At 48.0% G+C, this 71,477-nt stretch overlaps 3 protein-coding genes across 4 annotated transcripts; all 3 read right to left on the reverse strand.

Moving 5' to 3' along the window:
- Window positions 1-9,289: 9,289 nt before the first annotated feature.
- LOC144129968 (hexosaminidase D-like) lies at window positions 9,290-10,927 on the reverse strand. The gene has a single exon (XM_077664021.1). The coding sequence runs from the start codon at window positions 10,907-10,909 to the stop codon at window positions 9,290-9,292; it is 1,620 nt and encodes a 539-aa protein (XP_077520147.1). The 5' UTR covers window positions 10,910-10,927.
- Window positions 10,928-32,971: 22,044 nt separating this feature from the next.
- LOC144129035 (iripin-1-like) lies at window positions 32,972-41,025 on the reverse strand. The gene is made up of 2 exons (XM_077662917.1): window positions 40,540-41,025; window positions 32,972-35,710 (listed from the first exon to the last, which is right to left on the reverse strand). The coding sequence occupies exon 2, from the start codon at window positions 35,684-35,686 to the stop codon at window positions 34,508-34,510; it is 1,179 nt and encodes a 392-aa protein (XP_077519043.1). The 5' UTR covers window positions 35,687-35,710; window positions 40,540-41,025; the 3' UTR covers window positions 32,972-34,507.
- Window positions 41,026-54,799: 13,774 nt separating this feature from the next.
- LOC144129036 (iripin-8-like) lies at window positions 54,800-57,446 on the reverse strand. Of its 2 annotated transcripts, none has more exons than XM_077662918.1 (2): window positions 57,287-57,446; window positions 54,800-56,671 (listed from the first exon to the last, which is right to left on the reverse strand). In XM_077662918.1, the coding sequence occupies exon 2, from the start codon at window positions 56,657-56,659 to the stop codon at window positions 55,451-55,453; it is 1,209 nt and encodes a 402-aa protein (XP_077519044.1). In that variant the 5' UTR covers window positions 56,660-56,671; window positions 57,287-57,446; the 3' UTR covers window positions 54,800-55,450. The 2 variants fall into 2 exon arrangements, with proteins under 2 accessions (XP_077519044.1, XP_077519045.1); XM_077662919.1 differs by lacking the exon at window positions 57,287-57,446 and adding an exon at window positions 57,092-57,237.
- Window positions 57,447-71,477: the final 14,031 nt, after the last annotated feature.

Consider the following 71,477-nt stretch of genomic DNA (forward strand, 5'->3'; position numbering starts at 1 on the left):
CATCTTACCTTATCATGTGCAACTGATAATGATTAATGTATCAGTTATCGCAAAATATGTTGGCAAGAGGTATGTGTGCCGGAGGGGCCAAACCCTATGTGTGCCCTTACAGACACGACCCTGAAATAAGAAGCTGTTCGGAAAGGCTCTGAGCAAAACACTGAACAAATACGTGCCTTGTGTAAGTATACCTGCGTTATCTGCCATGTTCATCTTACATGCAGTAAGATCGACATCGGGAAGATAGAGCGGTGTATAAAGAAGTGGATGCGTGAACTCTGGAATTCATTAAAAGACGGCCCAAGATCCCACTTAGTGTCTCGTAGCAAGGACCACGAATGCTTACCGAAATTTTATAAAATGACAACAGTATTCTGATAGAAAGTGCGGCTTACAACAAACTTTCCGAGGCATACTTCACAGCAAAAAACACCCAGCCGTAAATTGAGCGGGCACTCTTCATTCCACAAGCAAATCATTTGAATTTATCCACAGAGGTACGCCAATTTCGGTATACCAGTGCACAAAGCAGCTTGATGGGAAGCTCTTCTTTCAGACTATTTTTATTTTTTAGGCACTTGTAGTTTCATTTTGTTAGTCTGTGTGGATGTTTATACGCACTTGACGTTTCACCATGGTATGTACTAGAAAAAATGAAGTTTATTTATATTACACGTTGTTTGCAATAAAAGTCAGTAGCGAAGTTCAGTGCTTTATCTGAAATATTTCTCTGTCCGGTGTACCTTTCATTGAAGCCTGGCAAAATTGATTTAACTCCCCGAAGAGGCCTCAAAACTCGCACATGCCTCTTTAACAAGAACAGCACCTTGCGAATGGTGGCAAAACTAACTCAAGGTTCTGACGTGACGGTGTGTACATGTGCGTCAGGCACGCGAACTGTTACAGGCTTAGGCGCTCTGGTTAGCGTACGCCTTGCACTGAGACAGGCGCGGGCTGCCTGGTAGTAAGCTTGTCATTCGCCCGCGTAGAAAGTTATTTTCGAGACCGCTATGCCAGTCGCGCGATGGCGTGCTTGCCTGTTAGCTTACAAGAAAATAAAACGAAACAATGCAAACAAAACCAACGTCACCTAGACTGAACCATTCGAGAAAACGAGCAACAGCAGCGCGTAAAGTTAGACGCGTGACGCAGCGAGGGGCAAAGACAAAAGAAGGAGTTAAGCGCGAGAGGAGAGCGCCGTGCAGCAAGAGAACAACGACGTGCGAAATGACGTGAATGAGTCATGAGCACGACTAACGAGGTCGCGGGACCTCTGCCCACCTGCGGCCACCAACGACACAGCCCCACAAACAAGCGACCGCGGCGCCGTGTTCCGCCGTGGCTTCAGGCCAGGCCAGTTGCGTGCAAGCCCGACCGCAACGTTGCGGACCGCATTGCACACTCTGCGCGATGCTGCACCCACATGATGGCCGCAGCTTTTTCTTTTTTTTTTTAAAGCTTCATCAAGGTTCTTCATAGCTTTGTCGTGTTATCGCGTGTCGTTATCGTAATTATTTACTCGTCATGCAAGAATAATTTTATCCTCGGCGGATCACATCGGCTCCAGGATTATTACACCGCCAGCTCACCGGTACAAAACTATCACATTTAGTAACTTTGTTACGAGAGTAAACGAATGGAACAGGCGGATCGATTAGTAGGAGATTGTACTGCGAAGCAGCCGCCGCGGTGGCTGAGTGGTTATGGTTCTCGACTGCTGGCCCGAAAGACGCGGGTTCGATCCTGGCCGCGGCGGTCGAATTTCGATGGAGGCGAAATTCTAGAGGCCCGTGTACTGTGCGATGTCAGTGCACGTTAAAGAACCCCAGGTGGTCGAAATTTCCGGAGCCCTTCACTACGGCGTCTCTCATAGCCTGAGTTGCTTTGGGACGTTAAACCCCCATAAACCTAAACCTACTACTAAGCACGTTCAGGAAAGAACAGAAAGGTAGCATGGAAATAAAGTTAGTACCCTGTATTATTTTGAAGAAGTAGTTTTAATCGCAGTGATGACAGATTATAGGTCCACAGTGAGGTAGCATTCTGGAGAAATTGTAGCATGCGACTAGACTGTCGCTGTGTTACAGACGCAGCACACGGTGCCCCTCTCTACACCGATGACGTAACCGAGTGCAAGATCAAAGGCAGCGCATATACGACTGAGCCGCCGTGTTGTTGAGGCTCCTGAGGCCGTGGTTCATGTTGGATGCTACACGCAATTTTTTAAAAGTGGATGTCGTCACTCGCTGTCCGATCAAGGCTATCTCCTTTCCCGGGAAACGGCCGTAATTCGTAGCGTCAGACTCGTTAAAGTGATTGCTGTTTGCCGGAACAATGATGCTTTAGCTATTTGTTTTATTAGCTCTGACTGATTCTTAGCAAATTATAGACCAAAACCACACGGCTCAACATGTAAACTGCTTGCAGTGAGGTGGAGACATTACATTTAACTCTCCCGCAAAGCACTTTTTAGAGCAGAATTACTAGCAATTAAGCCTATTAAATAAACACAAGTTGCCTTCAATAGTATATTTTAAAAATATCGCTGAGCTATCGCTTCTACGCCAATCTACATTCAAACCTGTGTCCTTATTTTCCCAAGGTCACGCGTTCCTTTTCAGTTAATAATCAGTGCATGACGTGCGCCAATCAGTTGCCCTTCTCTTTAGTGACTACTGGTTACGACCTCTGACCAGCGTTGTTTCATTTTTCTTTAATGCAATGAAGTTCATACTGCGAAAGAGTTAATTGAAACCGAAAACTGAAAGATCTGCAAACGGACAGCTTGCGAAGGCACAGTTCGGCCGCCTCCTCCCCCTACGCAAAGGAATAAGTTCGTCGACGACGCTGCACCCAACTAGGGCGCTGCTATCGCATCCCTTCGCAGCCGGCTTTCTGGAAGCAACACAATAAAGCGACCCGCTGCGGAACCTCATAAGCATGAAAGCCGACGTGGCTGCGGCAAGCAGCAACAGCTAGCATCCCAGGGAAGGTGGTGGAAGGAGGGGTGTGGAGGCAGTGGTGGTGCTGCCCGACTTGTTGCTTTTCGCTTCGTCATCATGTTAATGACGGGCGTGGGTGTGCGCGTCGGCCAGTGGTCGTCTTCTTCGCTCGGCGTGTGTGTTTTTGCTTGCCGCCCCCTCTAGCGGGCGGAGGCGACCGAGTTCCTTTGTTTCTGCCGGGGGCGCCAACCATTAGGGGAGCGGCCGCCGTGCCAATGGCTTGCAGCATGCTGCTGCAAGCCCCCTCCTCCTTTTCCTTCTCCTCCTCCTCCTCATCTGCGGCACGCGCATGGAATCCCCCCAGGACGTGATTAACGAGGATCGCCACTGGGGCTGATAGCATCGCGAATTACAGTGATGGAAGTCCCCCCATCTTGCGCCACTATCTCCGCGAGCACCAACCGCCACCGCCACTGCCGCTGCAGGAGCTCCGGCCACCTCGGTTTGTGTGGATAGTGTGCCGGCGGTTGCTTCGGCGCAAGCTGTTCTTTGAGGCGGTAGGCGGTCCGTTTCGGCGAACCGCCATGGTTTTCACGCGCCTGCGGTGACCTTTAATTGATTTCGTGGCGAAGTTCTCGCAAAGGACAAGGTCATATTGCTGCACGGTGATTCCCCCCTTCATTTGCTCCTGCTGCCTGTTGTGAACGATTAGAACCTACGTCGGTATTGGAGTTTGGCAGGAGCCCCTTGACGATTCTGTATTACACTACTACTCCTGTAAGGAACTTCGCGTTCTTTATCAGTCAAGCCTGCACCGCCTAGCTACAGTTGTGATTGTGAGCTACTAATCGGCGCAACCGATCTTATGGGCGGAAACAAATTCATTGAAGAAGTGTAGATTATCATTTTTGTAATTTATGCAATCAATGTAGTCTAACTTCACAACTTACTGAAAAAAAAGGAAAATAGGAGCGTCCAACTGCCGTCTTCGCACCCATAACTTTTATTCGTTTAGCCATAGTGCGCTGATGATGGTTTGCCTCCACACGTCTGGCAGTTGCGTTTACATCATCGATTAGTCAGAATATTCAACTAGCCTGGCATTAACATTCGATATACTTCTATGCCGTTTTGCTTTTAAAACCGATGTATTAATTTCACCTTCACTGCAGGGCGTCATTTTAGTAGCCCCGAAGAACTCGACACCTGGCCGCAGCGGATCTCACCAGGCAGTGCTGTGTCCTGGGCTGCTTGGACGCATGAACAACATGATCGCTATCTTGCATATTTCATCCGCCAGTATTTTTTTATTCATATAACCATCCCCATTTGATGCCTGAGGTTGTAAATACCGCAATAAAGAAATAGCGCGATAAGAAGAAGCATTCTCCAGGCTCTCGCTAAAGCTTGTACTTCGACACAGGCGTGCCATCCCAGAGCTATGCCTTTTCACTCAATGTTTACATGCCTCCTCCACAGCCGTCACTATGGTGAGTATTATGCCAAAATCAGTACTCGTCATTTGCGACATACACTCCAAACAGAGATGGGTAAAAAGGGGAGTAACAAGGGGCGTAAATGGGGGACTTCACTAGAGGATGTTACTCTCTTTTTACCACCATACTGGCGTATTCGTGTTAAGGGTGTATTAAGTATAGCGCTGACCTACTCTCGAGCTGGCTCTAATTTGAGGGAGCCCACCACGGTAATCGATGGTGAATATGAGCTATCTGCACAGCCATTATTTTTAGCCCTAACCATGGAAGCCGCGACATGACAAGCAGGGTGCTATTTTAAGCACGGACATTGACTAAGCGCACCCCTTCTGAATTTCCTCTGAATTTTCTCTCTCACGGGTTGACAAACTCCACCGAAGTAATATACTTTATTGAGGCCGTACATTAAGCGTCATATAATTTAACGCTTTACGAAGTAGATCGACCATTGGGACATCATGAGTTGCGGTGCATGCATGTACTGTGCAAGCCTGAATGGAATGTGCTGTTAGCTTTGAAAGACAGCTCGAATCTCTCTAATGAACAGAGAAGTCACGTTCAGAGTGGAAAGAATAGAAGTTGTTCTTCAAATTCACCCACAACCATTTGAAACTGACGTGCTAGCATATGCACGTGCTCGCCAAACGCCAACACAAAAGGAAATATGTACAGTCCGCGTCACCCTTGTGTAAAGCTCTCGAGCAGTGCGCACCTGGTAACAAAAACTGAAATCACAGAGCAGCCTCTGATTTCTGGGAAACGTACTTTGCTTGCTGGTCTATCTGGTACTATTTCCGTGCAAGTATTGCCTCTGGGCCCTAAAGAGGCTGCGACAAGATCTGGATTTGTTTGAAGGGAAGTGCACCGCCTGAGTGCTCTACACAAGGGTTACGCAGACAGTACAGCCGATCGTAAGTTGGGATGCCACAAATCTACGTTATCAGTAATGGTTGTACGTACATTTCGCTTTCACATTGATCGCCTTACCATTGCGTCTTTGATATTAATTTCCCCGTCGCTTTTTCGTTCCGTTGCTGCCTGGGTGGGTGCAGGCTCCTGGACTGAGGATGTGGGTAGAGGATTGTAGATGGGAAAATTTTTACCGATGGGTGCCCGGAGGTGCTCCCACCTCAGGGTCCTCCCAAGGGAGCACCTCTCTTGTCCGGAGGGTGCCCGGAAGGTGCGTCGCTCCTCTTCGATCTGCTAGGGGCGCTGAGGGGGGGGGGGGTGCTTTCTTTTTTTTTGGTAAAAGAGGACTATACTGCTAAAGAGTAAAATGAAAAGGCCTCACCTACATAGTTATTCGGTTATTTTTTCACAGCAAAACGAATGGGCATTACATTAACAGACCACCAGCCACTATGCCACAGTGCTTTGTAAGGAAAAGTCTTCGCCGAAGTAGCAGACATTCTCAGCCATGATCTCAAAGGCGAAAACGCCAAAGCTCGCCTTTCTCTGTCTGTAGGAAAAGACCCAGCCACGGTGGTTTAATGCTGAAGGCAGTAGAGAAGGGATTCGAGTACTCAGCTGCACTAACCTGCGTAAACGTCTGAACCTTGAAAGGCAGACTATACAGAAAGACATCTGCTTACCTGCAATAATTGCCAAAGAGACGACATATAAGGCTCTTATCCCTGAACGTGCACCTTAGAAAGTGGTAGCTACTTGGTGCCTCAATAATGCAGCCCGCTCCTACCTCCCCCCGTCCCCCTGATTACGTATGTGCAACGGTACTTGGGCACGGACGACAAAATCGGAGTCATCGGTGTGCCGTTAGCAGAGGGGCATTTAAACATTTAGCAGTGTTCACGGAGTGCTTCTCCGACTTACGCCGCCAAGTGAGGAACCGTTTGTACTCTCGGATACCATAAGCCAAGCCGTGCCGGCACCTTGCACTTAACAGATTTCCGTCTACCAGGAGGCACATATCTGACTGCGGGGTTGTCCCGTTGCGGATCAAACATTCACGTGCGCGAAAAGCAGATATTCTTCGTTCGGGCTTTCCCTCTGTGGCCGTGTATTCGCTTCTTCCACGCCTGGGATGGCCGCCTGGGGCGCTGGCGAATTATGCACGGCTCAGGACTAACGCTGCTGTACAGTGCAAGCAAGCGCCGGGTGCGCGATTTCCCGACTCTTAGGCGTCCTGAATTATTGCCGTCGCCGCGCCGTCAGCGGGAAAGAATCTGCGAAAGCCGCGGAGCTAGCGAGGGCTGGCGTCGACCGAGGAATCCGGCTTTCGGATCCACTCGTCACGAAGGCGACACGACTGCTCAGCGCGGCTTGACGGCTTCTAGGTATTCTTTGTTGCGAGAAGGACGGAGTGAGGAGACCGGTGTCGCCCTCTAGGAGAAAGGAAGAACGACAGAACACTAAAGTGTCTGAATTTGAGAACGCGTTCATTATGAACGCCCCAGTTTGAGACGAGTAGAGGGAGGAGAAGGGGGGGGGGGGGGGGGGGCAGATAATGCCGCTTGCGCTGTCTAGCACACGGTTCTTGTCCTCGCTTGTCTACAGCTCTCCAGTGTTCCCCTCTTGTTTCCAGCACAACAATCCGTCTCCGGGCGCGCCTGTCTCCGTGATCCGACCTTAATTTTTCAGCGCTCTCTCTACCTGCGGCACGTCTAGCGACGCGACGAAACTCGTCCTCACCGTTCCTGCTACCACCGGCTCCTACCCTGCAAAGTTTTCCTCGCGCGGTTCTTCGGGACACATTTCGGTTTCAAACTCGGAAGCGGAGCCGCCGGTGGAGGCAGCGCCGAGAATTAGCTTTTTAACGAAAAAACGCGCCCTGGTGCTGACGCTCAGCCCAATTTTCCTCGGTGTTCTGAGACTTGAGTCAAACAGCGCGCGTGTACTGCCAGACTTGCAGTCTTACCTCTCCTCGGTTTTAGAGCATTCGCTCTTCGGCGCTAGCACGAGCCAGGATGTGAATGAGTAATAGCCTGTTCAACGACGTGAATCTCATTAGTGGGTTTCAAAGCCTCTCGAGCACCAGTTCTGACTCACTGGTCCCGAAGCGAAGCTGCCGTGGCCGCTTCATCTTGGCTGAAGTTTCCTCCCCGCGTTCGGTTTTAGTGACAGTGCGAGTCTAGGAAAACACGCGCATATATGTCTTAGTTGTCTTACTAAGTTCTGCACTGGAACATAAGATGCAGGGAACCGCCACAGCGCTTCGTTGCTTTCTAGTTAGACGGGCAGTACGGTGCCCGAACCTGTTAATTTTCGTAGACCGTTCAAGTTAGGCAACAGGTGTCTAAATTTTCGCTTTCAAAGTTGTCGGAGAATTTTACCAAGTTGTGCACTTTCGTTATTCGCAACTCTATAAAGTCACTCCAGATCATTGCTTGCCATCTACCGGCCTGTGGGAGAAACCACTGCTTAAGGTACAGCACTGTAACGTAGTTTAGTTTTCCGTTTCTCGTGCGCTGTAAAACGGCACCTCTGTTATTGATTCGCCGTGATGCAGCCGCGCCAAGGGAAAAAAAACGAAAAAAAAAACGAACGTCTAAACAGTTTTGCTGCATTCCATTTTGTATATTCCATTTTATTTCATTTCGACTGGCGAAAGAGACTGATGATATGTAGTGCATTTTATTAATGCGCTTGCACTAGAAGCCTCACCGTGAGGAACGTGTCCCGCGTCCGGTTACGCAGTGCTGTGTACGCTCTCTGCTGCCATCTGGCGGATTGCAAGAGCCACCGGCCATGGTTATTACACGGGAGAGCTACCTGCCATGGTTGGTAGGTGGGAAAGTGGAGAAATGATAATCCTCCTCTCTTAATGCTTCCCATACCCCAACAAACTGACTCAGTATAAAAAAAATGACGAATAATGACTCCAGAAAAATGAGAATGACTAGGAAGGCGTCGGGAAAGAGTGCGGCAAAGTTGTTCAGGAATTTGCTAATCAAAATTGAGTTTGGAATCTTTATCAAAGAACTTACATGTGAAAGTATATAAGAAAATTCAAAGAGAAAAAAGAAGTAGAAAGAAGCAATTAAAAACAAGAAGACCTGACGCTAACGCATGTTCGTCGCATAATGATAATAAAGCGACCCCGCAATTTTTCTTATCGAGCTCGTTATCATGGTTGCTTTCCTGCCATGGTGACATTCTACGAAGTATAGAGGCCATCAACAGGCACACATGTCGATATCATTTGTATGCGCTATTTGTCACAGTGCTTCGCGAAATGCGGATCTGTGCAGCACATGGGAAAAGCCACTTTCAAGCATGTTATGTGTTTTTTTGGCCGATTTACGCGTATGCGTTGTTTTGCCCTGGAATCCGAGATAATGTGACGTGATTAAGTGTGTAATAGTAGTCAGATAAGAAAAAAAAAAACCAGTTCGGTGCTTTCCGAAACACCAAAACACGGAATACAGGGTAGTGTCTTCACAAATCTGTGGCATGTTCACGTAAAAAGGAGTGCTTGAGATTCTGCTGCAATCTCGCATCGCTGTCCGCATCGCGTGTTACAACGCCCCAGCAAGTGCACCTCTTCGCCTTTCCACCAAAAAAAAAAAACGGTTTCTCTGTTTCTCACCCAGTGTGTACTATAAGCGGTCATGGTGGGCGAACGAAGCAACAAAGGCGGGACAAAGGCAAGTGCTTCTTTGTCCTGCCTTTGTTGCGCTGTTTGCCCGCCATGAATGCTTACCGACTCGCCCAAATTTCAGCTTTACGATAAGCGGCTACAGGCAGAGTGCACTGCGGAAATATACGCTTATAAAATATCCGAAGCTATTTCACAGCTACGTTATGAAGCATTCAGCGGCTACTTTATTTCGTCCATTACATAGAACCACACAGAAACCGCCAGCAGACGCTTTTCTTTAAATGATGTTTTGTTTATTGCTGAGAACGGATGGCGCCGTGTTCGTCAGGATCAGCTGGTGCTCTGCGTGGCCACTTTGACATCTTGTACCTGGCTCCCACAGTTGACTGAAAAACGTTAAGCGAGCCGGACGAATCCAGAATGGCTTGCTTCTGCTTAATGTCCGCCATCACTGCTGTGATCCTAGCCGTGGCATATTCATCGGCAATCTCCCTGCTGTAAACTTCCTCGAGAGCCCTTCGCAGAGACACGTTTAGCGCTGAAAGTTCAGCCAACTGAGAGTGGAGATTCTTGATGCAGTCTTTGTCCTCACTTTCGGATGTCTTCAATGATTCAAGCTTCTTTGCGGATTCGGGCTTGCAACGCGGCAAGTAAGGCAACAAATCCAAGTGGCGTCTGAGCGTCTCCAGATTGCCGAGCTCGTTAACGATCGCAGACCCTGGAAACTTGCAGCCCATGCCCTGCATGTTGCTGTCATCGTCTACCCTAATGGTGCGGTTGCATCCGAGAAGAATTTCAACCGGGGAGGAACCGTTCTTCAAAGCAGGCAGTTCGCCAGCTTTCCGCACCATAGCCAGGCAGAGAGCCAGAGACGGTAAACTGACCGGCAAAAGCTCGCGAAGGGGCGAATCGTGGCTAATCCGCTGCGGACCCATGAGGGCGACGCCTGGGAAACGGACGTGCTCCCTCCACTCTCTCATGGCACCGATCCAGTTGGCATGGCTTTGGATGCGCTGCTTCAGACGTGGGTAGACGGCCGTCACATCGCCGACTTCCTTGAAAGAAGTGGCCATCCACAACGAGTTTCCGAACCGTGATGCGAAGTTGAGCCAGCTGCTGAATTCCAAGTCTGTCCGGTAGGTGGCCACCATGACCTCGACGTGAAGATGAACGGGAAGCATGCGGTACAGCTCGTTGGGTATCTTGGCGAGTGTGTCGTGCCAGACGATCGTCTTGACCCCGTAGTTCTCCTTGAGATAGTCGGTGATGAGCTGCACGTACGACATGTACAGCATGTATCTGTCGTAGCGGCCGAACCGCCTGCTGGAGCTGGACGAGCCTGGGTCGGCCGGGTCGAACCGCCTCGCAGTGCACCGTTTGCACATGCCCAGCGCAGCAACGTCACCGCAGCCGATGTGCACGTAGTACAGATCTTTGGCATGATGAAAGTGCAGGATCTGGTCTAGGATATCTTGGATGAGCTTCACTCCAGCAGGGTTGGAAGGGCACATGGTGCTGGGATCAGTGGGAATCTCGCGGTACTTTGCGAACTGTGGGTGCTTGAGAATGTACTCGAGCTTGTCGAATGTGTTGATGAGTGGCACAATGGTGAGACCGTTGTCTCGGGCGGTGTCCAGGATGGAGCGCAGGTCCTGGCGCGTGTAGGCCCGCGGCGACGCCAGGGCGTGCAGAGGCTCACCGACGAATGGGAAACTGTCCTCGTATTCGACCAGCAGCCCCGTGGCGCCCAACCTCTTGAGGGTGGGGATGAGCCTGATCAAGTAGGATGCCTTGGGCGGCGCACCCTTGAGGTCTAGGTGAACCAGGCGGTGAGGCGGAATCACGTTCATGACTGCCAGAGTTGCTTGCGGCACCAGGACCGCAAGCAGAGCGGCTAGGGCGACGCTCGCCATGGCTGGTAGTTCTCGAGATTTCCGCTTCTTCTTCTATTCCACTGCAAAGACGCGCGCGCCTATCTGCGTTCTTTTCGTTTTCGGTCTGCGTTCTAGGTTTATAAAAATGCTTCCGAGTTTATTTTTTCTTCCAGACCAAATTTGTGTTCTCAGCCAAGAGTGCCAGAGAGCTGCTGGCAAACAACGGAGGGGTAAAAATTCCGGCTATAGCTTTTCTTTTTGTGGGCGTAGTTGCCACTGCGGTACCGTATGACATGAACATAACCCCGTGTTCGGAGATTACGTAGCGTCGACTGTCGAGAATATAAATACGATTATCTGAAGCAAAGGAGACGGAAGACAAGTAATATGCACTATCCTACGCAGCATGTGCCATCAGGAGCAATGGGAGCATGATGTAGTAAGTCTCAGTGATCCACGCTTCTTGTAGCATTTTCGCTATGGGTGAAAAGGCGTCCCTGCTCACGGAGAGTGCACATGCTAAGCCACACTGGCCACTTTAAGGCCCTAAATTGGCTCTTGCTATATTGCAGTGTAAAAATTGACAAATATTGTTCTCGTCGAGAGTAAATATAAGCATAAACTGCACTGCAAGAAAGGCGTAGCGTAATCAAGTCATGGGGAGCGCCCCACATCAGCCGTTTTTCTGCACAACTAACCACTCTAGAATTCGTGTCGCCGTTGAACACATCAGTCAAGAAAGCCTCCAGCTATGGCCTATTTTCACTAATTTCAAAGCTATCCTTCAAAGCTTACAAGCTGCACTTCGCCGTGAATCCCATGGAGAACTGGCCGCGGAAATCCGAAAGCTATATCACTCTGCCATCAATAAAGGTCACATTAATAATATTTGCCAATGGCTACCCGGGCACAGCTGCAACGCAGGCAATCACCGCATGGACGAGGCTGAGCGAACTGCCCACCATGACTGCGATTGTGTGTCGATCCCCATTTCGAGAGCAGACGACGCGGGCAGGCTTCGCACACTGGCGCGGGAGACCACGCTTGCCTTGTGGAATTCCGGCCAGTTTTCGAACTTACGCCTGCAACCCCTGAACCATGACCTCCACAATGACTTCCACCCGGCCTACGACGGCGGGAAGCAACTTTGCTGTGTCGCCTGTGGCTTGGTGTAGCTTTCACCAACCATCAACCCTATGGCTAATACCTCTGCATGTGCCATCTGCGGGTGAGACGAGACTATAGCCCACATTCTTTGTGCATGCCATGCATACAGTGCCCAAACGCAGGTTCTTTGGCATGCGCTGGAGCGTCTAGAAACACGCCAGCTGAGGGAGATGAAGATTCTCGTACACTGGCCACAGTGATCCTCAGCGGTGAAGGCCTCCCAGGCACTGGTTCGCTTTTTTGAGAGCGTCGGGCCTGCACTATAAGCTGGGAATTTACCGCACGCTTACTGATGGTGATGACGATGATGTCGTCAAGCTTAATGGCACATACCCACGGCAGGGAATTGGCCAGGATGCATTGCTGATACAAGCGCTTGCTGACTTCGCACGCTGACTTCATTTTTCTTTTACTTCCTTTTCTCCTTCACCTTTGTATCCCTTCTTCCCTTTCCCCTACTGCAGGTTAGCAAACCGGTTTCGCCTTCGTGTTAACCCTCCTGCCTTTCCTTCTCCTCCTTCGCGATTGACAGCTCTCTCAGCTTCCTTTGCTACTTTTATTGTATAGTAACTCGCGGGACCAGAGCTGGTTACTGACCTTGCTGATGCATGGCGCCACGGGATCTGTGTCGGCAGCACCCGCATTACGTAATAACGTCAACTCACGCAGCGCTGCCGCTTCGCTCATCATGTGCAACCAGGACTGCGCGTGCACCTCTCGGACTGCCGGCCAGAACTTAGGCTTCCTGGTGCCGCGCGATGGCTTTTACTGCCATGGGACCATGAAGGCGCTGTTGTTGATACATGCTTTGCACCGGCTGCAGCGCAGCTCTTAAGTTACCAGGAGCGGGTGCACTTGATGTTTCGCCGATGCTCGTTCAGGTTCGGCTCCGTGTTCTCCTCAGTTCTGGCGTGTCGACAACGGGAGCTAAAAGCATTTAATGATTTAAAAAGTGAAGCAGGCAGAGAACAGAAGAGCAGAGTGGTTAATCAGACCGAAATCTGATTGACTGTTCTTGAAAAGGAGGAGAGGCTGAAGGGACTGAAGGTACGCGGAAATGAGAAGAGAGCACGGATAAAGAACGCTGAAATAAAGGTTCACGAAGTCGATAAACGGTTCCCAAGGCCTCGACTTCAGGAATTGTTGTAGCAGCCGCATGAGGAATGAGTATGTGAATGATTGAACAGTGAGGCCACAGTTCAAGTAACCTGCCTTTGCCTGGACAATTCGAGTCTCCTTTTCACAAGAAAATAACGCTTCAAGCACAGCGTACGCGCACCTGTTGCTCCGTGTACGGCTAGCCTCCCCCATTGTTACATGTGCATAGGATGTTGTATTTAAAAGCGTACGACTTGGGGTTACCATGATTTTGGAAACCGCTGTCAAAATGGCCTTGCTGTCGACGCTTACTTACCTACCCTGGGTGTCCAGTGTGTCTTTGCGGCGACGTAGAAGGGGACATCCAATGCCAAGTTAGTGTCCGCCTTGCAATGCGACCAACCAAGATCCCTTACCTGGCAGCAACGGTTCTCTCGTTGGATTGTGCGGCATCCCACGTTGAGTGGGCATCCGGGCTCTCCATCAGTCTGGTCTTTTTTCGGTCTTATTTGGGAACCCTGCTGATATGCGTTTCATATATTCTTATCATGCCTTCATCTGCTTCTTAAATGCTACTTTCCGACAAACAGTAAAGAGCAGCGATGAATTGTGTCGTGTCTTCAACTCAATGAGTAGTCTTCGGGGCACCTCAAGGCTCAGTTATTGGACCCGTTATTTTTTCACTCCATGTTAACGATTTCCCATCCATTTTATTCTATTCCGAAGCTTTAATGTACTCAGAAAATGCGGCGCCGATCTTTTTCAGTGACAATTTAAACGTGCTCGACGTTATTATCAATACAGAGAGTTCATGTATGGCTTAGAAAAAAAAATAAATATCAATACTGACAAAACTAAATACATGGTTTCTCACTCCAAAAAAAAAAAAGAGCTCAATTGTGGTAGGTTTAATTTATTTTCAGATACTGCTTTATTACAGGGAGTAGCCTCGTTCGATTATTGAGGGGTCATGTTTGATTCAGATATGAACTGGCAATCGCATATACGTAAGAAATGTTCGAAGCTAGCTTATGGTTGCCACGTGTTACTAAAAGCTCGTCAATGTTTTGGAGTAGCGGTTTTTCGTATTCTATATTTCGCAGTTGTCCATAGCAATCTGAGCTACTGCTATTCCTTGGGGCAGCATATAAAAGGCCTATTTAGAATTTATTAGCCGCCTATAAAAGAATGCAGAATGATTATTACCTTTCAAGCAGATCGGATACTACAAAACCAATATTTCACCTGATGCATGTCCTTCCTCTGGGCTCTGCTCATGTATTAAGTGTAGCCGGCATGGTACATACAACAGCAATACATAATGACCCTCAGCTCCTTTACGTCACCAGTGTTCCGGTTGCCACAAATGCTTACGGTCGATTGGCTAATAAAGTTTCACGGCTCTCTCATTTGAAGTTCTATACCTTCAAACGTGAAAGCTGCACGCAGTGTTTCCATGCCCATCAAGGCCTTCTTTTTGAGTGTATAAGTGGTATAATAGGACAAATATTCACCTATGCTTGCTGGTACTCTCTGTAGAATCGGTACACTGATGTCGTAATGCCCGTACTTAGTTGTTATCTTATGGTCGCTGTGTTGTTATTGCTTGCTCAATTATTGCGGTACATCGATCAATTGGTCCTGTTATAGCCACTCAGGATATATGACGAAACAAGTTTGCACAAGTTTTGTGTAACATGAAGATGAAAGTGTCAATAAAAAAAGCGGGGTTGTGTCAACGCTAAAAGAAGATTCTGCGTTGAATTTATAATTACAATGCCATGAGCTCATATTGCCCTCATACTGCGTAAATGTGCAGCGCTTTTCAGGAAAACCTCCTTTGCAGACCACGGCCAAACATAAATTGGTGTCGCGGATTTCAAGCTTCTGGCCATGCCTGGCGTATGCCTAGAAGTATTTAATTCGATAACTCTCCTACACATTTGTGGAATAGTCTTTTTTTTTTTTTGCAAATCCGTTGCGCGTGCTTTATGGAACTACTTAGTTACTAGCATTTCTACGTCATCTAATGCTTCGCACAGCCCATTCGCGCGCTAGGATAGCGTACGCGGGAATCCTTACTGCGTCAGATGCACCACGGTTTTTTTCTCTGTCGCCTTCGGAGAACTTTCGCGATTTCCCCGGGTACTCGTGTCCGTCGGCGGCACATCGGTGATGAGAAAGCAAGGCCGATCATCGACAAAGCGTCTTTCCCCCCGCTCTGTGTGTGCAGTACAATCCACGCTACTCCTCATCGAGATGAGAACTGCGACTTCCACGAAAACTGATCAGCGACCGACCGGGCCGTTCGCGATAGCAGTGGCGACGTCCGTTGCCAGCAGCGTGACCAGCGAGAAGCGAAGCCGCGCGATGCGTTCGCGCTGATCTTTCGAACGGCGGCTGTTGTCCAGACTACGACGCGGCCAGCCACGATTGGTTGGGTGTAAACCAATTAGGGGCCGCGCTGCACCTCACGATTCCCCGCGGCGGGAAGGAGTCGCGGAATGGAGGTGGTGGTCGGGGCAGGTTATAGAGAAGGCTGTTGCTAGATACAGGCTCCGCGCGTGTGTGTGTGTGCGCGCGCGCGTGGGAGCCCGGTCCGAGAGAGCCAAGTCGTTCATCCACAATTCATGGCCGAAGCGTTCGGTATAGGGAGCTCGAGGAGCCATGGTCGTCATCGCGGTCTCCGGCCGGCGTTGGCCGAGGCGCCTGGGCCCCCTTTTGGCGCTTGTAAACGGCCGCTATCGTAAAAACGCCGCCGCCGCTGCGAGAAGCAGGGCCTACGCGAGCGAAGGAGCCAAGAGCAAGGCTGGGCCGCGCCTTCTCTGCTGGCTTCCGCGGGAGCGCCGGCGGTCGGCAGCGGCGCGGAATTATTGATGAAAGAGCTAGACGGGTAGATTCATTTCAGGGAGCCCCCAAATGTTCGTGGCCGCGGTCGTAACGGGGGGCGTCATTTTTCTTAATGCCGCGGAATGGTTTTCTGGGACACATCGACCGACGCCCGCCTTCGGCCAACTCTCCCGCAGAGTTGGCGCCGCGGAGCTGAACGCGGCCAAGAAGGCGCGCGGTCCTCTCTACGCGGAGGAGGCGTTGGAGCTTCTTTCGAGTGTAAAACTGTTTCTGTTTAGCTTATTCGCCGAGCGGCCGCGCCACCTGCCGGAGCAAAGAGAGTCGCGAAACGCCGCTGTGGGGTCCCGATGACCGCGCTCATACGAGTCAGGGCCTGGCTGCGGGACGACCTCTGTGGGCCACGGGGGACGATGCTCAGGTGGCCGCGGCGCGCTAACACGCGTTTTCTATAATTCAGAGAACGGTGTCCGATGCTCGCCCAACACGCTCGCCGACCGAGCGCATTTCGCGCGCTCGCGCTTGATGGCCCGCCGGAGTGGGTATCGATGAAAAGAAATAGGCTTGCACGCGCTGCATGGGCTCCGCTCGCTCATCTTTTTGCTGTGGTTGTCTGTCTCCTGCGTTCCGGACGATGAAGGCTCTCTCGGATGGAGCGAGGCATCCTCTGATAGGTCGAGAGATCAAATGGAGACTGCCGCTTCCGCTCGCTCATGCGTGCGAGTGTGATGAAAAGATGGAACGTCCGAACCACAGTGCTTTTGTATCAAATGAAGCTAAAAGACGTGCTATTCATTATAGCGACGATCCCATTGCTGTAAGATATCGTTCTTATCGTGCTTCTCGTGTTGCGCTTTTCCGGATTTGAAACTGACGTTCTATTTGCGATGGGCGGCAGTTGGTGCTAATGATTTGATCTTTAATGGCGCATGGGCAACTTTCACAAGGAGCTCCGTGGCCAACTTGTCTAATATGCACGAGGTTGCAACAGACACTTTTTAAGAGCGTGAGCTCTTAATCACCACGTTTGGAGATTTCGTGGGGTCTGCTACCACCCTTAGATCACAGCGCCATCTGTGGCAGCAACTAGATAACAGCACATCTCGCACTCAGACTTGGAGCGCCGTCTATAATGCGTACGTTCGTTCCGATCTATATACTCCGACAACAAGGGGAACCCATCCGTGGTCAGCTGTGTACCGAATTTGGTAGCCGAATTCTAGGTCCACCTTGAGCCCCCAAACGAAGCAAGTTCCGAAGCAAATTCCGTTTGAGATGGATGGAAGGTAGGAGCATCCCCTTTGAACGGGGCAGAGGTTGTTGCCACTATGCAGTTTTTTTCCTTTCTTTTTATAACGGGACGTATCCTGAGAGGGCCCAACCTAACGGCGCAACTCAACAACGGGTAGACGTGCATCGCAATTTCTCTGATAGATGGCGCTAGGCGTCGATCGCTCTGCTAGGTGGAAAAGTTTGTTTACTTTTCCGAACCGTTCAGGGTTTTCTTCACTGGCCCCGCGAGATGCGGAAAAACTTTCGTTTTACGTATGGCCAATAAAGCTAGCGCTCGTTACTTCAACGTCTTCCAGACAGTGGCAGCCTCTTTTTTTTTTCCAAGCTGTTCACTCATTGGACGCCTTGCACTAGGAAAAAGGGAAAGCTGGTATCTATTGGAAAAACAGTGGGTAACCGGCGGCTCTGGGGCACACCCCGGGATTCTAGCAAACGAGCCAGATGCTCAACTACTAAACTGCCGATGCCAGTCCCATGGTGTTGGAATAGTATTAATCGCTTTTTTATTGTATCAAATCATGCGTGCACGACTTCATCTTGAGGTTCACAGCTGCCTAAAAAAGTAATCGCTTCTGGTCACGACGGTGGTATTCGTGTCCTCTGATAGACCTTTAGTAAATAAAATATCAATCAAAAGAATAATATCTCTGTATCGCAGTCATCTCCTGGCACGACTGAAAAGCGATGAGCCGTGAATGGTCACGTGATTCGTGTAGGTGTGGAAAATTTGAGCCTAGCTGTTGTCCCTCTCATGGTGCAGGGGCGCAACACTTAACCGCTCTCACTTCATCGGTAGGACAACGCAGACAGCTTTACAGCGCAGTTGCAGGGACGCCGGGCAGGATTAGAACCGTTCGGCGTCCGCCCAGGTGCTGTGCTGTGCGAAAAGGTGTTCCGCCCTCCCAGGTTTTATCCCCTGTTATAGCGCAACGACAACGCTCACTGCCTTGCTGCAACCGTCAAGAAACTTGTCGTGAGAGGTAACGTGTGTCCATAAGCAAGGGTAAAGAAAAAAGTCTTGTTAGCACTCGTTGAAAAACTATAAAGGCAGGGTTACAGATTCAAAATTTACATATGCTATGCTGGAAGATAAGGTCTGCAATTAGTATAAATGAACACTGCTCTACGAATATACCAGACGATTTTTAGGGAGAGCTTATGGGAAGCTGGGAGCCCGCACTACCTCTTTGAAGTGACCAGACTCAACCCGGGCTCGGAAGAAATTTTCTCTGCCCGACGCGTTTGCTGGGCCAAGTCCGGACTCAGCCGAAAAGTAAGGCACAACCAGACCTGGAAGGAAAGATTCGCTACCCACATGAGCCTTATCCACAGGCAGGGACGTGCCAGGGATTTCGGGTAGCCCCGGCCAGTGAAGTTCTCTAGTAGTGTGCGCTTCCAGGGTCAGTATGCTTTCACGTTTTTTTTTATCATGTTTTTTTTTTATTCTGAAAGTATACTCCTTGCAATTTACTCTTAAAAATAAAGACTGCAGTCACATTTAGGCTATTGTGACTTTTAATGCTCAAGAGCTATCTCAGGTGTCTGCCCCGCTTTTGGGCCAACAATCCTGCAATCATTTTACAGCGACAGCTGTTAAGTGCCCCTTTCTGGGTTTCGCTTCGTCGTCGTCGTAGTAGTATTATGTCGTAGTAGTCGTTGGCGTAACCGCTGAGTGTGTTGCCTCGGGAATCATTCGGATTATAGTTACCGCCGAGGGAGGACGGTATGACGGGAGCAGTAGAGTGCGCAACGGCTGGGTGGTTACCACCGGCACCATCTGGAGGGTGTGGCGAGGGCGTAAAAAGGAGAAACCGGTGGGCAGTTGCCCTAGAACGAGGAGCAGGTTTACCGCGGAAATAGGAGAGTATGGCGAGAACGTTGGAATATGTGACCAGAGGTTGTTTACCTCGGGCACCGTGCTACGATTAAAGGAGGAGGCTGTGGTTAGAGTGGAGGAATCCCCAATCGGAGGATGGTCAGCGTGGAAGGAGGAGGGTATGACCAGAACATAGGAAAACTTAACAGTAGAGTGGATACTGTGGACGGATTAAGGTATAGCGAGAGCGTAAGGCACAAGCGCATGGTGGTTGCCACGGGGACCGCCTGGAGGGTAGTAACCATGGAAGGAGAAGGGAGAGTATAAAGACATCGGTACTAAAAAGAGCGGTATAGGACTACAGAGATACGAAGTCGCTTTCACTTTCTTTGGGAGCTCATATACACTAATTATGCCAGCATCGACGTCAGGATGGATACAGCCAAATTATCGCCAATGTGCCGCCATCTATTGTTATGTGCTGCAGGGAGGCTCGGAAGTGGGCGCTCTCTTGGGAAATGCGGTGCAACTACATCCTCACCTGCTCATGAGAAACTGTACCAGCTCTTGAACGGCGAAAATGCTGAAATTCCTTTTACTGCGTATTTTAGTCGAAAAGGAAGACAACTGGAAGTTTTCTTTGTGAGCATTTATCAGTGTTGCAGGCGGTATTACAATACAGACCCACTAATAATATGCGTTTAGCCTTAGCCAAGAGAGAGAGAGAGGGTTTATTGATAGGAAAGGCAGAAAGGTTGGCCTGATAAATAAATATCTGGCCTGCTACTCTGTTCTGGGGGACGGGAAGAGGAGATAAAAGAAGGTCACGATGGGGGACGATGATGATGATGGGAGGAGGCAGATGAAAAACTACCTTAAAAAAAAAAACAAGGCACACTTTCTGACACCACAAACGCGAGATAAGGTCCGTGTCGCTCAAAAAGCGTGAGAGCGCTCGCGTTGCCTTTACAGTTCTAAAACTATCTGGCCAAGCGCCGAGGATCAAATCCTCAGAGAGGAGCGATGTGTCCATAGGCTTCAGAGCAGATGCCAGTATGAGTCTTTCACGTGCATACGCTGGACACGCCACTAAAACATGTTCTATAATCTCTAGCACGCCACATGTGGTACATTCCGGGGAGTCCGCTTGTCCTATTAAGTGCAAGTATTTGCGCGTGAATGCCACGTTTAAACGTAGTCTACGGATAACGCATGCAATAGGGCGAGGTATTCCGCGAGGAACTGAAAAGGTCATCGTCGGATCTAGCCGTTTAGGCGGATGTGGCGGGTGTCTGGCAGGGCCCAGTACCTAGCCGTCGCCCTCCTCATCAATTCCGAAAGGAGACAAGTTGTGTCCACAAGTTGCCTTAGCCAAATCTTTAAGGTGTCCAGCGTACAACTACTCTTCTACTCTACTCTCTGCACCGCGGCTGCTCTTTTCTGGGATAAGATTTTTTTCTTCTTTCCACGGGGAGGGAAGGGATGTAGGATAAGGTAAAATTATTAGGGGCTTAGTGGGAGTGCGCTGCTTTGCTTAAGCTTTCCCTTCCAGAATTTCCAACATTGAGAGCTCTTTCGAATCCATTGTAAATGTTTCACAGGTCACTCGTGGTTAGAGATGAAGTCGGCAATGAGTCGACTTTTCCTCAACATCTTTGAATAGCTTATTTGTATCCGCGTAGGGTGATCAAGATTGATTCGTTAACGGAGAGAGATACGGACAGAATTCATAATATAACTTTTCAGAGTTCACTGTCAAACATATTTTGTCCAGCTTTAGCACAAGAAGCGACATGTGATGACATTGGGCACATACTGCACCATACATGCGAAAGAAGTAGTGTTGAGAATGAAGAGCGTTCCGACGGCTCAGTGTATCGGTGGGCAATGGATCATTCTGCATCTTGAAATAACGTTTTACGAAGAAATTTTTCTTTTTGAAAAACTTGTTCTCAGAAAAGAGCGTGATCATATCAGCGACACCCCACCGCAGCCCCGCCAAAGCCAACGACGGGGTCGCGAGTGTCACGTAAATCCAGCGGTCCGTACACCGCCTGGTGTATGTGCCGGGGGCGGCCACATTGTTGAACACGACGAGACCCAATCCCATAGCTTTGTCAGGTGCATCTGCTTCCAGCCCTCGTCATGAGCAACGCAGACATTTACTTCTCTCGTTCTCTTTTTTACACCATCAACTGTAATACACAGAACTGTCATAGCTATCGCAGATGTAACGAAGAGTTAAATGAGCAGCCAATTTCTGAAGAAAACTGTGGCGGCCGATAGGGTGCCACCTACTTCATCGGGGATTTGATTCAGCAGTATGCCGTTGATTTGTAACATGGAAAACAGAACTTCATCTTAGAGTGCAAATTAGGAGCCAAGAGGTATTCGCGGCCGTCTACAATCTGCCTGGCTAGGACAAGGCGCTCTGACACTCGGCCTGGGAGTATTTCCGTGGGAATGGTATCGGCTCGCTTAAATGAGACATGGAAGGCGGTACCGTCTTTCCGCGGCCTGATGTCCTACAAGAAAAATCCGAGTAAATTTCATTAGGAACGACAGCAATACTGTCAAGAAACTGATGAAAGTAAAAGTAAAAATTGAGGCCCTCAAGCTCGAAAAGGACTTACGTCTCCCAGTGTTTCAAAAGGCGTTCGGGGAACTCCTACGGAGCGCCTACAGTTTATTTTTTGCCACGAACAGGCGCGGTTTATTTTCCGCTCAAGGGACTTGTGACTGAAGAAGGCCTTCGGCCGAAGTAACGGGGCAGTTCCTTCAACCAACCACGCTCCTGACAGCCTCCGCCAAATTGAGTTCTTCAAGCTTAGTGGAGATACTGAAGGAAGGAGTGCATGGAGCCAGTACAGCGTTCTGAGGGTGGGTAGAAGACCTATTTTATTCCGTTCCACACAACGAACTGCCCCATGTAGTCCGTGAACCTACCGATGAATGTGGAAACGCGTCGATGCAGCACGAAAGTGGCATCGGTGTCGACGCATTCCTATAACTAACCAAGTTATCTGGTTTTACGTTCCTGTAGAAGAAAGAAAATTGCGCTGTTTCTTTCATTGCCGCCGAAGCTATTCAGCATTTATTTTGCAGATTCTTACAGTCCCCTTCGACCATTCTTTACGACACACGGTATACATTGGAGTTTTATGGCATGAAGATGAATTTTGAATACGTAAAAAGGATCATGTGGTTACGTTTTGACTTTTCTGACGTGATTCAAGCGGTATTTCTTGTTTCTGTATTCGATCCCCCCTCTACTCCTCACCTTCCGGTGCAACGCACTAAGGCTCACTGCGCTTGGGCGGTGCTCGTGGAGGCACATGTGGAAGTTTTTATGGCTGCACCTGTTACTGCCACACTCGCCACCGTATACGCGCCGTCCGGTCACGCCGAGAACTAAAAGTGTGAGCTTCGTGACAGGGAGCGGTGCAGGGTCGTCGTACAGTTGTCGTCTGCTGTAGATGTCTGCCTGGTAGTTTACTTGGCAGGCTACTCCAGGTGAGGCTGAAAAAGATCAAACAAAACGCGTGCGCGCAAAGCTCTGGTTCACTTACCGCCGATAAACTCGCCGCATTCTACAAGCATCTGAATGCAGGCCATCATCGCGTGTGCTTACTATACGACCTCTGCAATAAATTTTTTCTTTCTACTTTTTGAGTTGAAATTGACGTGACACTTTTGCTGACGTTGTGAACTGTGAACACCAAGCACCAAACCATCTTTTATTTTGACCCCTCTTTCAGTGATACCTATACGGCGGGAACCGTTACGAGCCAGTGCCGCTGAGCCTAGCGGCCAATCACGTACTGTCCTGCAGCTATTCGGTCGTTCCCTTTCCTACGTCACGGATGATACCGACGAGCTACTTTTGAATGTTCAAATCCATATAGCACGTATTGGCAGCCGTGTGGACTAGAAGCGCTAGTTTCGAGTTCCTGGTAATGATCCCATAAATTGTTTTCAACAGCAACATGAAGTTTTTTTTCCTTTTAATGCTTCTTTTACTGGCACCCTCTTGAGCACTGAATGATGCTTCAGCTTCTAGAAACATACGCGCTTCAAAGAACGGCGAGAGTACGAAACGAGACCTCTAATAAAATTTGCTGACAACTATGAAATATAAAATACAAGTAACCCTACCCCAGATGTCCAAGAGGATGAATTTAGTACTGTCGCTTCGGTTCTTGAGAGTAAATATATTAAGAGGATACGAGCACACAGAAGTTAAAATTTGCTAGAGAACCGGAATTAGTGCCCGATAGACAAAAGCCGCAAGCGAGCACGGATAGCTCGCGCACATTGAAGAATCATAGAAAGATGCGCGCTGGACATCGAACAAATGGCGCATAAAGGTACGAGGTAATTTAGAAGTTATTGTGTGCAACTGTACCCAAGATCAACAACAACAAAATGACATCTGCGTAAAAGTACTAGGTAAAGGGAGGTAGCCGAGCTTTGTTGTACGGAACTTACCTTGATACACGTTCTTTGGGATACATAAACAGTGGTGAGAAATCTGTGCGGTACCATTTCCCGCGACGAGCGGTTAATCTATCAGTGGGACGACCAGCGCAACTTTGCTGTCGTCAGGGAAAACTAGAAATGTCCACACAGTGACGTCGGCGCACTCACCTTAACAGCTGCTGGCTGGTGGCTGAAGCGTTGCATGCCTCGTGGCCAGTGGCCCGTGAGCTCGCCGCCTCCGAGTCCCAGTACCGTGGTGCTGAAGATGGGTCGCCTGAAGCAGTGCCAGGAAGCACTTCGCGAACGTCGCAGCGAACGCGGCCTCCATCGATGACTGCGAGAATATCCCGAAGTTGTGTGCCCATGATGCGGTGTAAAAACGTCGATGGTGAGAGGATATTGACGCGCAATCCCGTGATGCAGAGAGAATGGGACAACGGCGCAAGGACCAACATAAAGCCGCTGGACAGAAGAAACCGGTAAACTACGATGGCGTTACGGAGGCGCCTAAGCGCCACTTCAAAGGTAACCTGTACGGTTTTGAGGTTTCAGTCCACAACAGGCCCAGGAAAGTTGCTGCCTGCTTTAGTTAAGTACAACCTGTGCGCTTGTCTGCTTCATTCCTCAGTAACATCATATTGATGCGGGGCTAGGCGACCAGCTCACGTTGAAGTTCGTAGCATCTTTGATGCTCACCTTATAATTCCTTAAGTTCAATTAAACGGGTGTCGCAGAAATCCAGCATTTTCTCATTCAAGCTCTGTGTTCAGTGTGTTACGATGTCATAGTGTAGACGCAAGAGCAACAGGAGCAGTACACTTAATACGAGCGCCCATGGCAGGCGACCAAACCCAACAAGCAAATAGACGTTAAACACAACGCACCAAGAGCCAGAATGTCCAACCTTCGTCAGAAATGTGCAGGCTACAAGGAGTGCGTTTGGGCGCCTCCAGGGTGGCGTGTTTTATATAGCCAGCACTGCAAATGCTTTGATGATGCGGAGGAACTGTTGCCTTCGCCCCTTCAGGACTTCGGAATTCTCAGGATGCTGCAATAGGTCCACTACGTGACCTGGCAGCAAACGGTGTGTCCTGCATATCTTCGACAAAAGTTCCACGTACAATAATACGTTCAAGCGCATGCTCAAGTATTGCCACCTTACGGCGCTTCGGGCAAGAAGACGACGGGGCAACATAGCGAACAGCAAAATGAACAGCAACTCTGCAGAAAGATGTGAAAAGGAAATGCCGCTGGCACACTGCTGGAGAAGCGATAATGGACTTTGCAATCGCACCTGACCTTATCATCGTGAACCTCTTCTTCAGAAAGACAAGTGAGCCTCTAATCAGGTACAAGAGTGCAGGACTGTGCGCACAAATTGAATACCCTTTTACGCTGTAGGACCTTAGAGAAGTGAAGAATTTTAAAGTGATCGCTGGCGACCACATGACAGCACAGGATAGTCCACTGCTAATGGACCTCCAGTGCTCACGAACCTGCAGTTGCCTCTGACTTGACAGTGGTAAATTCCGTCTTCAGCAAGAGAAGAGTGGTGGGCGGTTGCAGTGAAGGGAAGGAAGAAGCAACGAAAAAGCTAGCAAGGAAGATCAAGTGATTTAGGATCCAGGACTTTAGAACAGAAGAACCAGTTTAAAGAAGGGATGCTGCGAACAGTTTCTGTAGAACCACAAGACTTGCAAGAGTGGTGACAAAGAAATGCAGGAGCTATCAGGAGCGTTGGCAAGTAAATTTTGGGAGGAAGCCTCAGGAAAACCCAGGACAGGCAGGGATGATGCTAGTGGGATGATAAGGTCCAAGCAGCAGTAAAGGAAAGAAAGTGGTGAACGAGAGGTAGGATGCCACAAAGGATCAAGTCAACATGAAGGCCTGCAAAAAAGCACATAAGTAAGAAGAACGTAGTGCAGGCGACAACCGAGTCGTGCCGAATGATGAATAAAGGTAGAGAAACATGTGAGGGGAAAGAGCGATAATGCCAGATTGCACGGAATTGTGACAGAACAAGGAATGTAAACCGTATCAAGCAGGTGAAGGCAGTTAAATAAGTGAACAAGTGCTTGGAGGAAATTAAGAATGGAAAGGCTGCTGGACCGGGTCACAACCCTGTTGAAGCCTGGAAGCCGCTGACTTCATGACTAAAGTTTACAAAAAGAGGAAGACATGTCCTATGAATGGAAATAAGCCATGATTGGCCCAGCCTACCAGAACAAAGGAGGCATCTAGGATTGCATCAATTACAGGAGGATAAACTGACGTCACATACGACGAAGACCTTTGAAAGACTTTGGGAAACAGAACTGAGAGCAGAGGCGTGCATCTAGCTCCAATTATTTATACTCGTGCCAGGCAGGTCGTCTACAAATTAACACTTGGCCTCACGCAGATGACAGAGCAGCACCGCGGGCGGCGAGAGGCAGCAAACACTTCACATTTAAGGCCTGGAGAATGTTTATAACAGAGTCCGGAGGTGATAAATATGGCGAGTTTTGGAGAAAGGAATCTCCTAGAGAAAAATGTGAAGCAAATTGTTCAGGAAACATATCGGCACACTATAAAATAAGGTCGCTGCTGACTCGGCTGAACAACAAGCTTCGACGTGACAGTGGGACTGCAGAAGGGCTCTGTCCTCTGCCTTTTTCTCTTCAGTATACAGTCGAACTGCGATATGTCAAGCTCGGATATATCGAATTATTGTTTATATCGAAAAGTCAGAACATGCCCTTTAATATTCTTTGCAAAAATATAGATATTACTTCTCGATTTTAGCGAATTCATCTTGAGCGGAACATTCTACATATCGAACAGAGCGCCGCGCCTCTGTTAGTAGCGCTTTTACTAACGGCACTCCTGACAAACTTTTCGCGCACGGAGCAGTGTTGGCTTCACTGCATTGGGAAACTACAGCAAAACCGCTTGATATGGTAAACTTGGGGTGTGTGCTTGAGGGTTAAACTTCGGTCTCTTGTACTCATTTTTCACACGCCACAGCTTCCATGCGGAGAAGCCATGGTGGTTCGTGTAGGCATCCACACATCTTTGCACCTCAGACAGGAACGGCGTATAGAAAACGCTACAGCGTCACTTCCAATGCGGAACCATTTTATGGATATTTGTACGCTGCTTAGGCATGTAGCGTAGCCGCCGCTGGTCCCAATAGCGCTCGCATGAAGTAAAGGAAAGGCAAGGAGGTTTGAGCTACTAGCTACATGAAGCTACATGAGTGGGTGGGACTATCTAGATTAAAGCTGGTAACTATGAAAGCTGCCCGACTGCTGACTGCGCCTGGAGCTTCAAGTGGTTATTATTGCAGCACGGAAACATGGCGACCAATGTCTTTTGTGTACGAGCACTTCTTAAAATGTGTTTCTCGTTACTATAGCAAGGGACCCCGGCAGATTTCTGACGGCAATGGTCAACTGTTTGTGTATTGTTTCTAAGAAAAAAAAAATGCCTGGTGGCGTAGCATTGCTAAGCACGAAATATTGTGTGAATGCACAGTTTTTTTGCACGGGGACACCACCTCCGCGTATCTGAAAGCGTGACTCAGGTGTCCACAGACTCAGGGAACCAGTTAAGCGCGTCTTCACCTTTTTCATCGCCAATGACAATTTACCCCATGTATGCCAGCAGCCTCTCGAGTGGCGCGTTCCTGAAGCAATGTTGTCAACCCCAATGCGTATCGCTATATAGTGCCGTGTTGCTGCCACAACGTTGTCCACGTCAACGCATGCAGTGCACATATCTCTATCACTACCACCATATAGCTCAAAGCGCGAATATTAGTTTTATAGTAGTCTTAGTTCATGAAGAAGGCAATGTCCAGTGCACAGCGGCAGAGTGTGTTGCAGGTTTACACGTTTAATGCGAGTTTAACACGAGAATTGATCGGCTGCCGCGATAGCATACGGCTCTCGTGCAGTGGCCAGTGAAGCTTATCCGTTCGTTCCACTGCGGGCTCGAATCGCAGTCGGGGCAATATTTATTTATTTACCGTTTGACCAAGGTCACCCTCAAGGTCAAGCTTCACACAAACCGGAAGTAGTGCTTTCGCACTAAAACAAATCCACCAACGCAATCCGAACGCACTGCCCGCTATGGTGGATTAATCGCTTTGATGTTCGGCTGCTGCAGGCCAATGTAGCGGAATCGAATCCCGACAGAGGCGGCCGCGTTTCGTTGGCGGCGAAATGCGAAACAGCCTGTGTGCACTGCGACTTACCAGTGCATGGTAATGAACCCAGGGTAGTCGAATTTGTTTTCTCGAGTTCTCCACTACACGGCGTCTCTCATATGCAATGCGTAGCGTTGGGTCTTGAATCCCACGTACCATACCATATACTGTAATCAGAACGATTGCCATACATTCATAATTCCGGTGTTTAGGACACCCACGTGACTGACCCTCTTCTGCTAACTATGTCTTTCAATGTTAGTGGAGCAGGTATTGAAGTGATCTTTCCATTTTTGCGCGTAATAACCGCATGGATGTTGTGTGGTAAAGTCATATCAAATTTTTGGGGGGTTGTTTGAATTATTTAATAGTACATGCTCGCCTCATAGGCTTCTTATTTGTAACGTTCTTCACACTTACCCGCGCTGCTGCTGCGAGGAGGGGAAGTTAATAAGCTTAAGAGGACTCTTACATCCTGCGAGCAACCAAATTTGGCACCATTGTTATTCCCTTTAGTCTTTGATCCAAATATCTGAGGCTCTCTGGATTTCTGGAGTTGATGATGGGCATTCCTCAAGTCGCATTCACTCCTTGCTTACCTTTTCCCACCCGAGCAATTTTCTGCCACAGGTATCTGTGCTCAGAAAAAAAAACAATACCCAGAGCTTGAAAAACAAAAAGCGTGCTTTTATATTAAAATTACCCTCTAATGATTTCGGTAGGAGGCGAAGGCTGCCTCCCCCCCCCCCCCCCCCCCCCCACACACACACACCTCCAGCCATGTTTTTGCTCATACACACGATTAACAGCATAGTTTTCATCAGTGCCATTTCAGTGAATACTTTCCTTGTGACAAATATTTCTGCATTCGACACTGGGGCAGTTAGACAAAACGATTCTTTCGAATGGCTTCTCTTCCATTGTTATATCCGCCTGGATTATTTGCATGTCACCGCGACAATGAAAGCATGGCGGTACCTAGCTGATGAAGAAGGACGAAAGTGAGTGAAATCGAAAGAGAAACATTATATTATCTTGACCTCAATGTACATAACTTGCACAGCGTCTTCTGGAGGTGTTGCCCGCGACGCCATGCATGGAGTGGCCCTCTTGGGCGTCACGCTCAGCATCTGTTGTAAATCTTTCTTATAAATCGCTATACATCATACAAAATGGTGCAGTCGAATGTGTCTTATGGTGGGATACAACTTACTATGTATGTGCCCACCAGTGTGGCTCATTGGCGTTTGGTTGTTGATCTGGAGGTCGTGAGATGAAATCCCTGCCGCCGCAGCACATTTCAGTGGAGGAGAAATGCAATAAAGCCCTTGTGCTGGGCGATGGCACCCCACTTTAAAAAGCGCAAGTTGCCGAGATTAATTAGAAGTCCTCCACTATATATACAGCGTCCCGATAGTCTACAGGTTGCTTCGCGACATTCAATCACATATTCCACGTACCATAACTTAGTCTTTGGCAAAGTTTCTTCCACGTCCAGGACCACCGCACAGGATACCCCCGCCACAATGAAATAGCCCTTTGTGGAGCTTTTCTCGTTAAATAAAAAAAGCTATTCCCGAGATGAAACAAGGAAAATAATTTTTACGCCTATGAATTCTGAAGTATTGAACCAACTAGCCCGACAACACGTTCTACTTAGTCATATGACTTCTCTAATACTGTGACATCTTGAAACAATTTTTTTTTCCAGTGGAGTAATACAGGACCCAGGTTAGTGTTGTCAACTGCTCTTTTCTTTGGCTGTACTATTCTATTGCAGAGAGGCTTTCTCATATTGTCGTAATGAAACGCGTTTTGGACGGCGATGCTCTTTGCGCTGGCGTCATAGGCGCTGCTGCGATACTTAGCGCCCTCTCTTTCACGCCGCCGCTGGTGAGACGGAAATATTGATTGTACAATTCTTGATCCGGTCTGCGCCAGGTGTCACTAGGTCCTCACGCGCGGTGGTACGCCCGCGTACATGCATCCAGTGCTGCCAACCCTAGAGATTTTCCCCTAGATCTAGGGAATTTAAACTTTGTTTAGGGGGAAAGGGATTTTTGTTGTAATCTAGGGAAATTTTACTTTCCGCATGTGTCTTTTTTATTTTTCGATGTGAATCGGCTCCTTATTCACTGTTTCTTCACCACCTTGATTTTGAGAATCTGGCTACGCGCCATGTGCACGAGGGGAAAGCGTTGTTGGGATCGAGGTGGCGTGGTCGGGCCGGGAGGATGTACGAGGATGACGGGACTCAGGGAGACTTTGGGGGGACAACAAGACATTCTATTTACATGGTGACGGAAATGCACGGACTGTACAGAGATGATGAGGGAAGCGCTGGTAGAGACTCGATGGGTAAGGCGGACGGGCGCCCTGAAATAGGGTTTGCCTCCGCTTCCCGCCTTCTTTACCCGTTAAGAAACAAGTCTGGCCACCGCCCTTGAACAGAGTCGATGGCGCATCTGCCTAGGCAAAAGTTGGGACGCTTCCTTTGCTTCGAATTTCCTGGTCGGTTCCTGGAACAGTCTAGCTTTAGCAGTACCAGAAGCACGCTGTCCAAGAAGCACGATTCCTCGAAATCACGGCTGAAGGTAGTTGGTTGTGTTTAGAGGAAACTGACGCCAACCAATATTTTTAACTTTAGCCAAGGTTTCTGGACCAACGCGGTCTCTTCTTCAGGGGTGACTAAAGTGTGCCAGCAGCAGCGGGTTGCTGCCTTCGTTCTCCGTTTGTTAGCGCGTGGCGCACTCCATGCACTAACGTACGCGGAGGAGAGTGTTGCTGGAGTGCTATTCATCGACACCTTTGTCAGCCGGATGTGCCATGACTCCGCAGTCGCCTCTTGAACCGGTTTGGCTCCACGGCCAAGACGCTCACCTCCTCGAAGGCTATCCTGTGGTCGGCGCGCTCGCAGTGTTCGGCGAGGGAGTTAGATTCTGAATTCATTTGCCGAATGTCATTTTTGTGTTGCCTTATTCTTTGGTGGAGGTTTTTTGTTTCGCCAATGTATGGTGCCGGGCACTTTGATCATAAGATTTTGTAAACGACACCTGGTTGTTTTTCTCTGGGACACGGTTTTTCGGTCGTGGCAAGAAGCGGCTTGTTGTCGAAACAGGTTCGTGAGCCTATGTCGATTCCATGTTTTCTCAGAATGCGTGCGAGTGCCTCGCTGGTTCCCCTCACATATAGAAGCACAACACGCGCGTTTCGTTGTCTCATTGTTAGCTGGTTCCCCTGTCCTCTGAGCTTTACTGGCGACCAACGCGCTGAATAAAGCCACGTGTGTAGCCATTCTTCTGTAGGCCGGCGAGATCGGTGGATTCTGCTTTTTTCTCCGCTTCAGAGGAGCAGATTGACTTTGCTACTCCAGTCAATCTGCACCGCACATTCTTTGTCACCACGTCATCATCATCATCATCATCATTTATTTTTCCCTTAAGGCCCCGCCCCTTCACAGGGTATTACATAAGGAGGGCTTCGTACATAGGAAAATACAAGAACAAAGCCAAAGAGGTTTAAAAAAAATCAGATCTAGTAAAACATATATAAACATACAAAGAGGGAAACTAGGACAACGATACAAGCAGTAACATCAAATGAGAACACAATTAGAACTGTTAAAAAAATTCAATCGAGCAGAGAGAGGAAATTACAAACGAATTGTTTCAGCACTTTAATCTAAGGGTGAGCTGCTTGTTGGAAGGGCTGGTCTAGGTTGGACTCTCTTGGCTGGGTTCCGGTGAAATTCCGTAGAAAAATTCGTGACGAGTCTCCCTAGAACCAGTCCCCGCGACTTGCCAGTTGAAGGTGAAGTGGTTAGTCTTTTTGAGGCCCAAGTCGATCCGGATGCAAGCAGAAAGAGTCGTTGCTCTTTCACAACAGCTTAGGCGACTTCATATGAAGTCTCGCAGGCGTGTATCACCACTTCGCGCACTTTTGCGTGCACTGCCAGACACCCTTAGAGCGTGTGGGGGTAGCGGTCTCGGTCACAAAGGAGATGCCCTCGACTTAGCGTGACATAAAGCCGATCTGTTTGCGGGATGTACCGTTGGAGCGTGTACCGTACAGAGACCCAAAGAACTTCATACTTCTTGAGGAGATATACCTCGGCGGAAAAGTGATGTCGGCACTGTCGGAACCTCACGGCATAGACCGAACCATTACTCATAACTTCCGCCTCAGATGTTTGGAATTTTATATTGAAGCGGCAAGCCAGATATTAACCAGATTCCCATTGGACAACGTCCAGATCAAGAGACTGGAGGCAATCGATCCACAAGTTGTCATCGAAAAGCGGATTTATTCAATAGCCCCACTTGCCACATCATTCCCTTCTGTGGTGCCAGAAAGAGAAATGAACAAAATTGAAGCAGAATGGAGACTGCTCCGCAATAGAGAAATGGACCTGCCGGCAGATGCGAGCGTTCAACGCTTTTGGAAACGAGTGAGAGACGCCTGGCAAGGAGATGGGAGCCCAATGTTCCCTCTCTTGAGCGACTTCGTCTACAAGCTTCTCTGTTTGCCGCACTCCAGTGCAACAGTGGAGAGAGTTTTCTCTCAGATCAACCTGATGAAAACAAAGACCAGAAACAGCTTGATGACGCAAACCCTGGCAGCTACGCTTCACGCCAAGCGGGTTCTAAGAGGGGCCAACTGTTATGGCTTTGCAGTGAAAGAACGCTTAATTGGCCTCATGAAAAAAGAAATGTGTATGCAGGAGTGAAACTCAGTCGGGATGCCACCCGAATGACGTGTCCTATGTTTTAGCGTTTGTTTGTTCACGCCAACATTTGGGCACAAAGTGGATTTTCCCTCGCTCTTTGACTGCAGCCGGTGAGCGTAAGTGTTCACTGCGAGATTTTCGTTCATTTCAGGGCTTAGGCCAGGATTTATTAGGCTTTGATATTAACTAATGTTTTCTTTACCCGTGATCACGTGGTACGCGAGTTTGCATGGGAAATCAATGTGTTATTTATATCAAAGTTGCTACCAAAGTGTGGTAAGAGGGTCTCAGCGAAATAAAAGAGTTCACAATTCAACTACGCACCTTTTTTCCATGCCTGAATATTTTTTTCGCATCTAGGGAAATCTAGGGAAGTTTGAGTGAAAATTTGGGGGAGAAGTGGCTTTCGAGGTTGGCAGCACTGCATGCATCCGACCTCATCAGTTGTGGTACGATGCTGAAGTAAAAACGATGCAAGCATTCGGAAACAGTTATGAATGGGCATGCAACATTTATTTGCCGATGCGTGAAGGAAATTTATACGTTTGTTCGGTGCAGCGGTAAGTTCTAAGAGAGACAGAACATGAGGTAAAGGAAGCATATCTTTCACAAACGTCAATGGCCAGGTAGAAGCACTTGGCATGGGACCAGCGTTGTTGTTTCGACGCGCAATATTATAGGTTTGACATCATCTTTTTTTCTTTGTTCTACTAGGAAATATGCTGGCTGCTGCAGGTTATAAACGCGCTTGATTATTTATGTGTGCAGTCGTGAGCAATATGAGACAGAACAAGCATTGCTCCACAACTATGTGTGCCAACCACAGGTTTTTTTTTTGTTTTATAACTAGTTTTATTCTTGGCGTATAACATCCAAATGTTTTTATTAAATGTTGATGAGAAATAACCATAAAATTGTCAATTGTGTGAAAAAGTTTGTTCCCTTTCAAATTGTTCGCGACTGTACCCACCAAAAATCGGCATCGGAATATTCTTTGGCGTCTATGCTCAATTAAAATACTTCGTATTAAGAGCTGCCTTGTTTCTCACAAATTATCACTCACAGTGACAGCACTTCAATGTCACGCTTCCATGGACCTAGCCAAATGGTCATTCTTATTCTACAGCATATAACGGCCTAGCCTCAAAAAAAAGAACAACCCCTCAAGTTCGGCAGGGAAAACAGATTAGAAGGCGTGGTACTTGCGAAGCGGGATAAAAATAACTCCGCCTATAATGCCCATGGTAGAGAGAGGGCCTCATATTGAAACGTTGGCAAGCATGCTGAGGCTTTCCCCTTCCTTGTTCACTTTGTGTGCGCCTATATAATGTGGTACGCAAGCCTGCTACTGCTTCTTTAAGCTCGCCAGAAATCCGCTGGTAGACATTGTTCGCATCCTCTAGAAAGCGTGCCTTTTGCAAAGGAACGACACTAATAAATTAGTCGCATGGTATCTGGTGGAAGTTTTTATAAGTGTTGTATAATAAGAGGAGTAAATATTACTCATTGGTACCAAATGAGGCGTATCCATACGGCTACAAAAGAAACCTGCGAAGCTTACACAGAAACTTCGTACTTGAAGAAAACGACATCCTGACCAGAGGTCGGACCAGGGATCACTGTCTACACGGGGCATTCGCTCTATCAAATCAGCTAGCCGGGGCTGCAGATGGCAGCGCGAGGCCGAATTAGATAACCCGAAGTGGGAACGAAGCTGGGCCCCTAAACACATTTTACTAAGGACCGACAAAACGGTCATGCCGGGAGTATTACCACTGCAGGCCTGACATCTGTAGGCTTTAAATTTCCTATTTATGAAGCAGCGGAAAGCTTGGAGTAAGTGAAGCACGCGTGAAGAACCGAGCATAAAATAAATATAAGGGTTGATCGTTTAGTCCCTCACGGTGCCGCAATACTAGCGAGAACCTGTTTCACGCTTGGAATGGTCCGCTTTTGAAGTCTGACGTCAGTGGTCGACACGTGCAAATAATTGTGCCTCTAAAGTAACCACCACGACGGACGTCACGTCGGAGGTAGTTTGTTGACTTGTCCCATGAAGAGGATGTCGTTTTGTTTCCCCACTGTGACAGCAAATATGAACGGATGGTCAGCACTGACAGACTCGCCCTCTTCGGCCGCCTTCCCAGAGATCCTCATCAGCGTGGCGCTGTCTGTCTCACTACCTTCTTCGTCCAGTTTCAGCTTCGAAACTTGTTCCATCGCAGATACAAAAAGGTCTTTGGTGCCCAGCATGCCGGAGAGATCGGCTTCTTCGCTGAATATCTTCTTGACGCCGAGCTGCTCCAAAGGCTTGATCAGATTGTACTGCTTGGACACAACGAACTTAGGCATCGACAGGGCTACGCTAGTATTTCTCAGTGTCCCCATGACGCGCGCCCATTCCGAAGCAGTTAAGAGAGTGCTTAGCGTCTTGACGCCGGCCCGTTTCAGTGGAACCAATAGGATGAATCTCGCGTTGACGTCTTTATAAGGCAACGAGATCACGTGTGTCTTCAGGGCGGGGTCCAAGGCGTACTCGAAGTGTCTCCTTTTGAACATGAACTTCATGTCCGTGTCGGTACCATCGGCGTTTTTGAACGTTCCATTGTAACTGAGCCGCTTCTCGAACCTCTCCCACCAGTCACCCTTGAAGTGGATGGCGTTTAGAAGCAACATCTTTGCGTCCTCTTCCGCCGCATTGCTGTCGAGAACTTTGCTTATTTTCCCATTGGTCTGCGATCGAACCCAGTCGTTCGATCTAGCGACCAGGCCTTCGTCGAGCTCATCAACTAAGGTCCGAAAGGCTCCATCGCTTTTAATGAACTCCATGAATTGAGGTAGAAGTTTGGACTTCAAGCCTTTCTTGACAACGAGGAGGTTTGCGAGTGCCATTGGCGAGTTGAGGCAGGGCGTAGATTCACACAGTTCCTTGAACGACGCTTGGAGCTCTTGTCGAATGGTGGCCACATCGGAGCCGAAACCGCTTTCGATCTCTTTGAGGCTGTCCCCTTTGGTGCCGGCCGAAAGGATAGTTAACAGCACGGAGATGCCGAAGGGCGAGAAGAGCATGTTGTCCGAAGTGTCAGCCGAAAGAGTCGGGAAGAGTCTCAGGGCCAGGTTTGTGGACGCTGTCACATCACCCGCACTGGACGCTTGCGCGAGCAACGTCCAACAGGCGAACACTGCGATTCCAGAGGTCATTGCTTGGTCGGCGAGTATTTAGTTCTGTAAAGGAAGAAACACAATTCGTTCAACACTGACTCGCTCGGAATTAATTTGTGATTCTGTTCTTAAAGCACCACAGAGAGAGGCAAAGCGAAGGAGCAAGCATTAAACAAAAACGAAGACCAAGGTTTGAAATAGTGTGTTCTTTTTGAGACACATTGTGAAGGAAAAATTAAGCACTCCGATGCTAAGCACCCTCGTTTTCTGGTCACCCATATTCAAGAAAAAATTTAGGAGGGATCAATTGGTTTGATGCGGAGGAAATGCGCTAGCATTCTTCTTTCACTGCTCAGTATATTGTAATTATGAATCTATTTGGATGCCTACTACACAAAATGTATCACATTGATAGATCGTGGCGAGTCCTCATACCACCAAAGGCGCAGTGGCGCAGCGGATAAGCGATGCGCCGCTGCACTAGCAGGTGCATCTTTCACACACAGACACTGGGGGCATTGTGAGACCCGTGTTGTTCTTCCTCAGCAAAGTGTGAAAGATTACCTCCCGCAATCCTCAGTTTGCACACACAGCTGTTCGGGCGGCAGTATGCCGGGTGTTTCACTTAGATGTTCTGCAATATATAAAAATAGGCTTTTTAGTTATAAGAGCGCCTTCTTTGGCATAGCTCTGTCAGCGGTGTAGTGCACCAAAATACAGCTAAGACGTGCTATCTAGCAGGTTGGTTAACTAATATTGAGAAGCTAACTTTTTAACTATTACTGTCAGTCTCCTTATTATTGAGATGCGTGTAGCCCACTGTTAGTAATATCCATATCAGTTTTTAGAGCGTCGAAAACGCAGTTACCCTCGGCGATGTGGCCCAACCCATTCTGCCTACATCGCGCCAAAATACTCGTGCTTTCCAGACGCTTGCAGGCAAAGCAACCCTTCCAGTGCACGCAACTCATCGAAATCGCCAACATATATGTAAATATAATACTTACAGTGGGCTACACGCCTCTTAATAAATAAGCAGGATCGTACCCAGGAATTTCGGACAAAATCATTTTTGAGCGGGAAACTTTTTATGAACGCATTTTTTTTTTTCGCAGAATGTAATATTTCATTACAACAATCAATATATCCGCAGATCAACCAACGGCCGTCTTACATTTTTTTTCCTATTCACATTTTTGCTAGCGTCAAAAGCGTTCGTCATTGGTTTATGGCAGCCTTAACTGTTCGATGCGGTCGCTGGAAACACTTTGCAAAGATTTTGCTACATACCAGAATAATGGACCGAGAAAGCTGGACTTGATAGTAATGGTTGAAAAGTTAACTATTCAGTATTAGTTAACCGTCTAACTAATTAGCACGTATTAGCTGTATCCTGATGCGCTACATCACTGATAACGGGATGCCGAAAAAAAGTGGTCTTCTAACTCAAAAAGCCTATTTTTATAAATTCCAGAACATGAAAGGTGAAACACTCGGTATTTTGCACGTCGGCCTGCTGTTGTATGTCATTTTCTTCTTAGATGTCATTTTCTTCTTAGTCATTTTAGTTTTTCCTAAGCCATTCTTCATCCTGTGTTTCCCTCCTCTCTCCTAGAAGTAGACAGAGGCAGGGGGAGAAGTGGGTGGTTGACAGGGGGCAGGTGGAGAGAGGCAAATACAACTTAAACTCCATTTAGCAGGTTCACTCTTCACAGAAACGCCTACGCCGCCACCGCCGAACAGTTTTCGCCTTCATGGTCCTCCTAATGCTATCGCGTTAAAAAAAGAAAAGAACTACAAAATGTAAGCCCGCTCTGACTAAGACTCCCTCTATAGCTAGAGGCTCACCCCGTTTTAAAAGAAAAATGGTTGCTTAAATTCCTGTTAATACGGTATAAATTCCTTTTAATGCGAAAACACTTCTAGGCTTTGTCGACGGGGCCTTGTTACCAGAGCGTATCACCAAAACGTGTCCGCAACGATTGTGACGTTTTTGAAAAAGATAACACCGAACGAATGGTATGATCGATATAAAACTTTGTGAGGATGGTGCTAAAAAAATTTGAGGTCAGTAGGATGATTAGTTAATTAATTAGAAGCAATAATGTCAGAAAACGTCGAAATATAGCGCGGATGTCGATATAGTGAGTGGACGAGAAAACAGCCGTGGGCGGCAAAAAAGTGAGAAAATCGGCAAAGTGAAAATAAAGTTTGAAATGAATTGAAACGTGTTTCGTGAGTGATAATTAATCAAACAAAAAGTTTGATTGACATAGATTAATCAGTTAATTAATTAGAAGCAAACGTCAATGAACTCAAAGAAGGGCGACGAGTGTCGAGGAGGCAACAATGTTTTCGCATTCCTCCAATGCGGGTAGCCGTATAGTGATCTCAAACGTTTTTTTTTTCTTTCATCCCGGTTCATGCATCGATCTAGAGGCTTGCCTTCGCAGCATTTTTCTTTCACTAGATAATGGTTTTGTACATACACGCTGCGGCTGGGGAATGCCATATTGAATGATCACTTACTTTATAAGAATCCCTTACAACTGGCATGCTTTAAAAGTAAGAGCTTTCCTTTACTCTCTTTGATTGTGCTGTACCGAACAATAGCGGTGACAGCATGCACCCAGATTTGTGACTAACCTCAATGAACGCACTGTTTTCCTATTATTTGAATTATTTGATTATGAGTAATACGAACAGTAATGACTAATATCCCGTTTAACATTGAATAACATACGCTGCAAGCTCTGACAGCCTTTCTGCCTTTTCTCTGAATATGCCGCCCGGAAAAATTAACATCTTGCACCAACGATGCAGAGCGCGAAATTACCCGCACCTGTGTAGCGATATATTTTGTTCTCGCGGTCAACGCACTCAGTGGCACATTATAATTGTTATAAGCATGAAAGAAAGGCTAGCAGTTATCTTATTATCATATGTAAAGAATCGTTATCAAGCGTCACCGTTCCGATGTGATGAAAGCTGGCGAAAGTTGTTTCTTTACACATCTCTGAAAACACAATTATTTACAAAAGAAAGGCAAATATCTCTATTATCTCATTATCGTAAGCTTCTTGAACACATCATCTGCAAACATATCAAGGGGTTTCTTGAAACTAACATAGGGAGTGAATTTCAGCGTAGTTTTTGTCGTGCCCTCTGCACCATTTCGCAATCTATTGAAATCACTCATGGCGTCCATCATTCTCTCCATCTTGTAACCAGATTGACGCCATATTCGTAGACTTATCCAAAGTATTTGATACAGTTCCTCATCCTAAAATCTTACAAATGCTCGACGCCATATAAGATAATCTATCTGTTTTTAACGGGACTTTAAGTTTTCTTTCTTTTCAATCACAGCACGTATGCTTTAACTCGACCATTTCTTCTACAGCGCATTTGTCGTCAGGTGTTCCGCGAGACTCTCTTCTAGGAACACTCCTATTCTTGATGCACATTACTCAGCTGCCATCTAACGTATTCGAAAATTCACTTATAGGCTGATGATTGCGTGTTCTATATATACATCACCTCTGCTCCGGATCATAAACTTTTAGTGACTCTCTTGCAAGCTTCTGCCCACGGTGCGACATGTGGCAAATGGAAATTAACTTCAGAGAAATGGTTTCCATGTCTTTTAGTAAATTCTCTTCTAATTCGTTAGATGGTTCCGCTTTAAATATAGTAACGGTATATAAATACCTCGGACGGCTTTTTACATATAGTATGTTTTGGTTCCATTGAGTAGAATTCCTTTAAGCAACCACGCATGAAGAATACTAATTCTGTCCAGAAGAAAGCAGTTCATTTCGTCTGCCTTTGTTACGACTTAGATTTCTCGCACTTGTCTAGCCTTCGAACATTATCTCTAACCACGCTTTCAACGCACACTAAAACGAAATGCTCAAGTACATATCAGCGGTGATTAACTCGTCAAGCCTTATGACACTGAACACCTATGTTGGCTTTTCTAAACCATTACCAACAATTAAGGCGCCACCATAGAATAGCTTTCTATTTACGTATGCATTGGCACATATACAGTTTTCTTTTCCTCACGAGTTATCGACACTCAGACTCCTTGCGCGGCGCTATTCGTTCACTTCCATTTCAACAATTTTTGGATGGCATCGACAGGCGGTGACGCCTGTGCATTGCGCATTTCGATCGTATTTTTGTACTTACTGTTGTGTGTGTGCCTGCGTGCGTGCGCGCGGCTGAATGAATGAATGAATGAATGAATGAATGAATGAATGAATGAATGAATGAATGCACGCGTTTTATATGAATTTTGCATCCCCTCTCCTGTAATAGCCTTGCGAGGCTGCAGTATGTACGAAAAAATATTTCACCTTTTTACACTCGTGTTCAATTGCGCCGGATAGAAAAACTCCAAACGTCTTTGATAGCATCGTGGGCGTTGGAACAACGCGAATACTTCCTCGGCTTTCCTTTCAAGTGGATTCTGTCGTGCCTCTTTTTGTGGTACTGTGCTCTAGTACCAAGTGGAAGACGTCACCACTGGTCATACACTGATTGCACGACAACGCATTTCTTTCACGTGCGCGCAACCTTAAGAAAAGTGACAGATAAATTTCCACATAAAACATCCGCAAAGAAGCACGTGACAGGATTCGCTGATGCTGTCTAAGGACTTTTGTGCAGCAAGATGCTTTCGGTAGACCTACTCGAAGTTAATTTTTTTTCATGCTATATAATAGTGTAAATACATGGAAGGCTACAAAGAAAAATAATTCCAAAATACGATATCCACTGGCGCAAAAAGGAATTATTGGCAATGTATCTTTCAGAAAGAAGCTCTGTGGCAGTAAGCAGTAACAATGTAACCACAACGTACAGTAAGTATTCTCTCTCGAACTTACCAGGGACACATCTGTCGTTCACTCCAACGCGCTTCGCTCGTTCAACGGTCAGTTGTTGCCAGAGCACCTAACAAACCGTCGGTGACAGTTGCTTCTCGCGCGAAGCAACGCGTCGGTCCAAATACGGCAAGGCCAGAAATATCCTTCCGCGCCGAAACGCTTGGGCGTCACTACGACAGTTGATGAAGCACACTTTACGATGCGCACACGCCTTGACGTATGCAGAGTACCGTAGCTGTATGCAGAATTTTCGTTGCAACACGGCACGCACGTTTGACTCCTGGCTGGGCGCTAGCAGCGACGGGAGGACCACGGGAAAAACTGCTCTCCTTCTCGGAAGCTGAGTAGTTTCGGCGCCGGCAGCTGCTTGCAGACCGCGAGCGCGCGTGCAGGCAAAAGGCTGCGGCGTCTGCCGTACCCCTTGGATCGGAGGAGGGGCCAGGCATACGAACAGCTGTAGCCTCGTCTGCGCCGCGCTCGGGCCAGCTCGCAATAGCCGGGCGTGCAACCGCCGCTCCTGATGCCTCGCAGCCTGCCGCTCAAGTCAAGTCGTTGCGAGCATGCTGGGGCACGCGCGCGTTTATTAGATTCAGTCGTGAAAAAAACTATATGTAAGCCTTTCTCCGGACCTATAAGCAGCTGCAGAGAAATCGTCTGGCTATAAGAGAGCCAGCTCTAGGTTACTGGACTGGACACGTTTCTCCCCATTACCACGTTTCCTGTCCCGTGAAATTCGATATTGACGCTGCAAGAACACAACAACAAATAGAGCGCACGTGTTCTCGCAACTGTCTCGGGCTTTCGTGAGAGCTTTTGATCGGCACGGATGCAGTTTTCTGGACGCAGAGGCGCGCTGACGTTTTTATTCCTAGTAGTAATTATTTGATAAGAAAATACGGACAAATAACCTAGTGCGTATGTTCACGACCACTGACGCTTCTAAAAAGCATTACCTGCTTCGCCTGAACACACGTCTCACGTAGGTCTGCGTTTATTTTAATATTAAGCTTCCGGTCTGGTTGTATCTTAGAGTCAACACAAGCGTGGGGAAGTGCTTTATTATTATTATTATTATCATCATCATCATCATTTTATTTGTTTACCCTTAAAGACCCTTGGGTTAGGGCATTACATAAGGGGGGGGGGGGGTTGGAGCAGCCGAGAGAAAATACATTGGTCAATAACAAGCAGACATAAAAGTTTATGTTCCAACTATTCTACCAACATAAAGCATTATCGTAAAACATCAACACAGAAGACACAGCGGCTCAAGGACAACCTGGGGGAAAAAACACACGCTGCCTAGTAGAAACATAGAGGAATTGTACTACATGCATGCGGGTAAGGCAACATTGAGAGGTTTCAGAAGGAAACGCGCTCTTTCTTGATTTCTTCTACGGTATGCAGGCCTTGACCGTGCATATTTACTTCCGTCCGTGTCTGTACCTCCAGGACGAAAAAAAAAAAAAAGAGGAGCAAGCATCTACAGTTAACACTATGCCGTTAGGTGCACTGCTACGTGCCGTCCTCCTAATATTTGTACAGATCGCGCGAAATGAAGCACTTAGATGTTCGCTGATGTAGTTTTCGAGCAGCCGATGGCTTGAAAGAGTATCCTATCGAGCATGCACTTTCGTATATATCGTGGCTTACTCGTAATGCTTAAAAAATCTTTATTGAGCCAACCAGGCAGCTGCAATTATACGAAAAAGAAAACTCACGAACGGCTCTCTGGACAAGTGTGTGCAGCGTTGTACTGGCACAGCAGGAATACAACCCGTGTACACGGTTTTTAGTTTGCTGAAACACTGTGCTCACATCTACGAAAGAAGAACGCCCGATAACAATATCAGATCAAGGGAATTAAGCCTAAGTGATAGTAGCATGCAGACGTTTATTGTACTTCGCCTCTACCCGTATGCATCCGCTGAGGCCGGGATTGAACCTGGACCTTGAGATCATCAGCCAGACGTATTAGCTATTGAGTCATCGGGTTGGGTTGGTGAAGCGAACTTTGAGCCTCAAGTTTGTAAGGAGGGCTAAGTAAGTTGTAAGTCTCGGATACCGAGAATTCCAACGCTGAAAACTATTTTTTTTTTTACTTACTGTCACAGAAAACTAATGTAATTCACTCGTGGGTTTCCAAGTGCCCCGAGTATTCAAGGAAAAATAGTTTTGTGGCGCTCTTGACAGCAGCCCATGTGGCACAAAGCAAGCTCTGGGTGTGGGTCGTTGTCTATCTGATGTAGGTAACCCATACGGGCCCTAAGTAACTTTTACATGGCTGACAATTGCAGGCCCGGTGTGGTTAACCGATCGGGCTTTCCTATCGATGCTATTATAGAGTAATTTAGACTGCCCACGTGAGGTCGACTTTGGCTTATAACTTGGGCTTGCATCAGCCGAATGTTGGCAGCCTCATGGGTTTCTTATCTGTCTTATATTGGGGAGGTGTACGCCAGCGCTCTTTGGCCATACCAGATGAGTGAGTGAGTGAGTGAGTGAGTGAGTGAGTGAGTGAGTGAGTGAGTGAGTGAGTGAGTGAGTGAGTGAGTGAGTGAGTGAGGGAGGGAGGGAGGGAGGGAGGGAGGGAGGGAGCAAAAACTTTTTATCTGCTCCTGAGAGCATACGACGGCGAGTCCAGCGGGCAAGCACCTTGAATCAGGTGTCCAGCGTCCACGCCTGCAGCGCATGCCCCGTCGACCAACTGGCAATTGTTGTCCAGGTCTTCGCTGGTCTGCGCGGCAATTCACTGCTCCGGTGTTGAATTCTGTATGTTTAGTACTGCTGTGATTTTCTGACAGCCCCATGTTGTGTGGTATAGTGTTGTTCTCTCTCCTCACCAAGGACGTGTGGTTCGGTGTATGGTTTGGTAGATTTTTACCAAACATAAAGGGAAACTCCGCTCCATAGCCTGGCTAGTCTAAGCGGCCACTTCGCTGAGGTTTGCTAACTGTCACGCCGTCTATGAGCTGGCAGGTTCTCAGCTATCGGTGGATCGCTGCAATTTTTATTTCTCTACAAAGTTAGCGTTTTGAGTAGCTTTGATCACTTCGTCTGAACGCCGCGAGTGACGTGACAGATTGCTAACCTCCCAATTTTTGGTACAGTCAGACCGCCGGGTGTTAGTACGTGGGACGAGTGGGGAGTTTTGTAACTGGTATGATCAAATAGCTCTTAGTAGCCAGCCTACATGGGCTCCCAAACCAGCCAATGTCGGCAGTGAAAGTAGTCCGTGTCTGGGCCACTAATTGTTCACTTATCGGGCCGATATGGACGGCCTGTCCGTAGTTTCTTAGACTATTCAAAGCATAGCCAATGTAGGTAGTCCACAAATTTCTCTGCAATTGGCCCCACTTCGGGCCTATTGTAGGCTGCCTACCTTAACTGCCCAGTCTCATGTTCGGCATTTCACATATGAGGACATGCTAGTTGAATGATGTGGTTATGTCCTACGTGTTCTGCGGATATTTATGCGCGTTTGACGTAACGGTTAGCCCCAAATTGTTTACCTGCTTCTAGTTCCTTAAACAAAGTAATAGCCCTTTACATATGCACTTTCAGGAGTCGCATATGGGTATGCTTAGTACAGACTAGGCAAATGACATACTCAGCAGGATACGTGCATTCTTGCTTGTTCGGCCCACAACGGCTTTTCTTTATTTTAATTAATAAACTAAGGGATTAATTAATATTATTAATTATTATTATAAGTGATCGCTTCATTCCATTACTCGAAGAGGATTTAAAATCAGCGCGTATGTTAATTATGTATGGTACACCGGGCGCAAGTAAGGAGCGGTAGAGGCGTTCCAGCTGCCGGTGCTGAATCTAATAACCACCAACTGACAGATTTTGTAGTGTTCGCTAGTTACATTTTTAGTCCATTTATTTACTTAAAAACAAAGGCGCCGGAAAGTCGTATTAATGATCTGTAAGAGATTGTTTTATTGTGAAGACTTTGTGACCGAACAGTAGACTCTTCCCGTTGGGCAACAGTGGTGCAGGCGAGACATTATTATTGTCACCTATTTTCAGGAGCCTCTACTACCGAATGTGTACCATCTCAAATCTTGCAGAGCTCTGACTTCGACCGTGATTGACGAATGCCTGCGTCGCCGTGGCATATCTGAGTTCTCAAAGCTGAGGCGGATGAAATCCTGCAAATCAGAGTTGTTTCGAAAGATCCGCTCCGCACTCCGCCCACCAGGATGTCGTTAACCATCTCGTGTCAGCGCGCAAAACGAATAAAACCCCGGCCTATCGCTCCGCGCAAAAGCGCTCTCGGCGGAAATTCGTCATTTGTTTTCTGCGCTTTGCAACGACAGCAACCGCCGCTTTGATAGCGCCTCACGCACAGCCGTTAGCGGCACACAACAACCACGGCGCGAACGTCAGTGAGAAACAAGAGAGAGAGAAGGAAAAAAAAACAAGGAGAAGAAGCCCAACGCGTGCTGTTCTTATCGCGGTTCCACGGGGCCGGACGAGCCGCCTCGAGGTTCTTGGGGCAGCACTCCCGCACACGTGCACATCCTTTTTTTTTTCAGCGCAAGCCGTGGGTGTCCCACTTTATCGGTGCGCCGGCGTCTACGCGGTGTTCTGTGTAATACCTCGACCAATTAGAGCAGGATGCCGGGGGTTCGTCAGCGCCAGGATATTTGGCAATGTCATCGCCTCCTGAGAGGGCGGCTGGCTGCATACTTGGAGGTCACGAATCTCTCTAGGGTTTATGCCGTCTGCGACACGTGGCGTCTCTTGCTTTCCGATACCGTAATCGCAGATTCACGGTAACGGCTGTGACCGCCTTCGGCGACGACTGCGATAACTGCGGTCACGCGTATTCAAACGCGTACGTACGAGGGTGGTGTCGCTGTGCCCAACCTTTGTCGTCTGTAAGCGCGTTGTCCGAGGAGGAAAGAGCTCCGAAACCTCTGGTATATCTGTCCGGCTCTCGGCACATCATGAAGGAGGTTGCAGATGCGGGCATCAGTTTTGCTGTTGTTATCCTCTGGAAGGGGGTGGGAGTGAAAGGACGGACGCAAGGAACCGATCATTCCCGGCCATAAAAAAAATGCTAAATAGCATACTAAAGTGAGAAGCACATGGAAACATGTCTCTGGCTCTTAAAATAGTGTGCATGGTCTCTAGGAATCTTAAGAGCCACCCACAGCAAACGGCGCGTCACCAGCACACCATCTCGGAGCTCTTGTAGGGGAGAGGGTGACGCTACCGTAGGAGTGCCAGGTTTCGTTTCGATGGCCGTGCGGTGGCTGTGGTAGACGAGAAGAATGCATCGTCACTACTAAAACGATGATTATCGTAGGGCAGGTGCACCGTGAGCTGGGAACAGGAAAGGATGTTTGGAGACATTCTCGGGAAAAAGTTCCCGCAACACTCTAAACCTACTCACTACAGCACTGCACGCCTCTTTAGTCGTCCATTGCCACAGTTGCGGTTAACTCGGCTCGGTCAGTCGTTCAAACGACTTCGAAAAGGGGGAGCATTCATCCTCTTGTCCCGTCAGTCAAGGGAAAACCTTGCCGCCGTAGATGTGACGTGTCAGGAGATGCCCCCCCCCCCCCTCCCCCCTGCTGCCGCATTTTTCTCTAGGTTGTCGAACTCAGCAGTCTGCTCGGCTTGTCACAGGAGTCCCATCTTTGGTAGGACCCACTCAGAAAAAAAGATTAACAGTTGGTTTCGAAATGACATCCTGAATCTGTCCTGTCGAGCAGTCCCGACTCTGACCCACTCTGCCGTCTTCCTGTCTCCTAACGTCACACCTATCATTTTCCTTTTCATTGCTCGCTGCGTTGTCCTTAAGGTGAACCCTTTTCGTTATCCTCCACGTTTCTGCCCCATATGTGGCGAGATATAGCTATTGTATACTTTTTCTCTTCAAGGATATTGGTAAGCGGCCATTCACGATCTGAAAGAACCAGCCAAAAGCGCTCGAACCCATTCTTATTCTTCTAGCTAATTTGCTGTCGCGATTCAGACCTGCGGTTACTACCTGCCCTAAACGACGCATTCCCTGACAACTTCCAGCAACACGCTACAAATTTCAAACTGCTGTTTCCTTCCGAGACTGTTGGACATTACTTTGGTTTTCTGCATGTTAATTTTTAGACCCATCGTTCCGGTCTAACGCATTGATCATGTTTTGCAGTTCACCTCTTGAGTAACCGAGATTAAATGTGTAGCGTAGCCGAAAAGCCCCGCGTTGATGCGTTGGCTGATGAGACGTGCTGGCATGTTAGCTATACTATCCAGTGGTTGTAGTTTGCAGCGATACTTCTACCAGTTCTTTCTTGGCTCGGCCCCGCCATTGATTTTGCGGAACTGGCAACTGATGTTCGCAGGCCACCAACCGGGCCGTCACGGACTGCCTGCTACTAATAACGAATGAGAAAAAAAACAGTTAACCAAAAAGGGAACCGTTGTGAAGTACGGCCGCGGGGGCATATTTCACTACGGTTCATTTCACGATTCTTCCTCCCGCTCGTACCCGCCGTGGTGGCTCAGTGGTTAGGGCGCTCGGCTACTGAGCCGCAGTATCCTGGTTCAAACCCAACCGCGGCGGCCGCGTTTCGATGGAGGCGAAACACCAAAGGTGCCCGTGCGCTGTGCGATGTCAGTGCACGTTAAAGAACCCCAAGTGGTCGAAATTATTCCTGAGCATTCCACTACGGCACCTCTTTCTTCTTTCAGTCCCTCCTTTATCCCTTCCCTTACGGCGCGGTTCAGGTGTCCGCCAATATATGAGACAGATACTGCGCCATTTCCTTTCACCATAATCCAATTTTAATTTTATTTCTCCTCATCCACCATTGGTGTCGTGCGAGAACAATGGGCACATTAGCGAGATCGCCCGCTAGTCGACCAATATTGGACCGCATATCGTACCGATTCTTTTTCCGATTCATTTTTTTTATTGCGCTGCCATTGTAGGTAGCGCTGGTGACTACAGTTGGGTTTGTTAGCAAGCAACGCCATTAACTGTCTCCGATATGAAAGGCGGGGCTCAACAGTGCCAGGTAGACAAAAGGATAGATCACACGAAGAATCGTTTCCTTATGCAACCTCTGGCTAGAAGTCTCACTGGCCAGCAGGGAAGCATGAGAGTTTTATGGCATCTTCGATAAGCTTGCATCGGAGTTGTTCCTATATAAACCAGTGCGGTGCTCAGGGGCCCACGGGAGAGCAGCCCTGTGCGCTCCAGGGTCCTTTATCGAAGATGCTACTAGGTTTATGTCCTACTACAACAACGCCATCTACTGAGGAGAAAATCACCCACCGATGCAAGGAAAAACAGTGGGAAGATATTGGTTCTTAGTGATACAAGCACCACAACACCCTAGGACACAAAAATACGGGAAATCTGCTGAAGCTTGGCATCGTTTTATTTGCTGACTTCAATTCGTTGATTTATCTACCTGAAAGCATAACTTTAATCATCTGGTACAATGTCAAAGGCTACGCTAGGGCAGCATATACAGCAAAGTAAAATGCACCATGTGCTCAAGAGCTACAGTCGTTAGCTAAATGTACCGGCGAGAGTAAGCGGTCCTGTAATGCATGCCTCGGCTTCATTACGGCATAGTTGATTTCAGTGCGCTACTAGGAGACTGTTTTTATTCCCTCAAGTTTGTTTAAAAGGTACCACTATAAACCGAAACTATAGCGTTATAGAACTACTTTTGTCTCACTCAAGGATAAAAAGAACGATCAAGAGTTAGCGACTGTACAAAAATTGAACGAATTTTTTGAACTGTTCGCTTGATACACTGCACATTTTACCGTTCGTATACCTGCTGTTGGCGGGACCAATATTTTACGTGCTTAGGCTAACATATGGAGCATTTTCTAATGCAGAACCGGCGACGACAACTATGGTAAAAACTGCGGGGGCTGTCTCCTCAATGTCTCCTCAAGAAGAAAAGGACTGCGACAGAAGGGACGGATGTCAGGTTAATAAATACAACAGTGGTTAACTGTACACAGCCCTCTCCATCGCCGTGAGTCTTTCCGCTGTGTCATGCGACTTTCTCGCAAGTCTGCTTCTCGAAACCGAGCAAACACAGCCAAAAGGCTCGTGAAACTCGGCGTCACTTCGACCTCTACATAGTGGTTGCATGCCTAGTTTGAAACGACAGGCAAAAAAACAAGTTGACATTCGGTCATGTGCGCAGCAAAATACAGACCCCGCTGTCGGATATTTCCGCGAACCCGCAGCAGCTGCTCAAGTTACCGGTTTCCCAACGCGCGAGTTTTGTACCCGGAGTTGTCTTCGCTTTGATAACACACATTATGCAAACAGCGCCGCAGTGGAGCAAGCACTCCGCCGTCCTGTTGACGCACCAGACTGCGTGCAACGCTGCTGTCCGGCTTTCTTTTTCTGTTTAATCGCTGCATATACGTACTGCGCAGTTCCAGAGGACTTGTGTCCCTGCTTAACCCAGCTGCCAAGTGTCACGCTGCGAAGTGGTCCCGCTGCTTGTGAGCATCGCCTCTGTGTGGAGTGTGTTTTGCGACAGAGGCAGTTAGGCGTAACCGGGTGCTCTCGGCACGCCGTATGTTAACTGCGTAGAATCAGCTCCATTATACTACGTCCTCTAGAGGTTGTCAGAGCGAGAAAAAAGAAGGCCTGCGCGTAGTAACAACACTTGTCTGCGGTTTGTGTTGCGACTGCTCTGACGACAAGTACTACGCATAATTTAACCAGGGCCGTTCTTCCGTGGTATTTACGAACCTAGCCCAGTCCAAGCTTTGCGGTCCAAAACTCCTGGCAATGTGTGTTAGGAGGACGCTCTTTGTCAATTTGATGGCAGCAAAAATAAAAGCTACAAGGAGTCAGCTGAAGCGGCAGCTAGCGGGTCTCTTTCTCACCGTACTATCCGGATTCATATACCACTTGGACACAGGGACCACATCATCGTTCACTCCTTGATTTAATTAAATCGGGGAACCTTTTTTCATTTATTTAGGCATCCTCGTCATCCCTCATTCCATACCCTTTTAGGCCTTGAGGCAGTAAACATCGCTTAAAAAATGTGGAAGAAAATGCAGCTTTAGCATTATCTTTAGTTTTTATTATTCGTATGATTGGCCAATATTCTTGACGAATGTTGGTTTTCCTCTGATATTCGTTCTATATATTGTATTGGCCCGCATCTATAGCACCACCTTATAGAAAAAGCCAGTGACAATGCACGAACTCTCGTAAAATTTATTTTAAAGAGCCGCGATCTGTTAACGTAGGAAAAACGTGACACCTAGAAAACTTGGTGCAGAGCGAACCCGGCGTCTTTTTAAGTCTGTAGTTGAATTTAGTAATACCATACCATGCTTACTATCACCGCCTTCCCGCCCTACGCCCCCCCCCCCCCCCTTTTCAACTTTGTGAAAAAGAAAAAGAAAGCAGGTTTTGAGAAAGATCATTTCTCAAAACCGCTGAAAAATTGACTTTCTGGAAACCCTTCACTAACCGCGCCATTCGTGGCTGCTTTTACGCAAGCGTCACTTAAATGTGGCGCATTTGTTCTATACATTGTTTCGGTTTTTGCGGTTCTTTCAGAGAAGAGAGCGAAAACTACTGTGTTGCTATGCTTCTTGACGGATTGGTCCTTACGTCATGTTCGTCGCCTATCTGTCATATACGCGAAATATAAGTGCGCAATCGTCATCGTTGCACATGTTCAAAGATAGGCTAACAACTGCATTACTTGAGGGTTTATAGGTGTTAACGGAAACTATTTAAAACGATTGCATCTGCTGCGGTACTTATCCTTCCCTTCACTGCGCCACAGGTGTCACAGGTGGGTCACGTTGCATATTCTTGCTGTGCGGCAACCAATACTGATGAAGGCACGTGAGAATTCAGATTTTTTCAAAGAGCCTGCGAAAACACACATGCTATAAGTCGCTATTGCCATTTATTGGCGGTTTCAATAAGTTCGGCTTGTCAGGGCTCCCAGTTCATTGTTTCTGTGCGTTGTCGCGACGCACCCAAGAAAATTAAAGGTGACCTATAAAGTTGGCCCCGACGCACCGGATTAGGGCTCCGCAAATCGCTGCCGCAGTGAACGTGTTAATCCGTGTGTAATGTTTGTAGTGATTGAGTGGTTGCAGTATTTTTTGTGTGTGTATGTCTAAGTGCTTGTCTCAAATGTCTGCAGTATTAACGCGATAACGTTAGGGAGCTCGTGTCGGAGACAACCCAGCGTCGTCGTCGGCGTAGTTTACAGTGAGCGAAAAATCCACCAAAAATTCCCACAGAAGCAACCTGGTATGTAGGTGGGCCACCTAGGTCACGTGACCTTGTGGCGTCATCATAACTTGTCCACACGATTGTGAGCAAACTGTCAACCGTGGCGGGTGGCAGTTAAATTACTGATTGGTCGCTGGGGAAAAGCAACCTACGTCGCACAAGGCCCACTGATGGCAGCACCTGCCATCGCAGGGCAGTGGCGCAACGCTTAACCGCTGCACCACTGCGTCAGGATTGGTGGGAGGACTCTCAGGGATCTATTAAAGTAGCGAATGACCTATTTCGCATATATGTGCATTAACTCATTACGCTTTCGAGTCATACCCTTAATGCGGAGCTTAACTGTCCACTCCAATTTTTTTTATGGTTATATATCGTATAATTCCTTTATGACATCGCTCGCTATTTGTGTGTATAACTAAGTTTTCTATAAATATTACTTGCAGAACAAATTAACTAGTCACGCATTATAATCGATCTTATAATTTGCATTTTATTTTTTTCACATTAGCAGTTAACAGCAGGTCCCAATGCAATCATAAGCTATGGGACCTTCTCTGTTTTCATTAACGCAACACATTTTCGTGCTCAAATAAGCTCTAGCGTTGGCTAACTCACATGCTGACATCATTTTTAGAGAAATTAGTGAGCAATATTTCTATATTATTTGCATTTCCGCGCCGAAGCGGGACGACCCTAAGTTGAGCGCTATCGATAATTTTCTGCCACCCACAGTACCTTTTATGCGTTGCATATTGCAATCACTCAGTTCAGCCCTTGGGCGCGGCCGGGCAGCCACCAAACCACGTGACGTGACGTCACGACAGCCGGAGGAAAAGCTGGGCCCCAACTCGCGCGGTCGCGCGCGGCCTCAGCCACCACCTGACTCCCGCTCCTCCCGCTAGGGGCGCTGCGCCGGCGCGTGACGTCACGCAGGAAAAGCTGGGCCCCAACTGGCGCGGTCGCGTGCGGCCGCGGCCACCACCTGACTCCCGCTAGGGGCGCTGCGCTATGATTGACGTCACGGCATATGTATAAAAGAGCTGCGCTCCTTCGCCAGGACAGTCTTATACCCCTGTCACACGGGCATTTCGAGGGCCCTCGAACCGATAGTCTATCGACTCAAAGGCGATCGAGCGCTGCTACACGGGCAGTTTCAATGGCGATCGAGTCAATAGCCTATCGAGTCAACGGAGCAGCACGGAACTCCATCGAGATATGCAACGCATTCTTGGCTTAACCAAGCTAAGCCTGGCCATTTTTTTCTCCTCTGTCTACAAGAACCTCGCCTCCTCTTCTTTAAAGCTGCACTATACCGGCAGGCGGTTGCCAATTTTCTTGCAAAAAAAAAAAATGTTGGGTTTGCTCTTTAACGTCGGGTTGAAAAGTAACTTTTGTTTGTAGTCTAAGTCAATTATATCAATTATATATGACGAACCCTTACTATAAAACGTTTACCGATTTTGCCCCCCCCCCCCCCCCCCCAGCCATCGCGGCAAGGGATGGAACCTGCGACGTCGTCCTGAACCGTAGAACACCCTAGCGCTAAAGCGCCCCACGACAGTTGCATAAGTAGCGCTAGTCGCAAAGAACACCGTCAACATAGCCTTAGGTTGGGCGGATCATGAACTGCTATTTTCTCTTTCACATCTACCTTTCAATGTGGTGGGGCTCAGAGCTAGAATAAGCTCAGTAAAGATCGAATGCTAGGAGCTATTAACACTTGAGAACCGGCCTTAAACGGCCGATTCCTTGACTGCTGTATTGCTATAACAATGACATTATGTCTGGCTTTCATTGGTTTACCGACTGCGGATGGATCGCATGAAATAATGGTTTTGTTAATTCGGGCAGTAAATATCTCGCGACATATCTTACAATTCTGGGGTCCTTTTTTTGAAGTTATCGAACAGCTACAGGTTGCGTATTTTTTTTATTTTAAAGAGGTGAAACAAAACTGACGACAGAACGAAGTGCTTCGTCCTGTCGTTTTTCTTCGCGTCCCGTCCTTTCCTTTCCTTTGTAATGGAGAGGGGGACCTTTAAAATCAAGAATAAACCAAGAGCAATTGGCCGAACAGCAAGTTCTCTTTAAATAGGCATTAAAATTCTGATATACTGTTTAGACGCATAGTGAAAGGATAGATTTGGGTCTAAATAGAGGCATACATGCTTGTAGTTGTAAACTAAAAAATTACACAGCTGAGGTTTCGGAGATAGGGGTTACAACTACCGCCTTCGTGCGGCCTGGGATGGTAGACGTCTCTCTGACATGTTTAACTTTGTGCGGGTAGAGCGCACGCGTCAACGTCGGGTGCGGGCTAAGAGGAGCGGGCAGCAAGTGTTTGCCTCAGTGGGGTCAATGCCCTAGTTACGTCAGCAAACATAATTCAATCTGTAACACATGTGGCAACATATTGAGGCGCAGAGGGAGCGGTATTTGTTAAACATGTCCGAGACGCTGATTGCTCCTCAAGATACAGGCGATGAAGTCCTCCCACAAGTACTCCCCAAGGTGTGATCATGAGTGATTGAGGTAGTTCACAGATGAAGGTGCATTTCTTACTCCGCAGCAGAAGAGTCCATCAATTCCTTATCACGGCGCCTTGCCTAGACTGCTTTCCTGCCGTGTTAGGCGGTTAGTCCAGAAGGCAAAGAAACCTAGGCACCGCTTTACTTTTGAGAATGACAAAGATGATTATTGTAACGCATATTTTCCAACATAGTGGACGCGAACGGACAAAATAACAATAACTAGAAAAGCAGCGAATAACTCATCAAGGAGCACCAAAGGGCAATTCCTGTCCTCCAGTCTGTCTTGAAGCTGTCCACGTCCCTCATGCCGAATTGCTGGCGGAGCTGTACGATATTTTCTGATGCGTCCAAGACTGATTTTGCTCTCAGACCAAGATTCGTCATTCCTGGTCCGTCAGCTTCTATCTTGAAGAAGTTTTCGGAAGGGCTGCGAAGGTGCACGGATAAATGTGTGCGACAGACGTGTTTGTGAACGCTATCGTGGTTGCAGTAGTCTACGTGTATACTCACAATGTACGGCATGTTGCTAGCTTCTTTGCTTTTATTCTATAGACTGTTTAAGACCGCGCACGGTCATTATTGAGACGCGAATCGACGTGCTACGCTAGGCAGTCTGTGTTAGTGAAGTTTAATTGTTCCAGGATAAAGGCGGGCAGTATAATATTAATAATATCATGCTCCGGTAGGTCGACGAAATGGGCTTGGGCAGGCCATGTTTAAAGGCAAGATAACCGATGGTTCTTAATGGTAACGGAGTGGGTTCCTAAAGAAGGCAAGCGTAGCATGCAGGGGGCCGAGATTAAGAAGTTTGCGAGGATACGGTGGCCGCAGTTGGCACAGGACACGGTCACAGAGTCACTTGGAAGAACATAGGCGTGGCTTTTGCCCTGCAGTGGGCGCAGTCAGGCATATGATAACGATGAGGTCGACGAGAAGAGAATTATTGATCAAGGTGGGCTACGGTGCTCGAATTGGTATACGTATGGTTGATAAACGACTAGTTTGCTTACCTGAAACAACCCAGCATACATGTGCAAAAAAAAAAAAAAACTCTGATATTCAAAACTCTCGCTTAAGTAGCACATGCAGGTTGTAATCAGCCGGTGTATTTGTACATTCTCCTGCGCTCGTTATGACCGTAGCACCGACGCGATCCTCCCAGAAACGAATGTAGAAAATGTACGAAATTTCGTATAGGCGACATCTTTAAATGATAGCGGCGAAATCAGTCGCCGGAATTGATATGAAATTTCGGGCTGAGAATTTGCGATGGTCCAGGGAAAATAATTAAGCGTCGAAGCAGCCGTTTCAAAACGCAGCTCCAGAATGCTGAGCAGGTTTCCAAACCGGCATAGTACTGCAAAGAAACTTTGGTAAAAAGTTGGCATTTATGGCACGAGTGCTACGGGCTGGCCTCGCGACTCGTGCGGTCAGCCTATACAACGCACCATTATAAAAATAAAAGGAAAATATATAAGCATTTTATTATTTCGAAACATTGTGACCGTGATCTGTATAGTGACCCGTAATTGTCCGGACACAATGATGTACACACATGCTTATAAACACGCACAAACAAGGAAAACATCTTTCACTCTAGCGCGCCTATGATGGTTTTATGATTGTGGAGGGCTTGCCGTGACGACGCAGTGAAAGCGGATGGTGAACCGCTGCAAGCATTTAAGCTGCGTGCCGAAAGACTAGACACAACACAAAGTCTCTCTCCTTCCATTTTCTTTGTTTTTTTACTCAGCGTTAAGTTGTGAGCGTGCCGAAAAGAGCGCAGAGGATTGATATTAAGCACATGAGTACACACTCATTGTAAGAAATGCTCGGCGTCGTATGCAAGCACTTGAATCATGGCGTCAGTAGCATATGTCGCCACTAGAAATTACGTGCACTTTTGCGAGAGCCGGGAAGTTAACATGAAGCGATCAGGGAAGAACACTTGAATTTCTGTCAGCAGTGTCATCTGATAGGCGTAAGCGAGGCACAGCAGTAGCTTGTTTCTGTCCACCGGCAATCCATTACATCGTCACCAGTGAAGCCCTGTCGGTGAAGGCACAACAATGGCACGGTACGATGACTTAAGCGATTGGCACGCGATGACTTAGAGGGCGTTGATCTCGCCCAGGAACATGATGCAGTTGGTGTTGACGTTTCGGATGAGGAAAATGAACGGGTGGTCGACGTACACCTTGGGCAGCGGTGGCGGTGTCACGAACGCTGCTGTGCGAAGCTGAATCACGAACCCGGTGACAGCCGCGGCCTCACTGCCTTCTTCGTTCACCTCCAGCACCGCCTTGTGGAGTACGTCCGAGACGTAGAGATTCTTGGCGCCACTGATACCGGAGAGGTCGGCGTCAGCGGAGAAGATCTTCTTGATGCCCATCGACTCGAGAGTGGGTTTGAGGGTGTACTTGGTGTCTAATTTAAGCTTGGGCATCCTGAACTTCATGTCCTTGGGGTACATCCTGGCAATGGCTCTGTTCAGTGTCTGCGTGGTGAGCACAGACTTGAGATGTTCGAGGCCGTTGCGCTCGCTGGGAAGCAGAATGGTCATGGCGAAGTCGATGCCGACGTATGGCAAGTCCACGACGTCCGCGTTCAGGGTAGCGTCGAAAGTATGGTTCAACGTGGACTTCATCTTCATCATGGGCACCAGGACTTTGGTGACGCCCCCGTTGTAGAAGGATCGCGGCTTCGTCCTGGCCTTGTTGAACTCGTAGAGCCAGGTTCCCTTGTAGTATACTGCGTTGAGCAGGATGAGCCGTGTGGAGAAGTCCGGCGGCTCATCGAAGAGTCTGCGGATTTTGCCGTGCGTCTTGTCGCTGACCCAGTTGTTGATCTTTTCGACAGCCTCCTCACCCTTCTTGCTGAAGTCGGCCTCAATGTACTCGGCTCCGAACGAGCTCATCAGCGCGTTCGTGTAGTTGGGGAGGACGCCGTACCCCTCCTGGGCAACAGCCGCGTTGGCGACGTCCAGGGTGTACTCGTGCGGAAGTTCTCGAGAAGCGTCCAGCTGCTCCCTGAACAGGGCCAGGACTTTCTGCTCGTTCAGTTCGTCGGCGGCGTAGCCGAAGTTGAGAGTGAGCTGCTCCAGCGTGTCGCCCCGTGCACCGGCGTAGGCCATGCCCATGGCGGTGGCCACGCTGTACGGCGAGAAGAACGCGTTCGTATTGGCATTGCTTGGCAGCGCCTTGAGTAGGTTCAGGCCCAGAAAGTTGTTGGCGCGGGCCAGTTTCCACCGGCCATCTTCGTCGGGCTCTGCAGCCAACGCCATCACGGTGACGGAAACTAGCCACAGCAGGCGAGACATGGCGGGGTCGTTCTGTACGAAAGAAGAAATAAGATCGCATCACTAAGAGCACACAGCGACAAGCACGTCTTGGAGCTCCGCCAACGTCCTGCAAAGTAGCTGCCATCTCGACACCCATTATATATTTTTTCCTCATGCGCGGGCCATCGACTGCGAACCGCGTCTCGACTCCTGTCACCATTCAAGATCTCCGATAGAGTGCGGTTGCCCATTCAGCCGCCATTATCCTGTGCTAAGTGCACTGTCATATCGTCTGTCTCCCAGGGTTGACGTGACAGCGTGAAGAACTCGAACCAGAAAATAGCGATCGCTCTCAAAGCCTTCATTTGACCGCACGTTGAGCGTTTACTTTATTAGGGTAAGCCTGGCCCCTCGATCGGTTATATCACGCAGAAATGCACGCGCAGGCCTTCAGCAGGAAATCACGCGCACGTGGAGAACGCAGGCACGGTATATAGCGATCGGGGGAAGGGGCTCCAGCTGCGCGTCTATCAGGTACCGGTCGGTTCCGCACGCGATGTTCACAATACCTAGCGGGGGAACCTCTCTCTCTTCGCGAAGCGATCAACAAGACGCACACGCCGGCTGGCTCGGTTCGTAAATCAACGCCGCAGACGCCGCGCTTACCTGCGTCGGTTGGGCCGGTCGGGGGTCTATCGCTGCGCTCAGACTCCCATGCGGGGCCCTTCTTTTCTACAGGCGCCGGGAAATCCAGCTGCGGATGTCGTAAGCGTGACCGCCGCCGCGCGCGCCGGAGGTGACGTCCCTGGACCGACGGAAAGCGGACGGCAACCCCTCCTCTGCTCTCACCTCCTCCTCCTCCTCGAGTGCTTACTTCCCGGACAGCGAGCGTGCGTGCGCCGGAACTTTCCTCTGCCGCCGCCGCCGCGAAGGGAGACACCCGATGCCGGCGCTATTTCGTGCTTTTTCTTCCTGCGCTTGACGTAGTTTCGGCCGCGCGCAGTGGCAAGCCAAGCCCCCCCCCCCCCCCCCCCCCCCACACACACACACACACACACTTTTATTTTTCTCTTTACGCTCGCACGTAGCAAGCGCTGTTGAGCGTGTGCTCTCTCATCGGGCGGCGCAATCTCCGGACTTCCCGACGCGAGCGCCATCGATGCCACCGCGCCGCGCTGGCTCTCGTGAGCGTACACCGGCGAAGGGCTTTTCTCAACGAACGTCTGCTGTTGTATAGTGCTTTGCAAGACAACCCCGTCTTTCGTGGGAGGAGCGTCGCTCGCACGCGCGGCGGGGAATGATGCAGCACCGCTATGTGTGTCCGGTCTCCGTTTTCTCTGTGTTTAGTTGCATACAGCACGGCGGAAGGCGCGTCGTGGCGCTGGTCCATTCAACAAGAAATAGCTGCGCCTGGCTCCGTTTTACGACGTGGGCGTGTACGCCTCTGGGGTGGAAACGGTCTCGGGAGGCGAAAACGGAGAGCGAAGAAGCCATTCTTGCGAAACCAGCCAGAACACAAATGTTCAGGCTTGTTCGAAGGTATTCAGGCTACAGGGTTTGCATTTCGGTCATATAACTGCAATTACCGCGGACCCGAAGTTCTGTGTCTCCTGACGGACAGGAATACAGTTATCCTCAACCCTTCAGACGTTTAGGGCTCCAGGGGAACCGTATTAGCCTGGCTGTAATTGCTGAAAAGCGAACCCCGTGGCCTCGCACGCCAGTGATACGGTGATGCCCTCGGCACTCTAGGGTTCTTGTAGACACAGCTCGCGGTTCGTAACGACACTGCCTTGCATACGCCACCACACGATAATATGGGCCGTTCGCTTGCCAAGGCTGTCAATATCCTCTCTTTACACCCTCCGTCTTCAACACAAGGCCGCTAGATGCGTGTCTTGCGTGTTCGGTCTCAGTGTGTGCACAGGTGGGAGAATGCACGTCGTGTCACACGGGAGCTGCTACTGGACATTCTCGCCAGTTGCTTCTGCAGTGCTGCACCTAACTACCACGCGGTGTCTGCACGGTTTCTGCCGTGGAAGCAACGGTTTCAGCTTTGGCATGCAGCGTCCGCGGAGCCGCATCGTACGCGCAGCGTCGCATGGGCGCGGCTCCTTTTTCCTACGTCGTCGGATGTTTTGAGAAAGGATGCGTGGGACGGGGAGAAAGTTATTCCCATTCATGTCGGCGCGCTTGCGTTATATGCCCTGCTGACCTTGGATCGAGAGGCACGGCAGCCATTCGCTCGTCATGGAGGAAAGCAGCGAGCCATCTAGGATGCGAAGAAACACGTGCTGCACCGAGACTGAGGCCGTTCGATTAAAAATAAAACGAGGAAAGACAAGACAGCAGAAAAACAGTCGTTGGGGCGCGCCTTGAGGATTCAAATGCGAGGGTCGATGGCACTCCTAAAGCGATGAGAAGGGGGATTAAGGTCGGGCTGTTTGAAGAAAATAAAACTTGTCGTCCTAGAAATTTGTATGCACTTCGCGTGTTCGGGTTGTCACGATGTGATGTATGACCACTGGATGCAGCAGAGAAAGAGCGGTACTCGCTTCGGCTGGTTTCAATAGCGTGATGGCTTTGCCCTTTACGCTGGAATATACCGGGCGATTTTTTTTATGTTTACAGGTTTTTTTGGGTTCAAAAACTGTGAGAGATACGTCGGTACGGTTTGTGCAGGTGCATGAGGATTGTACACACAGGTTAGCATTGCGTGCATGATAGAGCTTAACTGAGTTAGCTATGATTGACAAAATTAAATTATTAAACTTTTCATTTTTAATGTTAGGTGAAAAGATTATATTGCGAAATTGAAGGTCGTAAACATATCTTTGGTGAGCCGAGCTTTTGAGTTTTGCTTTATCGGCATTGTGGTTCAAAATATCCAACGTCAAAGTTACGCATTTGAGACCTCGTTGAGTTGGCTTTTTCGCGTTGCACATTCATAAAATGTTGTTACCCGCATTTTTATTGCAGCAAATACAGATTTTATGACCTAGAAGCAGTCAACGTCGTAACTCCGGAAAGCCAACTAAAAGACCTTGTTACGTTTGGAGACGCCAACATGCCAAGAATATTAAAGCCACTGGGAATCATCAATCTACCGAGGCTTCAAAGGGCCGTCGATGTGGTTGCAGCGCTACGAGTGCAGGTGGTGGCGTCTACAAGGGTCCTTCCCCCCCCCCCCCCCCCCCCCTGCTGTTTGAGAAAGGCTTTGGTGAACTCGTCTTTTGTTCTCAACGCCGGACCCTCCCAGGACATTTTTACATTTTTCTCCCGGAGGGGACGGCGGGGGAGCCGGCGAGCGGCGGAACTGCAAATCAGCCGTGACAAATGCGGCCGGGTTTGGCTAAGCCAACGTCTCCGGAATCTTCATGCTTCGCAAACAACTTCGACTTAGACTGTGCTTTCCCACGCTCTACGTGAAAGCTTCTACGAACTGCGGTGGGATCCATTCGCCCCCCCTTCGGGCTATTCATCACTGAAGCCTGGACAGCGCGGACCCCAATCTGCCAGAAGTGGCAAGAGTGTGTGGCTGGGGGCGGACCCGGAAGACTGGACACGTGATCTACATCACAGTGATTCGACGCATTTTTAATGAACTAGATTCCCCAACTAGGGACCTGGGGACAGCGGACCCTATTTAAGCAGCGATCTGGCGTGTGTTCGCCAGCTCCCGATTCACTCTTTCAATCTTTGTATAAATGTAAATAAACCCTTCAGTCTCTTCTTCACCTCGAAGACCCTCTCATCTCTTCGTCAACCCCACTACAGCAGTCTCCCGATCCGGAACCCGGGGACACCGACCTTGGCGAGAGACGGCACAGGCGAACCAGGGGCCCGCATCTAACAACTGGTGGCAGCGGTGGGATCGAAGCGGCATCCCCCAACACCGGTGGTCTGCTACGGGAGAGAAGCCCCACACCTAACAACCTCTGAAATGCGTAATTTTTGACTTTCGATATTTCGAACTGCTTTGACGATAAAGAAAATGTAGACTCACCTTCGATGTATGCGGGTTTCAATTTTAATGTAATCTTTCCCCCTGAACTCAAACATAAAAAAGTTGATTAGTTATGTGTAGCTAATAGTCGTCTAATTTCCGCCTTGTTGTAGAACCCACCTGCAGGAACCGCACAGTTGTATCTCCCACAGTTCTAAAAATAAAGATCTGCAAACATTAAAAAAAAAATCATCTTAAATGTCGTGTGCACGTTAACACGGGAATAAACACCGCACTTATTTTCTGTTTTCATTTTTATGCAGCTGATGACCATTAGTCTGGGTAGTATTTCCGTAGCACTTTACCCTGACCACGGCCGCGGAATTTTTGTCAGCAGTCCGCTCTGTGCACGACGTTTAATCAGACAAGCAGCGACTGTTTTGTTTCTGAATATCTTCAGTGCCCTCAGTAAATTCACTGAGGAGCTAAAAAGGAGTGTGAAGCGCATTGTAGACGGGAATGAGTACCTTAACTAATACCAGGTCGTAACACTTCCTGTCCACGCGTTAGCTCTTCATTGACAAAAGTGGGCTGTCTGGTCGGCAGGAAAACCAGGAATTTTTGGATGCGTTTGTTGTGCACGCCGACATCTCGATGGAGGCGAACCGTAACAAGCTCCCGAGTGGCTATGAAATGTAAGTGAAGGTTAAAGGGGCCCAAGGTGGTCGAATTTAATAGGGAGCCCTCCTAGACGACGATTCTTTCTGTTTTCTTTCTTTCGCTTGCCCTTTCATACCTTCCCTCTCGGCGTGACCCGGGGGTCCACCGTGAGTTGAACTGTTGTAGCATTTTTCCTTTCCACATGACCATAACCACGCCGACTCATGTAGGGAGTGAGAGCATATTTAAGTACGGTGTGACGAGCGTTCTTGCAAGTCATGACCGTAGTACCTGTTTTAGACGCATACTTATGACTAACGTAACAGAAACTTAAGCCTAACGTATACTTAATTCCCGGGGGACCTCCGCTCAGTATAGGGCATGAAGCCGAAGCGGCACTGCCGGCTGTTACGTGCCGACAGCGTTCCGTGCGCTTTCGCTCTCGAAGAGCCTATCTTACGGCGCGCGCCCGATGCATGACGAGCGCTCGCGTTCCACGAAATCACAAAATCTGCTGGAGGTTTTTCTTTATCCTTAGAGCGGCTCACCGGTGCGCTCACCTTGGTTGGCATATATAGTAGTTGCCGCTTCGCTAATGACCGCCTCCCGCGCCCATTTTTCGCGAATAACAGCGCGCTAATCGTCGTTTCTCGCAGGTCTTGCCAGCCACGCGTGAGCGTGTTGCAATCGGGTTATAAACGTACAAGCATGGCCTAACGAGCCAGTCGTGTAAGGCGCATTCACGATGGAGCGGGTACACGTATTGTCTTATGCATTGCAGCCTAGTGAGTAACCGACAGGCTTTAGGACATTATTAATACAGAAGGGACGCTGCAGTGGAGCAATTGCCGGCAGAATAAACAAGGCTAACCCCACCTGTAGCATTCAACACCTCAACTCAACTCAACTCAACTGATTCGGTTCCGTGGCAACGCGGTTCCAAAACCAGCGCTCTGAAGCTATCTTTTCGGCGACAAAATTAACTGCCACATCAGTATAACGCCCAGCCGAAGCACAATCACAGGTGTGTGTAGTTTTAAGCCGTCGCGTAGTCGTTATGAACGCGAGCTGGCGCGGATTTCACGGATATGGCGACCGCCAGACTATCTTTAAGAAATTTTGAAAACGGTGGCATAGTAGCTGAAAGCGGATTCAAAGCCTTCAGCATATAACTGTCTCAGCACTTTTAAGGAATTTTGAAAAACGAAGCCAGTAATTCATGCTGAGAGGCGCTGCGGACACACGAAATTTTACTTGATGTTCCGTGCAAAAATATTTAAGAAATCGCAGAAGCTGCGAACCATAGCGCAGCAGACGTAATGCGACGAAAATTCCACATACAAATTCCATATACAAAGCCTGGCGCTGTTTATGATAGACATCGGTACGGAAATTAAATTGCACACGATCAGAAATCTGCACAAAGCTTTTTAATAAATACCTACTGAAAAGGAGATATTGGTAAATTCGATTTATCTCGTTACTCTACATGTTTCGTTCTGTCGGCAGGCGCAAGTGCAAATATACGAGTAATTTCTGCGTGGAACAAAAATTGTTTACAGCAGTACAAAGCTTCTAACCTGCACGCCTTTGATGTATGACAGAACAAGAAGCCACCCGCAATGACATTTTTTTTTCTCCATGGTGAAAGGGTAACGGGAGCACCATCAAAGCTGGCGGGTTTCTTCCTGCGTAGTTGTTGCGATGTCCAGGATGGGTGGGGCCAAAAACAAGGCGCAGTGAGGGTACGAAGGCTTCATGTAGGTGTACGCTGGCTGACAGAGGCGCAAAGGTTCCAAGAACAACTTTGTAGGCTAGACAGGAATGAGAAGCAGACCGGCCTTTGTCACCGTGCAGTATCACTGCGCCATGTAGTCCGGCCAGTAAACAAGGGATGTTGATTGCATCCCCCCCCCCCTCTCCTTCCGCCGGAAACCAAAGAACGAAGCTTTGCTCGCCGAGAGAATGCCTTGACGGTCGATTTCTCCCCTGGCGCCTAATCCTCTAATTGACAGAGACGACTAGAGGGGTCGAAATACATGTAGAGTGTATCAACGTGTTGGCCTCGTCACCATCGTAGAAGTAGCGTTTTTTTTTTAAATATTACAAAATGCAAAAGAAGAGCGAAAAGGCAACTCAGGGGAAACTGAGGAGATTTTAAAATAAAAAAACTTAAAGGCAAAGAATGCGAGGAGTGTTCGTGCTAGCGTTTGAAATTGTGACGCAATCGCTGCATGAAGCCGAGTCAGCGTTCAGGCTGCTCTGCGGTGCAAGACTTCGGAGAGCGGCCGCAATGATGACGTCATGTATGGCGGCTGTACGTTTACGGCGAATTAACGGTTGTTCGAAGGAAGAAGACCCACGCCACCGTAGGTGAAGCCGCCCACGAAGCGTTGTTTGTCGGCGTCGGAGGACGCACGGCAGCGGAATCCTAAACTTTCGGCAACAATGACGTCATCACGAGCTTCTCCGCATTTGTGCGATGCTCTGAGGAGAAGCTTGATTACTGCTTCGGTTTTAATTTGCGATTACGTGACCATTTTCGATGTTAGCGCAAAACTACTTGGCATGTTTCACCTACGGAAACTTCGTACATTTGAATCCTTGAACCGTATCGAATTCTGTATTTCTCATTCTTCATCTTACTGTGTATGTCTCAGATTGCACTGTTCACTTCATAATGAGAGTACATATAAACTAGCCCAATTGTGTTGTCACGAGCACCTTAGCCAAATTACACTAGTAAATCTAGCATAGGACCCACAATCAGGCGCGGAAGTTCGTGAGGCCGTTCCAATGACATTTTGAAACTTTCACTCTCCTCCGCGTCACGCGTCTGCGTATGTCAATTAACAGACTGCTATTGGTTAAGTTCTTTCAGACGTCACGCAGCAACCATGGCCGCGGCCAGTAAGCCGCGTTGTTCCGGTTGGTCAGGAAGCTCCGCCCTTCTGGAGGATTCCCGCGCACTTCAGCAGCAGGCAGTGGGGGGGGAGAAGCAAAAACGCGAAGACGCTGAAATTCTAATTTTGATTGCAGATAACTCAGCTTCTAATAAACGCATTAAAATAATTCTTGCTGCAGGATATTCGTGAAGCGGCGTTCTTTAATATATCAGGCATACAGCAACTTCATTGTGGACCCATTTCACAGCGCATTTAAGCACATGAACCGCGGCCGGCGGAAATAAAAGGACATCGAGGAGAAAGCACGGAGAAATGCAGAGGGGGTCGATGGAGAGAAAGGGGCGGGGTAAAGCTTTATACAATGTTTACAAAAATACAAAAAGTGAGCAAGCATGCGAAGGACGCTCGCGATTGTACGGGCACTGTCCGGAACATAGTAGCGCGCGAGCGACTACTAAACATATATACAAAAAAAAAAGAAAATAGCGATACTGTATGTGCTCGTCACCAGGACAGTTTCATTCCTAGTTGTACATTCATGAGGAGGATAACGTCGGCACAAACGTGGTATCTACAGAAAAGCAGTTTTTTTTTTCTGCAAAAGTGAAGCCTCTTTTTGGCGTTCATATCGTACTCACAGGAATAATAATGCAGAAGACCGAATGAAAAAAAAAACAAAGAACGCGTCGTCCAGCCTCTGTATTGAAGGCATGAATAACTATTGTGCATGGAAATGCAATATAAGCTAGAAAATATTCATCTTGACTGGTGAAAAATTTGAAGCGAACACTTTTGTTTAACTCGACGTTTCGAACAGAGGACCGACCTTTTCAAGAGTGGTTTGCCTTCGTCGCTGTTTCCCCTTTTATAAGGTTTGGGCACAGAACAGGTGAGCGAAAAGCTGACAGAGAATGGATAAAAGTAAATAACAATAAAAATAAACAGCCATGGATAAGCAGGGGGAGAAAACAGTTGGGAAGAAGGGGTCCGTCGAAGGAGAAAGGAGAGTGCGCTCTCCCCTGTCCTATCTTGCTATCGCTCCCTTCCGAGGTGTTATTCTTACACCATGCTCCCCTCTATACTTCTCCTCGCTATCCCCCCCCCCCCCCCTTTCCCTTTCACCTCCGCCGGCTGCAGCTCCGGTGCTTGAGATTTTAGATAGCAATCGCCGCAGCAACATTCTTTTCGTTTTTAATTTGTTTGTATTTTTTAAAAATGAGCCACTACCAGCGCCAGGACATATCAGCAGTATGGAAATACAATATCCAGACGCGAACCGCGCTTGGTTAAGTACTGCCTGCTAGCCTATCGACAGCCGTGCCGAGCTGAGACGGGTGACAGCGAGCGTGGTCGCGCAGCTACTTTCGTCGAAGTATGCGTGTCGTCTTTGCTACTCCTGGCCGGGAGGGCAGGGGATTAGAATACTAACCCAGCAACGAAGGAAGCAGGGAAAAAATGCCTAAAGTGGTGTTTTTTTCTTTGTATTAGGCAATGTGGTACCCGCCTCTGGTTTAGCCGCTGAAGCTGGATTTGCGGAAAAAAAAGGGGGGGGGGGGAGGCGGAGTCCCGAAGGAATGTTGCCAGCGTCAAAGCCGACAAATGATAGCGTAGCCAGAAGGGAGAAAGTGCAAAAAAAATAGGTAGAAGAAAAAGGGGAAACTAGAAAAAATAAGAGATAAGAAAAGGGGGTCCCAAGGAGTGTTGTCCAAACGTGCGAGGCCAGAAGACGAGTTAATGGGTGGCGGAAATAACTACCCAAATGTGGCATGCAAAAAGGGTTTGACCTCAGGCAAAGCAGTGAGGGGTGCTTTGTGTATTACAGTTCGGAATTTTCCTAGGCCTCTGAACTCTGAAGAGTGGATAGGGTCCGTGACATTAGTTTAAGCCCGCTTATATAACAAAGAAATTTAAAAACGAAATATGATTATGGTTGCTCGCTCTGACGAGTGTTTGGAAGCCGCTCCATAATATTGTTATTTATCAAATTCATGGCCTTTTTCGCGCAGGCGTTTCGAAATAGGCAGGTTGGGGCGAGATTGATCGTGTGACCGGTGGTTTTTAAACCTTAATTGGACGGAATTGTCTTTGGCCTATGTATTGCATTCGACACTCGCCACACTCGAGCAGGTAAACAACGTTGCTCGAATCGCAATTTAAATATTCACGGATAAAATGTTTTTTAGCCGGTGCTGCTGTGGTTTGTATGTGTTTGCAAACTTGGCACTGGTTTTTTTTATCGTGGTGTGCAATGGCGATTTATTGACAGAATGAACAACATGTTTCTGTAAATTTTTAAGAGCGTTAGCTCTTACTCATCACGTTTCGAGATTTCGTGAGGTCTTCTACCACACTGAGATCAAAGCGAGATATCTGGTTGCAACTCAAAAACAGCGCATCTCGCATTGAGACTTGTAGCGCGATCTACAATAGCATTGTAGAAACAACCACCTGCCACGTGCCAATGATGATGTCAAGGCCCAATATGGTGGATAGAGGTGGAACTATGTAAGTATGACGTCACGGAACGAAATGGCGGCATAGTTTCGGTTTCTCGCATCCAAGATGGCGGCCATTAACATTGCTTGTGCCCCCTGATTCCTTTCTCCTCCTCCCTCAACCAAACGGGTAGGAAACCTTTCCCGAATGCATGTATACATTCGTACTTATGTATACAACAACAGCGGGCACCCATCCGGGGAGAGCTGTATACCGAATTTGGTAGGCAAATAAAACAATATGGGCTGTGTTATAGAAATAAAACCACAATAAATAAAAGGTAAACATTGTGTACACGCAATTACTAATTGGAGCGCTACCATATCGCACCGCAAGCCGAATTCTAGACCCACCTTGAGCCCCCAAACCAAGCAAATTCCGTTTGGGACGTATCTTGAGGGGGTGCAACTCGACAATGGGTAGACGTGCATCGTAATTTATCTGATAGATGGTGCTAGGTGGCGATCGTTCCGCTAGGAGGCGTGCGTGCACTTGTAGCCCAGCATGGTGGCAATCCACCCCGTTTTTGGGCCTCCTCTGTGACGCGTCTCCAGGTGCGAGCAAGACTTCAGAGGGCAGCAACCATAACTTCCTCTTATCTCCGAGAGCAAGGTCTGAGCGTGTCAGCTAAGAAGTGCAATAAATATAGTAGCATTTACGAGAAAAAGAATGACTCGTTATCCGCTAACTATTGACGGCCATGTCATTGCCTATCGTGCATCTCATCGTTTTTTAGGAATTTTTATACATCGAAATTTATCATGGAGCCCGCATTGCAGCATTGTAAAGAAAAAGCTAATCTCTATCACACACCTGCTCAGATTTCTTGGCGGAAAATCATGGGGCTTGACGATTCTATCAAGGCTACAACTCTACGGAACACTCTTTTAGGGACTTATGCGGTATAGTGCACCAGTGCTTTCAAGTACATGCAAGACGAATTTGCGTGTCCTCCAAACTATACAAGGTGAGGCACTTCGCGCATGCCTGCGTCTCCCTCGCAGCGCATCAACAGTTGCTACCATTGCAATCGCCCAGGACTACCCACTCTCGACGTATATAACCCTTGACACCCTGCGGATCTACATACGGCATCGATCCACATACGGCAAGGATTCCCCAGCACCACCCTGTGTCAGTGGCGGATCAAAGACCACACGCGGCGTTTTCAAAGGTTATAGCAGCCCACCAGTCATCCATCCCATCACAGTTCATCCCATCGCAGCACGGCCTTCCTCTGTGCTGTGGTGTCTGCGGGAGTCATGCGTGCGCCTTAAAATTCCGGGCATAACGAAAAAATCGAACTTATCGACACCGGCCATTAAACAGTAGACACTCTACCTACTCCACGCCGCATATAGTGACGGCACTCATGTGTATACAGATAGTTCGGTCTCAGGTACAAGTTCAACCTACGCCGTGGTCATTCCTGCGAGACAGACCAGTATTATCCAGCAAACTTCGCATCGGACAACCTCCACCGGGTCAGAAATGGCCGCTCTTCGTGCTGCTGTCCACTGTGCAGTACATCGGTGCACAAACACCCCACAAATGGGCTGTGTTCTGCGACTCAAAAGCAGCCTTACAGTGTCTTAATTCTGTTTTACGCCATGGCGATCACGATCAACTCGCAGCTGAATTAAGACATCTCCAACATCAGGCGCAGGAAGAGGGTCATGACATCGTCTTCCAGTGGATACCGGGACAATTTGGCATTGTCGGAAACGACGCGGCTGACTCTGCAGCTAGAGCGGCTCAAAGCAGTGCCAACATTGTCCAGATACCGTTGACGAGAGCCGACGCAGCAAGACATCTGCGAATGCTTCGCCGAAGAGAGCTTTTAGCGTCATGGTCTTCGACTAGCAACTCCACATGCCGTCTGCACCACCTAGACCCCTTACTCCAACTCAGTCCTCCGTCCGGCCTCTCCCGCCGCGATGCTACGCTGTTGTGTCGCCTGCGGCTGGGAGTGGCGTTCACAAATGCCTAATCCCACTTAATCGCAATGGCAGACTCTCCTGCGTGTGAGATCTGTGGGTGCGACGAAACTATAGAACACCTTCTTTGTAACTGCCCTCGGTTTCAGCGTGAGCGTGCACTCCTGGCCGCAACGCTCCGCCGTTTAGATCCTCGGCCCCTTACTGAAGCCAAGATTCTGGGTCCTTGGAGTAAGCCTTCATCGCAGAGGACAGCTTTGAAGGCACTTTTCAAGTTCTTGAAGGACTCAGGACTGAGTACAAGGTTGTGAATTATCAGTGTGTGCCCTGTGTACCCTGCAAGTAATGGCCAACGGACATGTGGAAAAGCGATCATCTCCCTTTGTTCTCTCCCCTTTCTATCTCTCCCTCCGTTCCCCTTCCCACGTGTAGGGTAGCATACCGGGCGCTGCCTAGTTAACCTCCCTGCCTTTCCGTTTGTCCCTCTCTCTCTCTCTCTCCACCCTATTTCAAAGGGTATTTATTACATTCCGTTTCTCCATACGAGCGGCGCGTTCTTCTTCGCTTTCTTCGTCTAGTAAACCAAACAGCTAACGCTAGTTACTTCAACGTCTTTCACACGGTGGAGGCCTTTATTTTTTTTTTTGGCTTTCTGTATGTTACCTGGGGCACCATCGAAAAAAATTTTGAAAGCCGGTCACTTTGTTCTACCATGTTGAAACTTGCGTTTTTTAGGATTTTGTTAATGATTCGGGAGGGGAGGTTTTTTTGTGAAGATTGGTACGTGATTACAGAGAGGTGTGTTAAATGATGTGGGGTGGAACTCCTCAATGACGTGATTATGATTTGGTACTTCCGCCCTTTCAATGATATCGTTGATTATAGAGGAGGAGTAGTATTGTTTCTTTAGAATGTCGCGCATGCGGTTGACATTTTCTTGAAAACCTTCTGATCGTGAGCAAATTTGTTTGACTCTGATGGTCTGAGAGATTGAGATTGAAGTTTTGCAGTAGCGTGGGTGGCAACTATTGAAATGAAAATTGTGTTGTCTCTCTGAGAAATTTTTTTTAATAGCGCTAGTGATTAATGTAGTTTCTTCAACTCGAACCAAAGCATTCAGGAAATGAATTCTTTTGGTTGAGCAAGTGTGTGTGAAAGATGTTTTGATGTGTGTTGTTGAAAGAGGTGATAAATTGGATGAGTTGGACCTCGGTTTCTGTCTAAATCATGAAAATATAATCAATCTACAAAGCGTTTGTAAAAAAGCTGGTTTGCTTGGGTATGAGGTGAGAAAATGTCACTCAGTTTTTTTCATAAATATGTTGGACTAATTCGGCGCTATTTTTGTGCCCATAGCTGCATGGCTCGTTTGAAGATAATTTGAGTTGTTGAATTGAAAACAGTTAAGTTTACGGACCAAATTGGCAAGTGTCTCGATGTCCCTTGGACTAGGGGAGTCTAGACTTTTGTATTATTTGTATTGTGCAACCATGGCCTCGATTCCACCGTCATGTGGCTTGTTAGTGTAAAGTGAGACCACGTCAAAAGTAACTGGGAAAGCGCGATGCGGGAAGGTGACATCAGATAATTCTTTCGGGAAATGATTAGTGTCGCGCATGTCCTATGTCTATGGCAGTCCTAACTGTTCAATGAGATCAATGGAAACACTTTAAAAGAAATATTTTGCTATATATCAGAAGAATGGAGATTTGCCTTCAATACTTCCATATCAGTATCTTGCAATTTTCCAAATTTCAAAATTTTTATCCGAGAATATTCAACATATGTGAGAGTTTATCATAGAATTTTTAGTTGAGATGGCGATTGCCCTCTTGAATGTAGTCAACTTTGTCTAAAATAACTACACCTCCGCCTTTGTCGGCAGGCTTAATGACACTCCCGTTCGTCTGCTAAGTGAGTCTAGGGCGTTACGCTCTTTTTTGGTTAGGTGGTTAGGTTAGGTGGGCCAGATTTTCGTGTTCCGAAGTTATAAAGAATGTATTTTTGTACCTATTTCATATATAGGCCTAGATGTTTCCAATATTTCTAGATGTTTCAAGATTCACATAAATAGGCCTCTGGAACTTCCTTGGTCAAAGCTATGCCAGAACGGAACGCAACGCACCATTTTAAACAGCCTATTTATAGACCTTAAAACCGGGAATCCTTCTTGATATATATATATATATATATATATATATATATATATATATATATATATATATATATATATATATATATATATATATATATATATATATATATATATATATATATATATATATATATATATATATTCTTGTTACGTTGCTATACTGTATCTAACTCTTAATTTGACCCACCTTCAATAGGCAGTATGTATAATATTCAACTGCGCTCAGAACTTCGTTTTTTAATATTACAGATCTCAAACTTGGCCCCATTCCTCAGATAAGCGTAAACTATGTAAATCTCCAAATATTTTTTTTAGCTGCTTGAGTTCACTTTTTATTACTCTTTGACTTCTTCTCATTAATTAAGTTATGTGCCCTGTCACCGCTGCTGCCAGCAGATGGCGCAAGTAGTATATGTCCCGGACAGCTGAGCATGACGGAAGAAGAGGGGCCTATGCGGATGCTGTTTGCTTTCTTGGAACCAGAGTGGCACTTCCCGGCCGTTGCGATATGCATTCGTACCTATGCGGCTAAAGAGCGCAATGGAGGGGTGAAAGTTCGACTCCCGGTCTGCGGCAGTGAGCTGAGGTGATCGGTGAAAGGGTGTCGCCTTTCAGTCAAGATCTCTTTTCGCGGACTTTTCGAAGATTGTTATTCGGAGACGTTTAGTTCCGGGAGTATATATATGAGCAATATAGAAAGGAAACTTATATCCCGCTCTCAAAAGCCATGTTTATGATTACTCTTGAGCCTTACTTT

Source organism: Amblyomma americanum, chromosome 4, assembly GCF_052857255.1.
Source record: "Amblyomma americanum isolate KBUSLIRL-KWMA chromosome 4, ASM5285725v1, whole genome shotgun sequence".
Lineage (NCBI taxonomy): Eukaryota > Metazoa > Arthropoda > Arachnida > Ixodida > Ixodidae > Amblyomma > Amblyomma americanum.

Excerpts from the sequence above, each read along its gene's own strand:
- LOC144129968 (XM_077664021.1), bottom strand. The coding sequence starts at position 10,909 with ATGGCGAGCGTCGCCCTAGCCGCTCTGCTTGCGGTCCTGGTGCCGCAA.
- LOC144129035 (XM_077662917.1), bottom strand. The coding sequence starts at position 35,686 with ATGACCTCTGGAATCGCAGTGTTCGCCTGTTGGACGTTGCTCGCGCAA.
- LOC144129036 (XM_077662918.1), bottom strand. The coding sequence starts at position 56,659 with ATGTCTCGCCTGCTGTGGCTAGTTTCCGTCACCGTGATGGCGTTGGCT.